This window comes from Protopterus annectens, chromosome 4.part0 (assembly GCF_019279795.1).
Source record: "Protopterus annectens isolate FY-2018-M chromosome 4.part0, PAN1.0, whole genome shotgun sequence".
Classification (NCBI taxonomy): domain Eukaryota; kingdom Metazoa; phylum Chordata; order Ceratodontiformes; family Protopteridae; genus Protopterus; species Protopterus annectens.
In genome coordinates, this window is record NC_056733.1 from 1,938,888,767 (window position 1) to 1,938,960,855 (window position 72,089).

A 72,089-nucleotide genomic window follows, 5' to 3' on the forward strand; every position below is an offset into this window, starting at 1 on the left:
TTGTTGAAATTGATCATCTTTTTTTCATATTGTGGCATCATTCTTGGTGAGGGTAAGATGCTACTTAAGGTCAGTGTCATACCGGCCTGGGCTACATGCTCAGAGAGCTCCTCTAGGTCTCTTTTCATGTAGTCCAGGGAGGTATGTCTCAGGTCATTCACACCAGCATGGACAATGACTGAGTCATATTTGTACTTGCATTGGAATGACCTGAGTGCTTGTGTTATGTGACGGATCCTAGCGCCCGACAGGCTGCTCACCATGACCTTCTCCTTGTTCAGCCTGGAGAGCAGGACATCAGTGTGCCCGACAATAGAGTCACCTATTACAAGTGTATCAGGTGTGTTGTTTAGCCTTAAGGGCTGTGACTGTTCGGCACACTGGCTTTGTGAGATATGTGTTGCACGTGTTTTGTTTTGAGGTAGCGGTTGCTTGGGTGTCTGCTTTGGAGGTCTCTGCTGCTTAGGCAGATCTTTATTTAGTAAGTTTTTGTGTGATTATGTGTTTGCTTTGCTGTTGTGGTAGGTCTATGTGAGACTGGAATTGTAGTGAGTGTGGTTTCCTTCTCCTCCTGACTGGTTATGCCAGTACTGAGTTGAGAGAGCTTAGCCTCCAGTTTGGCTATATGGTTGCATTTCTCACATGTGTTGGAATTTGTTGGGAGGAGGAGAGGGTTGTCTGTGTACATGAGGCAGTTGTAACATTGCCTCAAGATTCCCAGATTCACCAGCTGGACCGGAGAGGAGATTGACAACTGACCTTTGGACATGCTAGAATAGTATTGGGAATTCCTTTATAATTGAAAACAAGGGCCAATGGGGAACAAGGTACTCAAGGGGAGTTTGTGAGGGTGTAGTACTTTTAATTTTTTATTGCTGACTTATATAATTGCTTAGTGAGCAAGTGCCAGGTAACTTAAGTGCAATGTGTTACAGGAAACTTAAATGCAAAAATGACAAACAGTAACTTTCTTTCAAGTGAAACAAGGAAATATGTAGAGTAAGCAATGCAGATATCACTAGGGATCCACAGAAGTGCTGAAAAGCCGTGTTTTAGGTGGTATTAGTGTTCCAGGGAAATAACAAGCAAACAAACAACAAGCATACAAACAAAGCTAGATTCAGCAGGCCTGGATCTAGTCTATGCTACAGCAAACAAGGTGTACCAATTTCAGTAAGAAATAGTTCAAATATGCAGGCACTATAAACCTTTAACCAGAAATTCCCAGCTCAGAAGGGCAAAGTCCAGCCTCTCCTCTCACAAGAGTGCAGACCATGAACCGTCTTAATGTAAAATAACTGGCCTGAAGCCCAAGTGCTTAAACCAGAACTAATACACTTTTAGAATAACAGACACTGAGCTCTCAATCAGCAGTTCCCAACTTAGAAGGATGTAAGCTACCTGCCCTGCACCACAGTGCATGCCACAAACCTTCCTAATGTAAAACAACTGGTCTGAAGCCCAAGTGCTTAATCCAAAAGACTTAGAATGATAGCTACACATTAATCAAGTTACTACCAAGCAGTAATAAATACAATTGAATACTTTAAAGAATGCCTGGTTTAGTGCTCAAGTTATACAAACAAAGATAGATTCAGCAGGCCTGGATCTAGTCTATGCTACAGCAAACAAGGTGTACCAATTTCAGTAAGAAGCAGTTCAGATATGCATGCACTATAAGCCTTTAACCAGAAATTCCCAGCTCAGAAGGCCAGAGTCCAGCCTCTCCTCCCACAAGAGTGCAGACCACGAACCCTCTTAATGTAAAATAACTGGCCTGAAAGCCCAAGTGCTTAAACCAGAATTAATACACTTTTAGAATGACAGACACTGAGCCCTCAATCAGCAGTTCCCAACTTAGAAGGATGTAAGCTACCTGTTCTGCCACTACAGTGCAGACCACAAACCCTCTTAATGTAAAACAACTGGTCTGAAGCCCAAGTGTTTAAATGAAAAGGCTTAGAATGAGTTACACCAAGTAGTAATAAATACAATTGAGTACTTTTAAGATGATGCAAAAGCAAAATAAAGTAGGAAGAAACACAAATACTGTAAAAGCAGATAACATTTTTTTTTGTCATCAAGTACTGTCAGGTGTACATATTTTCTTGCATTAATGTCCTGGGGAACACAGGGTGTCCAGTATTGTGGTCAGCAGCCTAAATATTCTTGTACAATCATGCCATTCTGGAGGGGAAGCTGCAGACACTTGCTGCTGGGTCTGTGTAAATGGTTCAGCACCTTGGTACAGTGGTGGCAGAGGATCCCATGCTTGTACATCCATTGACATGACAGTATGGCCATGTCCTACTCTGACCATACATCACAGCTGTACAGATTCACACAGATTACCCAGAGGCAGGAGGCATAATTCCAGACATTACCCCTTCACTTTCTGGTTTATGAGCAGGTTTGTAGCCACCCATTCTTGTGTTTGCTGCCAAGGATAGTATGTGCACACAGCTGAGTTTTGGACTTCACAAACTCCATGCCAGCCATGCGCCCAACCCCCCCAAAATTATTCTATCCTCTTCCATACATTATGCAAGCATTATTTGATATGTTCCCTATAGTTATCACTTCATCCTAGCAGTAATTTGGTGTTGGTCCACAGTTCATGCAGTATGTCACGGTGGACATGTTACTGTGATTTGTCCACATGGCCTTGCATTTGGGTTCTGTGGACTATGTTATGTTGTTATTTGGGAGTCCATGACATAACATACATTGGCAGTACAGGTGAGACACAGGCCTTTGGCAGAGGACATCTGGCCATTTGGTAGTGATGCAGGCCAGTTGTAGCAGGCTATTGCATTCTGTCACTCTTACAGTCCTAGACTGCAATACACTATATTCCCCTGGGGTGACAGGGTAGGTGTGCAAGGTATTCATGCCAATGCTTTCTGTCATTATTGATCCAGTGGTGTGGATGCTGGCAGGGTGCTGCTTACAGCTAGGAACGCACCTGCATGTGACACCTGTTCTGCATGCTGCATTCTCTCGTTATTGCCATACACAAGTAGGGGTCATATTGTACTCATTCCCAACAGCAGGGATAAGACCAGAGAGGTACCTGTGGGTGGGGGTGGGGTGATCTTGGTGCATGTGTGCTATGGACACTACTTGCATCTGACTTACAGATATGCATGGGGCATTCCACTTATGCTGGCTTGTGCAGGGACATCAGCTGTTTCTCAATACTTCATTCTTATGACCTTTGTGGTCTGCCAGTGTTTGGCCAGACAACAGTGGTATTCCCTACTACAAGCCCAAATAATCTGGTGCAAACCTGTATTTACAATTCCAAGGGTGTGTCCATTTGACAGTTACATATTATACACTGTCTGCCTGAGGTAATTCCCCTTGAGTACTACTTGTATATCTGGGCCGACATTCATGCCATGCCCATCTTTCAGATGGTGACACATATTACTTCCAAACATTTACTATGGCTTACTGCTGGAATGTGTTTTGCTGGAAAGTATTGTGTTTGTCACTGCAGTTGTGAGAACTTGGCCCTGTCATTGGCAGTACTGGGCAATGGCCACCAGGATAAACTTCATCATGCATACATACTGACCACTGTCACACAATATACAACACACACCTTCCTAACACACACAGACCTGCATATTGTACACATGCTACAATCAATTCTGCTACCTTGGCCAGCTCAGGTAATCTGTGCTTCACTGCTATAATACCTTCACATACATGTTACTGCATTTCTACATAGGATTGTGGGGGGGCACACCTGACTGTTACTACATTTCTACATAGGATTGGGGGGCACACCCGACACTTGTACACATTTGCTATGACTGTACTGATATTTCAGATGCTCCATCTCATTCTGTATTCTACCCTATCATGCTGACTAGAGGCATATCAGTGTACTACAGGTCTTAGGTTGGATTGACCTACGTTTCAGTTTCTGACTTCTTACCCTTCAGAACTAACATCCCACTGCCTGCACTGTTGTAGTCTGTCTGTGTAGGTCTGGGGGGGAATGGTCTCCATAGCCATCAATCAAAGGCCTTAGCACAGCCTTTGTTTGTGTTTGTCTACACCTGTGCTGCTGGCTGAGACTGTTGTTGGGTATGCAAGCCTCCCTGACTGGCATGTGTGTGTCCTATGGACACATATGTGGCCCAGCACATTTCCTGTAGTGAGTTTTGTCACCTTGTCTAGTACTGGCTACTGTGGTGACACCAATACAGATGTACAGTACAGTGTTACAGATCTCATGCTGCCATTATAGGTGTTTACTATCTGCTGGCATCCCATTCAGCCACCTGATTCCCTTACATTCTCACATCCATACCACAGATTCAAGTAACAACACATACTACTCCATTCGGCAATTGGTAGGAAAAGTGACTTACCTTGTGGCTGTGCCAGTATTGAGGATAGTGCTGGAGGGGTGACTATGTCAGATGCACATAGTACACTCCCTAAACATGGTTAAGCACAGGTAGTGTCATGTTTGGCATCCCTTTTACTGTATGTACGAGTCAGAGAGAGGTGTCATTGCTTGGGTCCCTACCGTGTCAGTGTATGTGCTATGCATTGCCTCTTTGCCGAGGCCTGGGCATACTGGGCACACCTCTTTCTGCCTACTAGGGCAGGCTCAGGTTGTTCCTTCTCCAAGTAACTCTGTGTCTGTACAGGCCTTGGCAATAGTGGGGGCTGTGTGGCCCTGCCCCATGCTGTTCCTGCTGCAGCTGTTTCAGCAGGATCATATTGTGTAGCATGGCACATACAATGACAATTTGGGTACATGCAGCTGGTGAGTACTGCAAGACTCCGCCGGATGTGTCCAGGCACCAGAACTGTGACTTAAGCATCCCAAACACATTGAGTACTTTTAAGATGATGCAAAAGCAAAATAAAGTAGGAAGAAACACAAATACTGTAAAAGCAGATAACATTTTTTTTTTGTCATCAAGTACTGTCAGGTGTACATATTTTCTTGTATTAATGTCCTGGGGGAACACCAGGGTGTCCAGTATTGTGGTCAGCAGCCTAAATATTCTTGTACAATCATGCCATTCTGGAGGGGAAGCTGCAGACACTTGCTGTTGGGTCTGTGTGTAAATGGTTCAGCACCTTGGTACAGTGGTGGCAGAGGATCCCATGCTTGTACATCCATTGACATGACAGTATGGGCATGTCCTACTCTGACCATACATCACAGCTGTACATAGATTCACACAGATTACCCAGAGGCAGGAGGTACAATTCCAGACATTACCCTTCACTTTCTGGTTTATGAGCAGGTTTGCCAGCCACCCATTCTTGTGTTTGCTGTCAGCGATAGTATGTGCACAGCTGAGTTTTGGACTTCACAAACTCCATGCCAGCCATGCGCCTAACCCCCAAAATTATTCTATCCTCTTCCATACATTATGCAAGCATTATTTGATATGTTCCCTATAGTTATCACTTCATCCTAGCAGTAATTTGGTGTTGGCCCACACTTCATGCAGTAGGTCACGGTGGACATGTTACTGTGATTTGTCCACATGGCCTTGCATTTGGGTTCCTGTGGACTATGTTATGTTGTTATTTGGGAGTCCATGACATAACATACATTGGCAAGTACAGGTGAGACACAGGCCTTTGGCAGAGTGACATCTGGGCCACATTTGGTAGTGATGCAGGCCAGGTGTAGCAGGCTATTGCATTCTGTCAGCTCTTACAGTCCTAGACTGCAATACACTATATTCCCCTGGGGTGACAGGGTAGGTGTGCAAAGGTATTCATGCCAATGCTTTCTGTCATTATTGATCCAGTGGGTGTGGATGCTGGCAGGGGTGCTGCTTACAGCTAGGAACGCGACCTGCATGTGACACCTGTTCTGCATGCTGCATTCTCTCGTTATTGCCATACACAAGTAGGTGGGGTCATATTGTACTCATTCCCAACACAGCAGGGATAAGACCAGAGAGGTACCTGTGGGTGGGGGTGGGGTGAGCTTGGTGCATGTGTGCTATGGACACTACTTGCATCTGACTTACAGATATGCATGGGGAATTCCACTTATGCTGGCTTGCAGGGACATCAGCTGTTTCTCAGCTGCTTCATTCTTATGACCTTGTGGTCTGCCAGTGTTTGGCCAGACAACAGTGGTATTCCTACTACAAGCCCAAATAATCTGGTGCAAACCTGTATTTACAATTCAAGGGTGTGTCCATTTGACAAAGTTACATATTATACACTGTCTGCCTGAGGTGTAATTCCCCTTGAGTACTACTTGTATATCTGGGCCGACATTCATGCCATGCCCATCTTTCAGATGGTGACACATATTACTTCCAAAACATTTACTATGGCTTACCTGCTGGAATGTGTTTTGCTGGGAAAGTATTGTGTGTTTGTCACTGCAGTTGTGAGAACTTGGCCCTGTCATTGGCAGTACTGGGCAATGGCCACCAGGATAAACTTCATCATGCATACATACTGACCACTGTCACACAATATACAACACACACCTTCCTAACACACACAGACCTGCATATTGTACACATGCTACAATCAATTCTGCTACCTTGGCCCAGCTCAGGTAATCTGTGCTTCACTGCTATAATACCTTCACATACATGTTACTGCATTTCACATAGGATTGTGGGGGGGCACACCTGACTGTTACTACATTTCTACATAGGATTGGGGGGCACACCCGACACTTGTACACATTTGCTATGACTGTACTGATATTTCAGATGCTCCATCTCATTCTGTATTCTACCCTATCATGCTGACTAGAGGCATGTCAGTGTACTACAGGTCTTAGGTTGGATTGACCTACGTTTCAGTTTCTGACTTCTTACCCTTCAGAACTAACATCCCACTGCCTGCACTGTTGTAGTCTGTCTGTGTAGGTCTGGGGGGGAATGGTCTCCATAGCCATCAATCAAAGGCCTTAGCACAGCCTTTGTTTGTGTTTGTCTACACCTGTGCTGCTGGCTGAGACTGTTGTTGGGTATGCAAGCCTGCCTGACTCATGTGTGTGTCCTATGGACACATATGTGGCCAGCACATTTCCTGTAGTGAGTTTTGTCACCTTGTCTAGTACTGGCTACTGTGGTGACACCAATACAGATGTACAGTACAGTGTTACAGATCTCATGCTGCCATTATAGGTGTTTACTATCTGCTGGCATCCCATTCAGCCACCTGATTCCCTTACATTCTCACATCCATACCACAGATTCAAGTAACAACACATACTACTCCATTCGGTGGTAGGAAAAGTGACTTACCTTGTGGCTGTGCCAGTATTGAGGATAGTGCTGGAGGGTGACTATGTCAGATGCACATAGTACACTCCCTAAACATGGTTAAGCACAGGTAGTGTCATGTTTGGCATCCCTTTTACTGTATGTACGAGTCAGAGAGAGGTGTCATTCCTTGGGTCCCTACCGTGTCAGTGTATGTGCTATGCATTGCCTCTTTGCCGAGGCCTGGGCATACTGGGCACACCTCTTTCTGCCTACTAGGGCAGGCTCAGGTTGTTCCTTCTCCAAGTAACTCTGTGTCTGTACAGGCCTTGGCAATGGTGGGGGCTGTGTGGCCCTGCCCCATGCTGTTCCTGCTGCAGCTGTTTCAGCAGGATCATATTGTGGCTACAATGACAATTTGGGTACATGCAGCTGGTGAGTACTGCAAGGCTCCGCCGGATGTGTCCAGGCACCAGAACTGTGACTTAAGCATCCCAAACACATGCTCTATTATGATTCTGGTCTATGCGTGTGCCTCATTATGGAGTTCTTGTTCGGGTGTGTGTGCATTTCGGATGGGTGTCATCAGCCACGGCTCCAGTGCATAACCAGCATCCCCCACTAGGTGACCGTAAGAGATGTCCCCAGTGGCAAATCTCTTGTACAGCTGCATCAAATGCCAGATGTGGGAGTCATGATAGCTTCCAGGGCAGCCAGCACACACATTCATTATAATGCCCTGGCATTGCACGCAACCTGGCAGTTGATGGAGGGAAGCCCTTGCAGTTGCTGTAGACCCTTCCTCACTCACCAGATGGTGCTTTGATGCATATGTGCATGCAGTCTATAACACCCACTACCTCAGGGTGTTCTACTATTTGGTGGAAAAGATGTATATTGCTTGCCAGTGCCTTACGTGTGTTGGGGAAATATACGTGCTCACCGGCATGTACTGACATGGCATCCAGTTGCTGGTGGAGTACAATGGATGCTGATGTCTGTGAGATCTCCATAGTATCCCCAGTTGCCTTGTGGAAGGTACCTGTGGATAGTATTCTTAGGCCTACACATACCCTGGTATCCACTGGGATGGGTTCCCCTCTGTTAGTTCTGTGTGTGAGGTGTGGCCGACGCAGCTCAACAATTTGCTGTAGGAGGTTCTTGTTCACCCAAAAGCACTCCACTATCTCCAGCTCATGCAGCCCCTGGTAGGTTACCCTGGGTCTGTACACTCTTTTCCATCTCCTCACTGTGGGTTGGTTGACAGCATTCTCATCCTCGCCACCCTCAGCCTCTTTCACATGTTGATTTATGATAGCTGCTGCAGCCCCTATCATTTTGTTGCATTTATTTGGTAAAATTTCCTCGCTTGTGTACACCAGTGGTGTAGAGTATGTGGGACAAACCAGAGGGTAAGGTGTTTGCATAGTTTATAGTGGTGTGCTGGGCTGGGCTGGCTGCTACCTGTGTAACTGGCTGATTCTGATACATTTCACCTGCCAGCTATGCTAGTTCTCCTTGATTACCTTCCTACTGCTGTTTTCCCTTCCCATTGCCTTCCTGTTTAAGGACAGGGGCATGCCACACAAGCACAGTGCTCAGATGTGCACAGAGCTGATATTTCCTGGTTTACTTTTTTTTCCTTTAAAACCCAGTGTGCAGCACGCACACCCACTTACGCAATGTAAAGAGTACTAGGCAGCCTCAGACACACCCCCTTGCTTAGCTCTGCTAAGCTAAGGGAAAACCCGAGCCACAGGGCTCCAATAAGCTTACAGTATTCCTGACACCCCCGCCCCTATGATGTCAACTAACTCTCAGGCTTGCACCATGGTATTCCTGCACTTACACGGTTGGGTGCTGGCTAGCAATGAGGGGGAAATCTGGGATTCAGTATCATTCCCCTCATTTGCATAGGATTACCTGCTAATGCATAGTTACAAGTCCCACACTGAGCCTTCCCCTTTAGCAACCACTATTCACTGGCCATGTCTTCTGCCTGCCATTGAGTATAATGGCAAAATAGTGATTTTGGATACAATGTTTATTTCAGGTTTTTTTTAAAAAAATTTTGGCCCGATCCTGTTTGTGCGCTGCTGCCCTACGCTTAAACAGCAAAAATCGGCGAAAAAAATAAAAGTTATAGATTTTTTTTATTTTGGCAATTGCTTTCCATGCCAGTGGCCATATATTTGGCCATTGCCATGCTTTACATATAATATACACCCTTTATTTGGAGCCGTCATGGCTCCGTTTTGTAGTCGGTTACTAACTGAGTACATTTTTGCACACTACACCAGTCCAGCATGGCCGGCTGACAGCTTCCTGGATCGCTAATTTATCTCATTTGCATGGTTTTCACCTGCAAATAGGGTCATTTGCATACTGGAGCTGTGTCCATTCAGGAATAGTGCAGAAGCGCTCATGCACTTCCCTGGAGCTTATTCCTGGGTCGCACAGTGGCCATATTGCCTCCAGCAGCTCCTGCACTATTCCTGCATGTCGTGCAGAGCTTGCTGAATCTGTGTGTGCAGCTCTGCCTTTCTTATCCTTCCCTTATCTCCACTTTGCTATCAGACATGCAATTTCTAGTGCATATCATTTAATTTTTCTTTCAAGGTATGATACAAATACATGACAATGAACAGCAGTTTTCAGCAAAGGCAGAAAGCTGTGCTATTATGTCGAATAAATATACATGTGGAGTGTTTGGTTTTGATTAAAAGCTCACTGTAGTTAATTACACACTTTCTAAGTATATCCTCACTGACACAGCCACTTCAGGGAAGGATGTCTGTGCATTACTGTGTTTTTCTTCAGTCAGAGTAATCATTCATGGTTGCAAGCCATTAGCATATAACAATGCTGTAGAGGCTGCACTATTTTATATCTGCAGCATGAAGTCAAAAGTTTGGTATTGAGCAATTCTAGTGAGTTCACACCTCATTTGCATATTCAGTGTGCCCACGGGGCCAGATCTACACTAAAAGGTAACCATGTAGCTAGGGAACTTGAACATGAGGAGACTGTTTTCACTCTTGCTTATTGTTCCACTTGTGAGAATGTAGGGATAAGTAGACTTTTTGGATTGCTTTTTCTATAGTGGGTATTTTAGCTGCAATGGGCATGTTATTTGGTAAACTGCATCAGTATACATTACAGATGTCTGTCGTGTCAGATATTGATGGCATTGCTGGAGAACTCACACACATTCTACTTAGGTACATTTACAACTACCATTCATGCAGGTGTCTGCCATTTGTTCATGTTCTTACACATTTATTTTTCTATTGCAGGTTCCACATTTATGTTGCCAGTCCTTCAGTTGCAACTGTTGTCATTCAGGGCTGAATCTGTCTGATACTAGCAGTACACAACCATTACATGGGGAAGTAAAAGATGTGAGCATTGGCTGGCATCAATTGTATTCCATATATATGCATAGGATGAAAGTAGTACCCCTTAGGTGGTCAGAGTGCGTGCTATCCATTGCTTCTTGGCCAGCACAAGGGCATATTGTGCACAACTATGTCTACTAACACTCACAGTGGCTGGAGGTTCCCACTATGACTCCTCATATGCATGTGTATGTGGTTACCTGACCAGTGGTGGTGGGATGTGGATCCCTAACCCTCAGTTTTCCTGTTGCAGCTGTTTTCACAGGATGATATTGTGCAAAAGAGCACATAATGTAACAATTTCAACACAAGTACAGGGATCATACTGCAGGGACCCCCGATGTATCTAGGCACTGAAATTATGACTTCAGTAGCCCGAATACATGCTTTATGATGTTTTTTGTTTGAGCATAAGCCTCATTATAGTGTTCCTCCATAGGTGTGGGTGCATTTCTGATGGGCATCATCAGCCATGGTTCCAGGGCATACCCCATCTCTAATAAATGGCCTTATGCAACATCATCCTTTGAAAACTTATGGTAGACTTTTGAGCTCCTCCAGATATGGAAGTCATTGTAACTGCCAGGGTTGCAATCAAGCATATTCAGAATGATTACCCTAGCATTACATATGACCACAGCAGTTAATGGACTGGAATCATTTCTATTGATGTAGACCCTTCCCTGTTCCCCGGGTCATGATTTGATCTCACTTTGTGTGCAGTTTATTGCATCCAAGAATTCTTGGAAGTGTGATCTGGGGTAGAACTGCTGCATAGTTCCAGCTCTGTCCCTCAGGGTAGGGGAGAAGATATATATTCCTTTGTGTGCTGCAGCATAGAATTCAGAAACTGGTGTAGAATATTGGATGCTGATGACTGTGACACCCCAAGAATGTCTTCTGTGGGGCTCTGAAAGGTTCCTGTAGCTAAAATTGGTCTCAGGTGAGGATAGCAGAAGTTGCAGAGCTCCTGGAGTGTCTATGTATCTATCTATGCTTCAGAGTTCTACTATTTCCAATTCATGCAGACCATGAAAAGTTAAATGTCCAAATACCCTTCTCTTCCATGTCCCTAGGTCTATCAGCAGCAGAAGCATAGCGTTTCAGCCTTTTGCACATACACATGAAGAAAAGCAGAAGCACCTCCCTAACATTCCTTCTTTCTTTCCTGTGTAGTTTCTGTGACTCTATTCAAAAAGACTTTGGAATATAGGGCAGATAGCTACATGGAACTTACATGATTCCTTTACAGCTTGTTGAACAGCTTCACCGTGTTGAATTGGCTTATTAGCATATGATTCAGCTGCTTATGCACTAATTAGAATGCCATGATGTTTACTTGGTTTGTGTGGTTCTACACCTCATATGGAATGACTTATAGAATACAAATTGGCACTATCGTGCGCATCACATCACTACATGAACATGGCATGACTGAATCGTAAGATGTAATTGAAGCACTTTATCTTTAAGATCTTTTAACACACTGGAATTCTTATTAATTAATAATTTCAAAACCCAGTTCTTGTTTAGTTGAAAAATCAACTAGAATAGTCAAAAACGGATCAGATTTGAAGGTACATTAAAGACACTTCAAGAGGTGGCCAGGGTGGTGCAGTGGTTAGCATTGCCACCTCTGCAAGAGGTTCTCGGTTTGATCCTCAGCTCAGCGAGTGCCTTCTGTGCAGAGTCTGCATGTCCTCCTTGGTCACATGGGTTTCCTCAGGGTGCTCCAGTTTCCTTCTACATCCCAAAGACATGCTGTAGGTGGATTGGACACCCTAAATTGGCTCTAGGTGTGAGAGTGATGTGTGCATGTGTGTGCCTTCTGTGGAAGGTTGGGTGCCAGGCTGGGAACTCTGACACCATAAAACTCCACTGCCAATTATGAGCAGACAGGTGATGCACTGTGGTGACTAACTGGGAAAAGCCAGAAGAAGAAGAATTAGGACACTTAAAGAAATGTAAACCTTTGGCACAATTCTGATCACAATACATCATTCAAAATATGTTTTCTGTATTAAAATTGCCTTAAACTTCTTTTAGGTTCTTTTCTAAGTGAGTAAACAGTCTTTTTATATAAACTTTGGAACATTTTACTTTAGGTAAACTCCTCCTGCAGCTTCTTTAAAAGGATCATTATGAAGGTTTAATATAAAATTAATGTCCTTTGGAAAACCACCCAATGAGGTACAAGATGTCCAATAGATGATAAATTCTCAATTACCATTCATCCATTATAGTCAGAACTTTCTGTTTTTGCACCAAAGATGGTGTCTGGCCTTCTTCATCTTATTAGCTTCCTTTAACTGGTTAAGGGACTTCTGCTTATCCACAACAGCATCATGGATCAAAGTGCCTATATTTTGTAAAAGGAAAAAATTTTGAAAAGGAAGGAATATTAGATCTGAATTGATATAATTTCCCTGTTAGTTAATGATCTGATTTAGGCACTTTGTTTGGAATTCCAAAGATCCACAAGAACCCAAATAATCCACCTTAAAGATCTACTGTGTCCAGCCTCTAACTATGCCACTTTGAAGGGACATTTCCTTATTTACGATGCCATACTGAACCCTATTATTTAGCAACTGAGGTTTTTATACAAGATTCATGGCAAATTTTGGATGTCAAGAAATTTTAAGGAAAATTTTTATTTCTCACCTGAGAAAAACAGTTATTAACAGTGTATATCTGTTCACTATTTACTTCTAGTCCTTACAAGGAAGGCATAGAATATCACGAATTCTTATTTGTACACTTTTACTAGGTTTTCTAGCCAAGCAGATCATTTTTATTGTGATTTAACAGAAATGCTTTTAGATAGTAATTATTTTATTTTTAACAAAGTTTACAAAACAGGTAAAGAGGTAGCAATGGGTTTTCTGCTGAAGAAAAGCACACCTTGCCATGCTCACAGCTTTAATAACCAAATGAATGGTGGCAGAGAGAAGTAATGAGTGTTGTGCTCAGTTTACAGTACATATTTATATAACTACAGCATTTAGAAGTGTTGCGCTGCAGCAGTGAGGGAAATCACTGCGGGATACTGTAGTCATGTTTCTGATGCTACAGTATTTGTTTTAGGTAATGTTCTCTAGACACGGTGAAGGGGTAGTGGTCTGCACATACTCCAATTATAAAGTCACTACCCATTGTGCACTCCATTTTACTGTCACAGACATGCCCTCTGGACGAAGCCTACTGCTGATGCCTACCATATTGCCTGCTGTCTCATGTTCCTTGGGGACAATGGACATTGTTTTCCCCAGTGCATTTTGGTTACTGAAGTTGTGTGGGCATGGCAGCATATGCTTCTCTTTGCCCACAGGGAATTTGCAAACAGCCAATATATTTCTCTGCAGCTGACGTGTCACTTCAGCCATGCATCCCCAGTTAAATGAACCACAGGAAATACCCTTATGCAGAGCATCCATAGGGAATGGTGGAGACTTTTGCTTTTCTCCTCCGGGGCCAGCTGTTTTCACAGGATGATATTGTGCAAAAGAGCACATAATGTAACAATTTCAACACAAGTACAGGGATCATACTGCAGGGACCCCCGATGTATCTAGGCACTGAAATTATGACTTCAGTAGCCCGAATACATGCTTTATGATGTTTTTTGTTTGAGCATAAGCCTCATTATAGTGTTCCTCCATAGGTGTGGGTGCATTTCTGATGGGCATCATCAGCCATGGTTCCAGGGCATACCCTGCATCTCACAATAAATGGCCTTATGCAACATCATCCTTTGAAAACTTATGGTAGACTTTTGAGCTCCTCCAGATATGGAAGTCATTGTAACTGCCAGGGTTGCAATCAAACATATTCAGAATGATTACCCTAGCATTACATATGACCTGGCAGTTAATGGACTGGAATCATTTCTATTGATGTAGACCCTTCCCTGTTCCCCGGGTCATGATTTGATCTCACTTTGTGTGCAGTTTATTGCATCCAAGAATTCTTGGAAGTGTGATCTGGGGTAGAACTACTGCATAGTTCCAGCTCTGTCCTCAGGGGTAGGGGAGAAGATATATATTCCTTTGTGTGCTGCAGCATAGAATTCAGAAACTGGTGTAGAATATTGGATGCTGATGACTGTGACACCCCAAGAATGTCTTCTGTGGGGCTCTGAAAGGTTCCTGTAGCTAAAATTGGTCTCAGGTGAGGATAGCAGAAGTTGCAGAGCTCCTGGAGTGTCTATGTATCTATCTATGCTTCAGAGTTCTACTATTTCCAATTCATGCAGACCATGAAAAGTTAAATGTCCAAATACCCTTCTCTTCCATGTCCCTAGGTCTATCAGCAGCAGAAGCATAGCGTTTCAGCCTTTTGCACATACACATGAAGAAAAGCAGAAGCACCCCCCCTAACATTCCTTCTTTCTTTCCTGTGTAGTTTCTGTGACTCTATTCAAAAAGACTTTGAAATATAGGGCAGATAGCTACATGGAACTTACATGATTCCTTTACAGCTTGTTGAACAGCTTCACCGTGTTGAATTGGCTTATTAGCATATGATTCAGCTGCTTATGCACTAATTAGAATGCCATGATGTTTACTTGGTTTGTGTGGTTCTACACCTCATATGGAATGACTTATAGAATACAAATTGGCACTATCGTGCGCATCACATCACTACATGAACATGGCATGACTGAATCGTAAGATGTAATTGAAGCACTTTATCTTTAAGATCTTTTAACACACTGGAATTCTTATTAATTAATAATTTCAAAAACCCAGTTCTTGTTTAGTTGAAAAAATCAACTAGAATAGTCAAAAACGGATCAGATTTGAAGGTACAATTAAGACACTTCAAGAGGTGGCCAGGGTGGTGCAGTGGTTAGCATTGCCACCTCACAGCAAGAGGTTCTCCGGTTTGATCCTCAGCTCGAGTGCCTTCTGTGCAGAGTCTGCATGTCCTCCTTGTGGTCACATGGGTTTCCTCAGGGTGCTCCAGTTTCCTTCTACATCCCAAAGACATGCTGTAGGTGGATTGGACACCCTAAATTGGCTCTAGGTGTGAGTGTGTGCATGTGTGTGCCTTCTGTGGAAGGTTGGGTGCCAGGCTGGGAACTCGACACCATAAAACTCCACTGCCAATTATGAGCAGACAGGTGATGCACTGTGGTGACCCCTAACTGGGAAAAGCCAGAAGAAGAAGAATTAGGACACTTAAAGAAATGTAAACCTTTTGGCACAATTCTGATCACAATACATCATTCAAAATATGTTTTCTGTATTAAAATTGCCTTAAACTTCTTTAGGTTCTTTTCTAAGTGAGTAAACAGTCTTTTTATATAAACTTTGGAACATTTTACTTTAGGTAAACTCCCAGCTTCTTTAAAAGGATCATTATGAAGGTTTAATATAAAATTAATGTCCTTTGGAAAACCACTCCAATGAGGTACAAGATGTCCAATAGATGATAAATTCTCAATTACCATTCATCCATTATAGTCAGAACTTTCTGTTTTGCACCAAAGATGGTGTCTGGCCTTCTTCATCTTATTAGCTTCCTTTAACTGGTTAAGGGACTTCTGCTTATCCACAACAGCATCATGGATCAAAGTGCCTATATTTTGTAAAAGGAAAAAATTTTGAAAAGGAAGGAATATTAGATCTGAATTGATATAATTTCCTGTTAGTTGACGATCCTGATTTAGGCACTTTGTTTGGAATTCCAAAGATCCACAAGAACCCAAATAATCCACCTTAAAGATCTACTGTGTCAGCCTCTAACTATGCCACTGAAGGGACATTTCCTTATTTACGTGCCATACTGAACCCTATTATTTAGCAACTGAGGTTTTTATACAAGATTCATGGCAAATTTTGGATGTCAAGAAATTTTAAGGAAAATTTTTATTTCTCACCTGAGAAAAACAGTTATTAACAGTGTATATCTGTTCACTATTTACTTCTAGTCCTTACAAGGAAGGCATAGAATATACGAATTCTTATTTGTACACTTTTACTAGGTTTTCTAGCCAACAGATCATTTTTTATTGTGATTTAACAGAAATACTTTTAGATAGTAATTATTTTATTTTTAACAAAGTTTACAAACAGGTAAGAGAGGTAGCAATGGGTTTTTCTGCTGAAGAAAAGCACACCTTGCCATGCTCACAGCTTTAATAACCAAATGAATGGTGGCAGAAGAAGTAATGAGTGTTGTGCTCAGTTTACAGTACATATTTATATAACTACAGCATTTAGAAGTGTGCTACAGCAGTGAGGAAATCCTGCAGGATACTGTAGTCATATTTATGCTCCAGTATTTGTTTTAGGTAATGTTCTCTAGACACGGTGAAGGGGGTAGTGGTCCACATACTCCAATTATAAAGTCACTACCCATTGTGCACTCCATTTTACTGTCACAGACATGCCCTCTGGACAGCCTACTGCTGATGCCTACCATATTGCCTGCTGTCTCATGTTCCCTTGGGGACAATGGACATTGTTTTCCCCCAGTGCATTTGGTTACTGAAGTTGTGGGCATGGCAGCATATGCTTCTCTTTGCCCACAGGGAATTTGCAAACAGCCATATTTCTCTGCAGCTGACTGTCACTTCAGCCATGTATCCCCAGTTAAATGAACCACAGGGAAATGTCCCGCTGCCTATGTGCCTGAACCCACCACTTCTACTACCCGCATTACACCTCCCACAGGCTTAGTTAAAGGGATGTATAAATGTAAGAATTGTAGTATGTGTAGATACATTTTATAAGGGCCTTTATTAACTTAGATGATATTAGTCACACCATACCAATACCAGGAGTTTTTCATTGTAATTCTAGTGTGTTAGTATACATCTGTATTTGTTCAGGTTGTAGCGCCTTTTATGTAGGGATGACTAGTAATAGGTTAAAAGAAAGGATAAGAGAGCATGTTTATGCTATGGAGAAAAACAATATTAAGAATTGCCTTTATAAGCACTCCTTGGAATGTAAAGTTTTTAAGAAATTTCTTTTTTTCTGTTTTAGAACCTGTTTTTAAAGATCTAAGGGGTGGGAATTACAAAAAGAAAATAGAACAAAGAGAAACCTTATGGCAGTTAAGATTGTGAGCTGATAAAACCCCTGGGTTAAATGATCAAATTAACATCAAATGTTTTCTCAGAAACAAAAGGAAAAATATATATGTTAAATAAGTTGATTATTGTTTAGATGTGGCAGTGTTATGATATATGTATTGTTTTGTTAGTTTCTTTTTTAGTTTCATTTTAGTTTTTCACAGTTCATTTGATTTTATTAATATGCATTAGAATAGTTACTGGGTATAATCATGTGACAGAATTCTGTGTTTGGATAGGTGGCTTTACTCTATATGTTTGTGGTTTTATCAGCACTATATATTCTGAAGAAGTCAGTTTGTCTTGGGATGAAAGTGAAGAATAAAGCTGTGTTATGCTAAAGGTGCCACTGTGGAGACTATTATCTCTGAATTTCTGAGATCATCCTGAATGTGAAGATGGACTGTAATGTCTTAATGTGCTTGACCATGTGATGCACTGTTACTTTCTGCAGAGTTACTGACATGTTGTGTGTTGTGAGATTCTGATTCTGCCAAGAAACTTGTGGACTGTATGATACTTCCCTCGGGCTGTATCATAAGTGTAACTATGTTAACCTCATCATCATTATTATCTACAGCCATTCTGCTGCTGACCCCCCCCCCAAGTTTATTGATATAGTGGAACTGTATGTTTCTGCTGCTGCCCCTGTAAAAAATGAACATTATTCATAAAGTAGTAGATTACACTACTGTGGCCTGAGTAAGGCAGTATGGAGGACACTTACCTGCCCTCTGCCATCCTTGCCACTATGTGCAGAAATGGAGGGTTCACCTGTTTATTGTAATCGTCATGAGTAAAAAGTAATCATTCCATGTCAGCATTATCTGTAAATATATGTTACTGTTTTTAAACAAACCTTCCTGAATCCACATGTATCACTACTTACAGAAATTGGTAATAGCCAATGTCTTCACCACCTCTGATTATTCCAGTGCCATCATCTTTTGTGTTGCAATCATCCCAATGAATGGGTAGGAAATATTCCTCCTCTTGTGTTAAAGAGATGAGTAGGAGGCCTACCATATCATTTGCACTCTTCTTGCATTGTGTTAATGTTCAATTCCTTCAGCTGAAAGCATTTATATCCATAACCACTTGATGCAAAGCCTTTGCCCTTTCAGCTTGTTTGGGTTACTCTTTCACAAAAAAAAAAAAAGATGTTTGCCTTATGTCCTAAGGGCTGCCATGAGGATGTGGTACATCTCATAGCTAAATTTATCCATTTTTCTTCCTTGATCCCTTGTTTTGCATCATTGCTGTACCTAAAATTACATGCCACAGTCCAAATTCATATTTATATACACCAAGTTGTGTTGAACTAATGTTTGCATCATCATGAACATGTTTACACTACTAAGCAAGCTATTTGTTAACAGACCTGTATCACTCTCCTACCACGTGGTCATACTGCCATTTTCATTCAGGAGTGATACACAGAAATTTCCCAGTAAAGCACCATCTACGTTGTGCCAACAAAATATCTTTGAAAAATTCAGTACTTGACAATTAAATCACTACAAAATATTTAATTCTGTGACATGTACACAATGACTAATTGACAGTAAAAGGAACTTACTTTTTTCAGTGCTCCTTATGCATTTCCATTGCTGCTGTAATGAATTTCCATTTACAAATGACAATTTTCACTTGTTTTCTTATAAGATTTCCATATTGTTATTCCATACTTAAGTTTGGGTCTAATGTAATTAGCAAACAATGACTTTGTCATTTCTGATTTCCCAGACTTTATATATTTTATACAACCTATAATTCTACAACTATCATTAAGCAATTGGTTGATCTGATTAGAAAAACTCAAAGCTGGATTTACCCATATACCCAGGTCCTTAAATTAATCTACAGTTTCAATCATTTTGTGCTGTATTAAATATTTGCCTTTCAGTTTATGGATCCCAAATCTAACATGCTTAGTTTTTGATGTATTTATCAACATATTATTCTCTTGTGCCCAAATAGTCAATTTAGTCAATTTTTTTGCAGACATGCCCCGTCTGTTAACACATATAATCCGTTTACCCAATTTCAGGTCATCTGTATACAGACTATACAATACCTCAGGTGAGAAATATAGGTCTGCAAGATACAATCTAAACAAGTAAGGGTCTAGGACAGAGCCCTGTGGGTTACCCTGACTGTAACCAAAATTGTCACTTGTCCATATGCTGTATGGTACTTGCTATATCCTATTTAAAAGCAATGCAGCTATCCATCTTAATAAATCAACTCTCTTCAAGAGAAATCTTGATGAGTGGATGGGAGATCGTAGGTTTACCCCGGGTATCACTTCTGTGTCACTGTTAGACAGAGGCACAGTATACTAACCTCGAAAAAGGGCATAGCAAAATAAATTTAAAATGGGTGGCGAAAGCCAAACACATTCTGGCTAGGCTTATAAATGCCCTAGGGCAGATAGCCTAGTATGAACATATGAACCTATGAACCTAATACTTAGTTATACTAATTTATTGATCAGTGTTTTGTGTATAACTCTGTCAAATGCTGAAGTTAAATCTATATAAATTACATCACAGCACAATTTTTCATTTAAAGCTATTATATTGTTATAGAATATCATCTCACAGGTGGAAATAGATCTATTTTAAATATATGCATTCTGATATATGGTTTCAAGTCCCAATGTAGCCCATTCTGACAATAACTTATCGAATGTTAACTCATGCATTATTTTTCCAAAACATGAAAGTAGGCTTAAGGGTCTATATGACTCGAGGTTTGTCCTATGCCCCTTTCCCTTAAAGACAGGTTAAATAAGTGCATGCCTCCAGTTTTGTGAAATTGCCCCATATTTATATGACTTAGTAAATAATGGATATAATGGTACTATAAGTTCTTACTGAAGTGTTTTTATTAGTAATTCTGTCTCCTCTCAATGCTTTGTTTGGATCCAGTTTGCATAGTTCTTTTTCAATATAATATATTTTGATTTCAAAATCTGAGGTTACTTGTGTATCACTAGAACAACTTATCACCCCCTCTGAGGAGCCAAACTGTTTTGCTTAAGATTTTGTAAAATATATCTATAATCTGTTGGGTCTGAGAAAAAAAATAGAATCTACATATAGTTTATCAGTTTGTACATCTTTACTTCTTCCACATCTTATGTATCTGTAAAATTGTTTCCTATTATGCTCAAAATCATGCAGGTGACAAAACATTTAAGTAAAAAAAACTTGTCAGTAATATCAGCACCTGGTCTAATGCCCCTGCTTTTAACTTGGTTTAGTTAGGGTAATGTCACATAGCAGAAGGAGTAGTCCTAAACCCATGAAACGTAGACCTGCTTATACTTTATTCATTCAGGTACTACTTCTAATGATGGCAGAGCCTGTGAAGGAATGAGGCTGAGCCCTGATCTGGTTTGACAAGGAGACTAAGATCATGCTCTACCTTCTTAAGGATTCATACATGGATAAGACTGAATCTTATATAACAGGTTTGGACTGGAAAAAACATGACACATGGCAGGAAATGTGTTAGTACCTGCCAAGCCTTACAAGGATCACTAACTGTGGTCCCCAGTGCCAGCACAGGTAGGATGACACAGAGAAGTGTGTGCCTAACTAACTGGCTTAGTGGATAGATCAGGTGAGAGGGAGAAGCAAGAGATCCATAGTTAGTATTTCTTTTGTTTTTAATCATATCAAACATAGGATTAAAAAATAAAGTATAAAAATGTTGCATAAATGAAGGTATATGCTACAAGAAAAACATGTCACTGTGGATTTTCTTTTTAATCTTCAATAACCATAATTGCAAACTTCCCTATGTTGAGATGAAAATGTCAAGAATGTTGTTTATCGAAAGTTCAGAATAATGAATCTGAGAATGACAAAACATTAGTACTTTGGGTGCAGTGTTGCTGTTAACTGTATGCTGTTGTGTTCAGTATGTAAGGCTTTGGAAGAGAAATGTTTTATATTTTAAGTTGTTAGGAAGTTTGTTGAGTAGATTAGAGTAGGTAGGTGACAGTATGTGTGTGTTAATTTTGCAAGTGTTGATTTTTGTAGAGGTATGGTGTCTGTATTTCTCACAGATATGGTTTTGAAAGTGTGAAGTGGAACTGTAGGATGCGTAATGGTAGATTTGCAATTTTCTTTGTGGTAGTGTGACCTCGGAGTTGATATATATATGTATATGTATATATATATATATATATATATATATATATATATATATATATATATATATATAAAACTTGCGGGAGGTGTGAGGGGTGCAGGGGGGATTGCGTCTCTGCTTAAATGTAGAGTAATAGGTTATTGTTGGTTTGCTTGTTGGTGAGGTTTTTCATGGTGAAGGGAGGGAGGAAGGTTGTATTTGTCTTTTGATGTTTTGAAAGTCGTTGTTTTGGAGTTTCAGTTTATTGTGTTTTAGACATTTTCATCTCGATATTATGAAATTCAGGGTTGTAGTATTTCAAGATTTAAAAGTAGATCCATATGTGCAAATATGTATCTATAAGTAATTATAATGCATAAGAAAGCATAAACATATCTGCACACAGAACTGTACCTGTATACAAATATAGGATATTTATGTGATTAACTGCCTTTGTGTACAAATACAAATGTATATGTATGAGTAAGCAAATATATGTAAGCATGTGCATGCATGTTTATGTAAAATATAGATGTACATCTGCTTGATAACATTTACAATTATTTTTAATGTAAATAAATGCATGTATTTGTACACAAACAAAAACATATTTCCTTTGACACATAATTATATGTACAGTAGATATTAGATTAGTTATTAATTGAACTACATGCAGATAATTTTTGTTGTAGCCCAGAAATATTTATCAGTATGATAATTGTGTAAGACAGTAATTTCTTCTATTAAATTAACTGCACATACATGATGGCTGTATTCAGTCAGGTACATAGCAGGCATTAGGTACCCCGCTGAACCCACAGCCATGGGGAGCCCTCAGTTATTTCCCCACATATGAGGGCTCCCACATGAAGCAACCGCGGATCATCTACTCCTTGCTCGGTGCCTTGGACATGCAGCTGTATAGCATCGTCTGGGAATTCTGTTTTTTTTTTTCTTCTGAAAAACTTGCCTGTAAGCTGCACTCAGTCAGGTCCAATTCAGTGAAGCAAGGTACTTGATTGGCTGCAGCAGCCAAGAAAGCAAGTTCTAGTTTCCTGATTGACTTTACTGTAATCCGTGATCTGTTGGGCCAGTTGTATTATCGGCATGCAGCATTATATTGATGAACAGAAAATTGTGCTATGTGGAATGGACCAGACAAACAGAGCATGGGTTACTAATATACCCCAAACAAGCAAGAGGAACGTTTTCTTTCATTTTACATGTTTGCAGACATTATTTGGAGCATTGTAAAATGAATATTTTACCTTCTTTTGCATATTTACAAACATCATTGCAACCATGTAATGAAGAACAAGTAGCAACATGTCAAACTGTTAGGCATACCTCTCAACTGTCCAGCTTTTTTCAGAATGTCCAGTTTTTGCTTCATATTTTTGGTTTGTTCTCCATAAAATTTGTTGCTTTCTTACAAATCAATGAGTATTGAAGTTGCTAAATAATGGCAGACATTTAAGTTTCAGACTGTATATACTTCAGAAAAATGTATGCGAAAGCAAAGCCTGAAAGCAAGTTTGTGAGTTTATATGAGCAATATTTAAAAAGTGTTCCTATTTTTAAGCCTTTGTACCCCCATTATTTTTGGCTTTGTCCAGATTTGTTACACTAAGAGGTTGAGAGGTACGGGGCGAGGATGGATGGAGGATACAAGTTTTCCTGGAATGACAGTGGGACCAGCAAAGGAGCTGTGTTTTAACTTCCCTTGTAAGGGCAATTTCTAAAAATTTGAAAAACTGTCCTTCTGAGGGCAATTTAAAAGGACTGAACTGGTCTGGTCTGGTCTGGTCTGGTCTGTGTGTAGGAAAAGCAAGCTGGGGATTAGTAGCAGACTTCTATCAACTGCAGAAAAGGTACATTTCTTGGTTTATTTTTAGGTTCATAGATTCATTGGCTGGTACTAGGCTATCGTTCCTAGGGCCTATGCAAGCATAGCCACAACAATTCCCTGGATATTTCTTCCCACAATATTTACTTCTCTGGACCCCTGTCTAGCAGATCAACTGACATGATCCCCGGGGTGAATTTCCTAGCTCCCATCCAATCATCAAGGTTCATTTTGAAGAGGGCCAATGAGGTGCTCTGCTTGACACGTATGGGCAGTCTATTCCAGAGTATGGGGAGTCTCTGGGTCAGGAACCTATCCCGCCAGCATGTTTTGTTCATTGTGATGACAAGGTTTAGATCCCTGGAGTGTGTGGCTCTGTGGGATTGGGATTTCTTTAAGTGGAGCATGTCCATCAGTTGAGGGTTTGACATGGCATTGTATGTTAAGCAGAGATCGCCTCTGAGTAGATGAAATGCTGCAGAGTATAGCTGGAGTTTTTTTAGATGGTCAGCATAGGGCATCTGCTTTAGGCTTGTGATTCTTTTAGTGAGGTATTTCTGTGGCCTTTCCAGCTGTTGCAGATGTCTTGTGAGGTACATACCAAATGGGGCATTGTACTCTATAATGGGGTTAGTACAGTGGGACAATGACCTCCTTTTTTCTGGATGAAAAGCCCTTAGGGATGAGGTGTGCCACATAGAAGGATTTCCTGACTGTTGCGAAAATGTGGTTATTGAAAGTGAGACCACTGTCCACCTGTGTCCCTAAGTCTCTCATCACACTTTTGATGTTTAGTGTCCTGCCACCTATGTGGTAATTCATGGGTACATTTTTTTTCCAAAGGGGATAACTATACATTTCTTGGCATTAAGCTTAAGCCCATGGCTCTGGCACCAGGCATCTGTTTCTGTAAGGCCCTTTTCTAGAATATCCACATAATTTGGGGATTCAATAATGGTTCCCAGTTTGCAGTCATCTGCAAACTTTGTTAGCCAGAGTCCCTTAGTGTTGGCCTATACTTCAGAGAAGTATATGCCAAACAAGAGTGGTCCCAGGACTGAACTCTGAGGTACTCCACTTGTCACTTGTCTGGAGCTGCATTTGGAGTCAGCTACTTTTAAAGTGTGAGTTCTGTCAGTAAGCCAGTTGGCAACCCATCGAGTGACGTAGGAATTTATGCCCAGCATAGTAAGTTTATCTATGATTCCAGAGTGGGGGATGGTGTTGAAGGCCTTGGCAAGGTCCAGATAGGCTGTGTGGACCGTCTTACCCTCATCCACAGCTCTGGAGACTCATTTGTAGAAGTCAGTCAGATTCAGGAGACAAATCGGCCCTTCACAAACCCAAACTTGGTGGGGACCAGTGTTTGAAGGTTGCCAATGTCTTTATTTATAAGTTCCATGATAATGCATTCCATGTCCTTGCAGATCAGGTTTGTCAGACTGATGGGGCAGTAGTTACCAGGATCCAAGCGGATCCTCCCTTGCTTTTAACTTTATTTTTTTGTGGGGGGTAGGGTGCGGAAACCTAGGGAGAAGATTGTATAACTTTTTTTGTGCAGAGTTCTTTTGACTGGGGAGGGGGTGAGGAGCTGTGGTTGTAACAGTTTTGTTTTACATTTGTCCGGAATTCTTCTGCTAAGAGATTGAGGAAGGAAGGCCTGTCTGTAATTAATGTCCAGATTTGATGTTGTTTTTTTTTTAGTTAGTCTTGCATAAGAATATTCATTAATGCATTTTTGTTTTGTGTACAATTGTGCTGAAATATTGGTAGTAGGATAGGGGCTGCCAGAATGCTGCAGAATGTATAGATGTTTTAATGTATACCAATGCAAACCTTGTTCTCTTAATATTGTTTTGTGTATACTGGCAATGTTTACAACTATGCCTGATGCTTCACCTTTGTTCTATGATAATTTTTTGCTCTGTCTGGAATTATTATGCTGCAATGTTGGAAGGGGAGTTAGCAGCTGTGAGAATGTTGCAGAATGAACTCTGTTATACTAGTATTGTGTATAGCTGCAATGTTTACAACTGTCCCTGATGGTATGCCTTTGCTCTATGATACATTTTTGCTATTGTCCACAGCTGTTCTGCTGAGGGGTTGGGGGGGGGGTACTGGCTGTGAGAATGTTGCACAATATTCAGATGTTTGCCTGTTATTTGTCTCTTCATTAAAACATGGGGTTACGCAATGCATTTTACTGTAAAATCTGTTTCTCCAGCATCTTTGTTTGCTCATAAGCACGTTGTTTTTTTCATCTTACTCCTTTGTGTTTTTATTTTGCTTTCACTTCATCCAGATTTATTGTGCTGAGACATTGGGGGGTATGGGTTGTGAGAATTCTGCAGAATGTACTGATGGCTTAATGCATGCCAGTGCAAACCCTGTTATATTATCGAAGTTGATCATAGCAAGGTTTTAAACTATCATTGATGTTACACTTTTGTTCTGCAGTTTTTTTTTTTTTTTTTTGGCGTTGTCTGGAATTGTTAAGCTGAGAGGTCAGAAGAGGGATAGGGGCTGTGAGAATATGAGTTGCACAATATTTAGATGTTTGACCTGTATTTTTTGTCTGGTACTCATCAAAAAATGTGGATTCACACAATGTATCCTACTGGAAAAAATATGTTATTCTACCATCTTTATTAGTCCATAAGCACAGTGTTTAAAATCCATAATGCTATATCTCGTCTTGTTTTTTTTTTGTTTTTTTTTTTTTTTATATAATTGTGTTTTTACCTCCTCTAGAATTGTGCAAAGACTTTTGGCGGGACTATGAGAGTTCTGCAGAATGTACTGATTATTTTAATGTACCCTAATGCAATCCCTGCTATTCTAGTATCTTCCTAAGTTTATCATAGCAATGTTTGTAACTATTTTTGATGTTACACCTTTGTTCTGCAGTTATTTTGGGGTGTGGAATTATACTGAGAGGTTAGGAGGTTGGTAGGGCTTATGAGAATATTGCACAATGTCCAGATGTTTGTCAGTTTTGGTCTGTTCATCAAAAAATTGGGGTCACACAATGCATGTTACTGCAAAATCTTATTCTAGCATCATTATTAGTTCATAAGCCGAATATGTTAAATTCTTAATGTTCAGTCTTACTTTAGTGGTGCCTTCATCATTTGTGGGTGTCTATGCCCAGTGTGCGAGGGTCTGTGTAGCTGTCTATCTTGTGTCTCTTTACTGTGTGAGGGAGTCTGTGTGAGTGTCTTTGTGTATCGCTGTGGGACTAACTACCTTGATGCAGTACAGAAGCTTGTCATAATGTAACAACATTGCTACTAAATGCCAGTCAATGTGTGTGTGTGTGTGTGTGTGTGTGTGTGTGTGTGTGTGTGTGTGTGTGTGTGTGTGTGTGTGTGTGGGTATGTGTGTACGATTGTTTGGCTACCATGTTGTGGTACAAGGGCTTGCCATAATGTAACACTGATACTAAGTGCCAGTCAGTGTGTACCTTTGCATTTCAAGTGTTTTTAATGGTCTGAATGTAGTAGCACTATACAATGATCCTTAAATGGTGCTGCATGAGCTTGACAGGGAAGGGGGCATGGCAGCAATGTGGACACACTTTTTATAAACTACTAGTTAGGGTCTCCAACTTGAAACTTGCTGGGGGCCCCAAAATGCTTGCATCGGCCCTGGTCAGGTAACACCAACAAATGATGCATTATTGGAATGGATTCACAACCAATAGTCCTCCTATAAAACAGCAACAGCCCCAGGACATTTGATTGCCAAAAGATATAGTCTAAATGAAAGGCAGTTAATAAATCCATCATAAAAACATATTAAAACATAATTAAACAGTAGCAACACTTAGCTCTTTCATCCCTATTAACATCCAAGACTTCATCAGAGTGACACTCATTTAGACCACATCTTGTGGCAAACTGCCACTATTGTTATATCTGCTGAGACTGTTGCTGTTTTATAGCAGGACTATTGGTTGTGAATCCATTCATTAAATTCTTCCTTTTTTGGTATTAGTTGGTTGTTCTTTGAGTGTTTAGATTCTATTCACTCAGGTACCACACCATAGCCAGACTGGATGATGAGGAGGATGAAAGAGGTTAGAGCATTAAGTGAATGATTAACACTTTGGGCCAGATTCATGAAGTCTAAGAGTAGAGTAAGACTCGATGCAGCCAACATGTCCGCCGAGCGATCCAGGAACAGCCGGTAGGTGCGTGCAACAGAGCTCCTAAAACGAGTCTTACATGGATAGGGCTTGGATATGCAAATTACCTCAATTGCAGGTGATAGCTATGCAAATGAGGTAAATTTGCGATCCAGGAAACCCGAACCTGTCCGAGTAAGAGCAGTGTTATTTGCAGAAATGTACTCAGTTGACAACTGAGTATAGCAAAACGGAGCCATGACAGCACCAAATAAAGGTTGCATCCAGTTGAGGAAGCATGCCACTGTCCAAATATATGGCCATTGGCAATGTTCACTGATGCAAAATAAAAATAAAAGTATTTTTTTATCCCGATCGCCAGTGTAGCGCAGCACCGCGCAAATGCGCTGTGCTCTAAAAACCAGAAAACCAATAATTAAAATCCACAAATGTTAATTTTATTGTAATTCTTAATTTACAATACAAGGGAATGGCAGGCCAAAGACAACATGGCTACCAATTAGAGGTTGCTAAGGGGGGAAGCTCAGTCTAAGAGATGTAACCAAGCATTAGTAAGCAATCCTATGCAAATGAGGGTAAGGACAGTGAATCCCAAGTTTACATAGCAAATGAGCACAGTCAGTGGAGTATAGGAGTAGGATAAGGGGAGTATCAGTATAGAAGACAGGTGACATCACGAGGGGGGTATATATGAAAAAAATGAAGCTCATTGGAGCAGAGTGCCATGTGTTTGCTGTCAGTTACTCATCACTGGAAGAGGTGTGTCAACAGGTACCCTAGCTAAAGACAAGAAATTGAAGGTGTATGCTGTCAATAACACTAAAGTTTCTTGTAGAAGTGCTTGCAACGTGTTTGCGCACGGGTACGCGCTTGTATGTCTGAGTAAGACTGTGTGCATGCGCATTTAAGCCGGAGTAAGCATGTCTAAGGTTTTTTAAAGTTGTGTAAGTGTGTTTGCGCCTGTGTGCGCGCGTTACAGCAAGAGTAAGCAAGTTTTAGTCCTTGTAAGCATGTGTGTGCGCGTGTGAGCTGGTGTGCGTGGCTCTGCCCCCCTGAGGAAACAGAAAGGGAAAAGAAAGCACAACAAATAGTAGGACGTTAACCAGGGAGTACTAGCAGAGCTAGTAGGTGAAAACAATCAGAATCAGGCAATTACACAGGCAGTACACTAGCCTAGCCCAGCCCAGCACTTAAAACTCTGCAAACAACATTCCACTATGTTTCTCTCAGAGACACTGCAACACTGCAGTAAGCTAACAGAAGTGAAAACTGAAAAATCTTTACTGAGACAAAGAAATGTTAGGGGCTGCCATTGCTGTTATAAGGCGACATATGCAACATGCTGAGGGTGGTGACAATGCAAATGCTGCTGGACATCCCACAGTGAGTAGACAGAGAAGAGTGTACAGGCCCAGGGTAACCTATCAGGGGCTACATGAGCTGGAGATAGTGGAGCGCTATAGAGTGGACAGAGACCTCATGCAGCAAATTGTTGAGCTGTGCAGGTCACGCCTCACACACAGAACCAACAGAGGGGAACCCATCCCAGTGGAAACCAAGGTATGTGTTGGCCTAAGAATATTAGCAACAGGTACCTTCCAGAGACCAACTGGTGATATGATGGGGATATCACAGGCATCAGCATCCAGGGTACTGCACCAGTTTCTGGATGCCATGTCAGCACATGTCAGTGATCATGTATATTTCCTCAATTCCCGTGAGGTATTGGCCAGCAATATGCGTCTCTTCCAGCAAATAGCGCAATACCCTGAGGTAGTGGGTGCAATAGACTGCACGCACATACACATCAAAGCACCAGCCGGTGAGCGGGGTAGGGTCTACTTTAACTGCAAGGGCTTCCCCTCCATCAACTGCCAGGTTGTGTGTGATGCCCAGTGCATAATACTGAATGTGTGTGCTGGCTGCCCTGGAAGCTGCCATGATTCCCATATCTGGCATCTGTCACAGCTGTACCAGACATTTGCCAATGGGGACATCCCTCATGGTCACCTAGTGGGGGATGCTGGCTATGCACTGGAACCGTGGCTGATGACACCCATCAGAAACGCACACACACCTGAACAGGAATGCCATAATGAGGCAAAAGCACAGACATGAAATGTAATTGAGCATGCGTTTGGGCTGCTCAAGTCACAGTTCCGGTGCCTGGACACATCTGGTGGAGCCTTGCAGTACTCACCAACTACATGTACCCAAATTATCATGGTATGTGCTATGCTACATAATATGATCCTGTGAAAACAGCTGCAGCAGGACCAGGATAGGCCTGCCAAACAGCCCCCCACCATTGCCAAGGCCATCACAGGCAGAGCGTGAGTTGGAGGAGGAACAACCTGAGCCTGCCCCAGTAGACAGAAGGAGGTGTGCCCAGTATGCTTTGGCCTTGGCAAAGAGGCAACGCATAGCACATACACTGGCTCAGTAGGAACCCTGGAAATGATACCTCTCTCAGACATGCACATATAATAAAAGGGATGCCTAACTTGACACTACCTGTTTTCAAACATGTATAGGGAGTGTAGTATGTGCATCCAACATAGGCAGCCGTGCAGCGCCACCTGAGGCATGATTGCCATGTGTTAAGCAATATAAAGCAGTGCTAAACAGCTTTTACCACCATTCAGTATACGTAAACAAAATTGCACACACTAACTAGCACAACTGTGGTCAATGTTGAACAACGTTCAGCAATGTTGGTTAATGTTGAGCAATGTTGGACAAGCTTGGTCTAAATTGGGCATAGCTGAACAAAAGCCAACATGCTCATATTTGTTCTACTGGCCCTTAAGCAGTCTGGTCTGCTCAGTATGAGAATATAAAGCAGTGACAGGCCTTGAACCCCTGATACTGGGCACTATAGGCATAGTACTGAACCACTAAACCATGACAGTATGTCAGTGGTCAGCCTGTATGAAGAAATGTTGATAAGTCTATGCAAAGTATCTCAAGGAAACCCTGCAGGCACAGCATAATCTCTGTCAAGTTATGACACAAAAGTGAGCCCTGCAGTAAGAATAGAACCTGATTTTAAACACACATATAGTATAAATGTTAATATTGGTCATGTTCACACACATCAACAAATGTAGTGGACCTCAGGCAGCAACATACTGAAAGGTCACAGTGGGCATGCTCACACACTTAGGCCATGTCTGAGTAAAGCAGTGGGCTACACATATCCGGCAGTTGCATGTGTTAACCCAGGAACCTCTCACTATTCAGCAATCCGCCCTGTGCACACAATTATATGACAATAGACACATATATAATATAGTGTAACCCTGTCATAATCAAATATGTTCTGCTGATACTTAGGTTGTTCATAGAAAGTGGGAAAGCAAAGAAGATAAAAAACCTGAAATCAGTATCATCAATAAACAATGTGCATCCCAAACATTATCATAGGTTCAGAGATAGATACTAGGCTATCTGCCCGAGGGCATGTATAAGCCTAGCCAGAGTGTGTTTGGCTTTTGCAACCCTGTCAGATTAGTAGACTGTGCCTGTGAATAGTAGGTCACACGATAGCCCATTTACGTTTAGTCTATTGTGCCTCTGTCTAGCAGGGACCCAGAAGATATCCCAGGGGTAAACGTATGATCACCCATCCACTTGTCAAGATGTCTCCTGTAGGTGGTCATTGGGGGGCTCTGTCTATGCAGGACTGGGATCTCATTCCAGAGTGAGTGGAACCTCTGGGATAAGAATCTGTCCCTCCAGCATGTCCTATTAATATCTGTGCTGTGGATTACATCCCTGGAGCGTGTAGCTCTAAGGGATTCGGATATCCTGAGGTGGAGCATGTCCATTAATTCTGGGTCAGACATGACTTTAAACAACAGGCACAGATCGCATCTGAGTAGGCGGTAAGCGACTGAGTAGAGCTGGAGTTACTTTAGCCAAACTGCGCAAGGCATCTGTGTGAGTCCCTAGATCTACTTGTTGAGGTACTTTTGTGGCCATTACATTTGCTGCAGGTGTCGGGTAAGGTACATCCCAAATGGGGCATTGTATCCAAGCATGGGCCTGATGAGTATAGGGGCACAATGACCCCACTTGATCTAGATGTGAAACCTTAAGGGATAAGGTGGACTATATAGAAGGCCTGTCTAACCACTTTGGCAACGTGATTGTCAAAGGCGAGAGTACTAACTACTCGTGTCCCCAAATCCCTAATAACTCCTACCGTACATAATGGATTACCACCTATGTGGTAATGTGTGGGCACATTGTTATTCCCAAAAGGGATGACTATGCATCTAATGGCATTTAGCTGTAGGCCATGGCTCTAGCACCAGTCATCCATCTCTGTGAGACCCTTTTTGAGGATGCTTGTGCCAGCTGGAGAGTTGATTATGGCATCCACTTTGCAGTCAGCTGCAAACATGGTCAGCCATATTTCTCCCGTGTTAGCCTGTACGTCAGAGAAATATCTACTGAACAAGAAAGGTCCCAGGACTGAGCCTTGTGGGATGCCACGTGTAATTGGTGTATAGTCAGACATGGCACCTGCAATACTGACCATGTGGGTGCTATCCCTGATCCAGTTAGCAATCCATCTTGTGACATATGTGTCGATATCAAAGCTGGTGAGCTTATGTATAATGGCCACGTTGGGTATTGTGTTGAAGGGTTTTGCGAGGTCCAGGTAGGCTGTGTGGACAACCTTCCCTACGTCTATGTACCTGGTAACTGTTTAAAGAAGTTGAACAGGTTCAAGAGGCAGGATGTGCCCACAACAAAGCCGAATTGTGTAGGATCCAGTGTCTGTAGGTTCCTGATGTCTATGTGTATGAGTTCCATGATGATACGCTCCATAGCTTTGCAGACCAGGCTAGTTAGGCTTATAGGGTGATATTGTCCAGGGCCAGTTGTGGCACCACCTCTGTGGAGCGGGACCACTGTTGCTGTATGCCATTCCTTGGGTACATATCCTGTAGTAACTCTGATATTGAACAGTGACTTAATGTGAGGGTTACGTTCGTCATGAAGCTCGTGTAAGATGCAGGCCGGGACACCGTCCGGTCCCATTGATGCTGTGTTGTCTGCTTTGGAGAGGGCAGCACTCAACTGTTCATCTGTGATGTCAGGGAGGCTACACTCTGTTGGGATGGACATTTGCTCTTTAGGGGGGATGGGGGGAGACATTTGCACTGAACCTGTTTGCCAGGATGTTGGCAATGTCTGTGGGTTCAGTGTATGTTTTGTCAGTATGCAGTAACTCACAGCATATCTGGGAGTTTCCACCCAGGATCCTGACATAACTAAAGAAGGCCTTCTGATTGTCCTTAATTTCTGGTGCAATTTTCTGTTAGCAGCGGGCCTTAGATGAATTCATGAGTGATCGTAGCTTTTTGCTAGTACTGATCAGAGATGCCTTTCCCTTTTGGGATTGTGCTCTATCATGTAGTAGCTTCCTCCTTTCGTTGTATAGCTTATTAATGGCCGGGGTCCACCAGACAGGTCTCCTGCCTTTGAGGAGGGAGTCTTGTTGTTATTTGGGATAGCATGTTCCATGCATTACAATATGTGTCCATAGAATGCATTTGTAAAGGATTCAACAATCTGAGCCATATTTACCACTGTCCCAGGGTCTTTGAAGGATACCACCTTGGTTTGGAGAAGTGTGACATTTGCTTTTGAGAAGTTCTTCACTGAGATCACCTAGGATGGGGGTGGGGACGTGATATGGATGTCCAGTGAGATAAATGTATGGTCTGACCTTACCAATGAGGGGTATACCTCTGGTGTGGAACATAGAGTCCCCATGTTTGTGATGATCAGGTCCAATATGTTTTCCCCCCTTGTGGGTGTGGTGACCAGTTGTGCCATAGCATTTGAGTTTATACATTCTAGCAACTGTTGGGCGAGGGTGTTGGGGCTTGAGTAGTATTCCCAGTCAATGTTTGGGTAGTTGAAGTCACCCAATGTAATGGTGTTTGGGGAGACCTTCATATTCTCCAGTGTTCCCAGGAAAGCCGAGTGGGGTTCCTGAGTTTGGGAGGATGGTCTGTAGCAGGCTACAAACTGAAAGGCAGTGTTGCCCACTGTTAGTTGCACATATATGGTCTCCGATGCTTTGTGCAGTGCTACTAACCTGGAGGTGTGTGTATCTGTGATGTATATGGATACTCCCCCTATTTTTGTTGGCTGGTCCGAGTCTTGTGGCCAAAAAGCATGGTATGAAGTATAACCTGGTAGTGCTGGTGTGCTTTTGGGAGCCTGAACCAGGTGTCTGTTACTGCACAGATATCGACATTCTTCATACTGAGGAGAGTCGTGAGTGTGTGCATTTTGAGGGTTAGACATCTGGTGTTGAGCAGCATTACCCTTAGTTTCTTTTACCTTGTAACATCTATGGAGGTGGGTTTGTCTTTTGAGCCTCACTTAAAAAAGGCACTATGGGGGTGGGAAGAACCTTAGCCAGTATTCGAAAGTCCAGGGGTGACAGGTGCAAGCCGGCCATAGCGAAGCTACGTGGCATGTCGAGCATGTCATCCCAGGCTGACAGACACTGGATCCCCTTTGAATGACACCAATATGTTAGTCAACTGTTAAAAGTGATCAGTTTGTCTGTATACTGTGACCTCATTCTTGGTGAGGGTAAGATGCTACACAAGGTCAGGGTCATACTGGCCTGGGCTACGTGATCAGAGAGCTCCTCAATGTCTTTTGTCATGTAGTCCAGGGAGGACCATCTGAGGTTATTCACACCAGCATGGACAATGATGGAGCCATTTCTGTACTTGCTTTGGAGTGACCCGAGTGCATGTGTGATGTGGTGGATCCTGGCACCCGACAGACAGCGCAAAGTGATCTTTTCCTTGTTCAGCCTGGTGAGTGACACATCAGTGTGTCTGACAATAAGTGTCACCTATTACAAGTGTAATAGGTGTGTGGTTTAGCCCTAAGGCAAGTGACTGTGTGGCACACTGACTTTGTGAACTATGTGATATGTGGGTATTGTTGTGGGGTAGCAGTTGTTTGGGTGTCTGCTTTTGAGGTCTCTGCTGCTTAGGCAGACTTTATTTAGAGCCTCCGAGTATGTTTTTGTGTGGTAATGTATTTTGATTGCTGTCGCTATAGGTCTATGTGAGACTGGATTTGGATTTGTGGTTTGTGTGGTTACCTTCACCACTTGATAGACTGCGCCAGTCATGGGTCGAGAGAGCTCAGCCTCCTGTTTGTCTATATAGTTGCATGTCTCACATATATCTGAGTTTGTTGGGAGGAGGAGAGGGTTGTCTGTGTATGTAAGGCAGTTGTAACATTGCGTCAAAATTCCAATATTCATCAGCTGGACTGGAGAGTACACACAAAACTGACCTTTGGACATGCCAGGATATTATGATGACATACTCTGTTGACTTATCACAAAGGATCAGTAGGGTGTTAAGTGTGTAAAAGAGTATAACAGGGGTTTAGTGCTCAGGTTTGTCGGTGTTTTGGAAAGATTATCTGTGAAGGAGTCCAGACTGAACCATGACACCTCCTTCAGCTATGTCATAAATAGCAATGTACACTTATATATGTCCTGAGTCAGGGCCAACTGTTCCTGACTGACAATGCCGACATCCTGTCAGACAGGCCCATATATACATACCCACCTCCCACTGACAAAAGGCCCTATCATCACACCAGGAGATATCACACATAGAATGAGTAAACAGCTCCCCCAAAGCTGAAAACATGGCATCAATTGGATTACATTGTTTCCCTATATGTGTCATGAGTGAACTACAGAACAAACAGACCCTGCACCTGAACAGTCTGTTGAGCCTCACCCTCTCTACAGTATCTGTAACTGTTGAATGTGTTACAGCAACATATGGCACACCCCACAAGTGTTGGTTCACAACAGACCATGGAAACTATAGTCCAATAAGCCTATGAAGTCTGATCTCCAAGGCCATGGAGTCCATCATGATTGAAGTCATAAACAGAGCTATTGGAAGCCGACAAACACACAACCCTACCAACTGTGGTATGTTCATGGGCAGATCATGATTCCCAAACCTGCTAGACTGTTTGCAAGGCAGCCACCCAGGACATACATCACTGAAAGGAGCTACATACGTCCCACATAGACTTTGAATAGCCCTTTATCAACATCCCAGATGCATGTCGTTTCCACAAAATCAACAATCTGTGCATAAATATGTATTGTCATATGAAGGAATGGCAATTTGTCCACAGATAGATCACACAAGCTAAGAATTGTGGAGTCCTGTTCAAGCTGTTAACACCTGCTGACCCACATGGTTCCTTCCTGGGATTGCATAAAACAAAGTGTACACACATTACCATGTCCAGTCTGCTGATGTCAGCATCTTACAAATATAGCAGGAGAAAAAAAAACACAGAGTAAAGCATATAGTGTGTCGTGTTAATGCGTATCTCCCTAGTATCATAACATAGGTAGGGGTTTGAATGCTGCAATTGCTGACTGTGTGTGTGTGTGTGGGGGGGGGGTTGTATGTGTGTGATTTCCTTTGAGAGGTGTGGCCTTTTTGGAGACTGGGAAAACACATTAAAAGAGGTAAATTCCTCTTTGGCAAGTCTGATGATGTCAGTATCCCACAAATACAGCAGTGAAAAAGAACGCTTCCAGTAAAGCATGTAGTGTGTTGTGTTAATGCTTATCTTTCTAGTATCATAGCCTAGTTAGGTAGGGGTTTGAATCCTGCAATTGCTGAGTGTGTGTGTAACTTCCTTTAAGAGGAATGCCTTTTTTGGAGACAAGGGAAACACCTTAAAAGAGGTTTATTCCTCTTTGGCAAGTCTGATGATGTCAGCATCCTACAAATATAGCAGTGAAAATAAAAACCTCAGTAAAGCATATAGTGCGTCGTGTTAATGTGTATGTCTCTAGTGTCATAACATAGTTAAGTAGAGTTTTGAATCCTGCAGTTGCTGAGTGTGTGGAGGTGTATGTGTCTGTGTGACTTGCTTTGAGAGGAATGCCCGTTTTGGAGGGTTTATTCCTCTTTGGCAAGTCTGATGATGTCAGCATCCTACAAATATAGCAGTGGAAATAAAACCCCAGTAAACTTATAGCACGTTGTGTTAATGCATAGGTCTCTAGTGTCTATAACATAGCTAGGTAGGGGTTTGAATCCTTGTGTATGTGTCTGTGCGACTTTCTTTGAGAGGAATGCCCTTTTTGGAGACTAGGGAAACACCTTAAAATAGGTTTATTCCTCTTTGGCAAGTCTGATGATGCCAGCATCCTGCAAATATATCAGTGGAAATACAAAAACCCAGTAAAGCATATAGCATGTCGTGTTAATGCGCATGTCTCTAGTTTCCTAACATAATTCGATAGTGGTTTGAATCCTGCAGTTGTTGAGTCTGTGTGACTTCCTTTGAGAAGAATGCCCTTTTTGGAGACTAGGGAAACGCCTTAAAAGAGGTTTATTCCTCTTTGGCAAGTCTGATTATGTCAGCATCCTACAAATATAGCAGTGGAAATAAGTGCACCAGTAAAGCATATAGCGCGTCATGTTAATGCGTATGTCTCAAGTGTTATAACATAGTTAGGTAGGATTTAAATCCTGCAACTGCTAAGTGTGTGTGACACTGTTGGTCAATGCGGTGTAGGTTTTGCTTTTACTACAGTATGACATATCAGAATTAAAACAGTATGTGCATTAAACACATCGGGTATCTGTGTGGCAAATAAATATATGTACATGTGACCTCAATTAGTACATAGGTGTGAAGCCTGCATACTACATGAATACATTTGTTACCTTTGACAGATTGTGCCGCTGCTTCTCAGATTGTAGGTCGCATATGTATGTATGTGACAAGGCCGGCCATTGAAGTGATCTGTGGCCAAGGTCATCTGTGTCACACACACCCATGACAGTTTCTATAGACTAGCGTGAGTGAGGATACATGCGTGGGGTATATGTCAGACATGTTCATATACAATAAAGTCTGGCAATAATGGACAGTCATTATAGGTGTACAACAGCCATGTGAATATGCAAACAAGCCCCTAATCACTTATGTGATACACCGAGGGACTTCACAATACCTTTGGATATGTGAATACCAAAGGACAGATGACATAACACTTGGCTGTATGTACACATTAGTACGCGACATACATGTTGGGGGGCTACCACCTATGTGGTACTGTCGGGATAGTATGTATAGTAAATGTGGATGACTATGCTATAGTTGGCTTACAGCTATACAGCATGTGTTAGACAACAGGTATCTGTCTGTATGATACCCCTGTGTAGGATATGTGTCCCATCCAAAGAATGCATTGTAGGCTAATGCATGCATTTCCAGATGTGGATGGTCATATCCCTAGTGTGTTTGCATGTACCTAAGAGGGCTATATGCCAAACAGATGTGGTCCCAGGAACGGGTGGCGGTCAATACCAATGGTTACTGTTATAGTATAGTACTGGAAGGATCCAACTGTTACTGAGTTCCCTACATCTGTGTGTCAGTTGTCAGGACATCATCTAATGATTGGTTATAGTCAGGCTGTTGAGGTTGTGTATGCTACCAGATTGCAAAACATTGACAGATAGTAACAGTATCACCTACAGCATAGTGTCAAACCATGTCATACACACATGTGTACCCATGTTAGAACATATCTATAGCAGAATGCATACTGGCCACCAAGAGATACTATGAGATGTTAACACTGTGTAATACAGGGTATGTCACACATCTCATGTGTCCACTATGCACATACATGCAGACAGTGCACCCCCACCATTTTCACAGATGTACACCTGATAATCTGTACTGCACACATTACACATGTACTGTCCACTCACTAACACATGCTGGTAACACTATACACTTCAGCCAAGTGGCACATGGGTGGACAATACATATTCCGACTTAACACTGGTGTAAACAATACTACATTGACAATCATAGCTTTGATGCATCATGCCTGCTCAGATATACCTACAAGGATATCATTACACTTTCCTGTTGACAACATACTAACATTGCTACACTGCTATAATGTCACCCTGTGCATCAGCACCATGTTAGTCTGTTCCTGCATCAGTGTTACAGATGACAGGAGGTGGCACAGGTTTCATCATATGCACAGTGTGTGTTGTCGGTTTGCCAGAGCCCGACATTGACCCATCCAATCAACATGTATGTGTGTGTGTGTGTGTGTGTGTGTGTGTGTGTGTGTGTGTGTGTATGTGTGTGTGTGTGAGGGACAACAGTACAGCATGGGCTGATGCTGATGTAATGTGTGTGTGTATGTGTGAGCCCTACGTGTTTGGTTTATGTGTGTGTGTCTGCATGCATACAGCTCCACCATGTGGCTGCCATATAAGGGCGGTTGTGTGACAGCCATAGACTGTAGCTGCCAGGCTGTACAGATCATTGTCTCTGGGCACAAACACGGAACCTGTGCCTGGCAGGGGTGCTACGGACAGTATTGGGTATCAAGCCTGACTCGGTACTATCATCAGATGCAGAGGTATATTGACTGGACCCATGTCCCTGCTGTTACTGGCCAGAGCCACGTGCACATGGTCTACAAGGACGGTCAATCGACAGGCCAGCCCCAACATTGCTGGGACTGGTACTGCCACTACGGGAGTGGCTGTGATCTGTGGGTCATCCACGATGACTGCCAGCCGTTGATGTTGCTGGCATACATCTGTGTCAATGTCTCAACCGTCCCGCATGGTCCTGGCTATGGAAAACACATTGTGGAGGGCATCTAATGTCTCCACCCAATGTCTGTCAATGACCTCGGTATAATTACGGATGGCATTGGCAAGGTCACGAATACTGTCATTGATAGCAGTGTTATGGGCCCTCTGTGCCCTTAGTCCCTGTCTGGTGTACCGTTCCATACATGCCTGTGCCTTTATTACAGCCCGGAACATACCTGAGGTTGTAAGACCTGTAAGACCTGTAGGGGCACATCTGCCAGGGGCATTATGACCAGCAGTGCTCCCATGAGAACCCCTGGACATCCGCCTATGTGGTACCATTCCAGGAATCTGGGTATGGCTGCTGTGAGGGGATGCATGTGCCATGGATACCACACTATCCTGGTCAATGCCGACTATATGCTGTCCCTCGGCTAAGGCCATTGGTGATGAGGAATGTATTGGCAGTATGAGTGTGCACATATATGGGGTGGAAAGCTGTGTAATGTCGATTGCCGGACCAATGACAGACCCTGTCAAACCTGTCTGTGCCACAATACATGTATCATTATCTCCAATATTTGTGGCAGTAACTTCAGGTTCCCTGCTGTATTCAGCCAACCAATCTCAGCACCTGTGAGAGGAAGACAGGAAACACACTTTACAATCTGTACATGATGTTATCATATATGCACACATGCACACATGAACACATGCACACATGCACACATAAACACATGCACACATGCACACATGCACACATGAACACATGAACACATGAACACATGCACACATGCACACATGAACACATGCACACATGAACACATGAACACATGCACACATGCACACAAATACACTCCTCAATACAGCAGATACACACACACACACACACCAGCAATCCAAAACATACTCAATAGTGGCTTAAGGTGGGTGACAGTATCACAAGGCAATCAGTCACCTCACATGTGTCAGCATGCATAATATGTGTTGCTCAAAACCATGCAGTTCAAGTGTAGACAGCCCTAGGTAATAAAAGTATACATGGCTTTAATGCATGTGTGTAGTTGGTAAAAAATCATATACTGCACCAAAGTCCTACCACACGAACCAACCAACGAAATGAAATAAACGTTGTAGGACACTGCTAAATTCCAATGCTTTATTTCTTAAAACAAAGATAAAACACAAGATGAGCGCTTTCGGGATGTTCCCTTCATCAGATATTTCTCACATAAAACAGACACTATTTAAAATAATGAATAGCCAATGGCAGTCAATGAAAGACCCGCCTGTTTTGAAGGGTGGGTTTTACAGGGATTACATCATTAAGCCCTGGCTTCCTACAGGCCAGTAGCTCAACTATCCATCTAGATTCAGCTAGCTCGGTTAAGTGTTTCAAATTACCTCCTCTATTGTTTACCTTAACATTCACAATGGCCCTAAAGGTAAAACTATGAGTAGGATATTCCATCACATGTCTACTTAAAGCATTGTTAATATCATTGTTCCTTATACAAGACAAATGTTGCAAAATCCTTGCCTTAAACATTTGATTAGTCTTACCCACGTAGAAACTTGGGCATTTAACACATTCTGCCAGGTAAACTATGTCAGTGCATGTGTGAAGTTGTTCAGTGATTGGCTACACCCTGGAACACAATGTGTACAAGGACACAACATTGCTGTGCAAGTATTACAAGCTCTGCAATGTCCTGTGCACCATCAATCACAGGTATACATACCATGGCTGCATGTGTTATCTGTGTGTCACATAGATTTCCATGTCTGATTACAGTGTCTGTGTCTGTAGCAGATAATTGTGGGCACATGTGTAGCACATGCATGCTATGTACACACGGGATGAGTGGTGCATGTATACGTGATGGAATACCAGTGCTTGACATGGCCATTGTACAGTGGTTATGGTGAGTGTGGGACATATTGCAGCTATGTAAGTGCCAGCCATGACATGGCATGCTACACGACTGCAACATTAAACATCACACATACCCAATGTGTGTCATGTGACCTATACACCCAATAGCATTCCAGGACATATATGTGTCACTTTGTACAGATGGCGACTGCTATGCATATTGTGTATAGGTGCATATGTTTGCACACACACAACATGCTATACATATTGTGTATAGGTGCATATGTTTGCACACACACAACATTGAGGTGCAAAGCAATGACTGCTATGTGTAGTACTGTGGTCACTGTAACTGGATGGGGAGTAGTACCATGAGCCATCATCATCATGCATCATGTGGTCACTCAAGGCTACTAATGTGTGACAGACCACCACCTAGCATGCTGTATCTGAACTGCAGTGCCGTGGCTACGTTCACAATTACACAGCCACTTTGCACATGGGTGTGTGAGGTGCCCAATAGGGAGCATTGCCTAACATGACTGTGTTATATGTTGAAGAGTGTTGCACAGCCCCATGATAGGCCTCTACCCCTCAGATATATCATTTGTGCTGTGTGGATGACATGTGGGATACTGAAGTGTGACCTTACAGTGGGTGTGTGGTTACGCCATGTGTAGCATGTTGAGGTGTACTGCGTATGACAAACGTGTTATGTTGTGTACATCTGTATCAACTGTGCCTATCCAATGTGCAGTATGGTGTTGCCACAAGTGTGTCTGATGCTCTGTGTATTGCATGTGATTGAGGCAGCTACTGACATTACTGAGATGTGCAACGTCCTACAGCAAACATGCACAGCATGCATTATGCGTAGGTGTGTTATGTGTACATGGCCTACACCTCACCTATGGCATGCACATTTCATTACCAATATTAAAGTTATAACACACTCACCAGCATGGATCATCTGCCCTGCTGTCACACCAGAGGGACCTACAAGAATATGAGGCAGTTTGTCAGTGGCCACAACTTTGGCATTGCTACTGTGGGTTTGCTAAACTACAGTAGAACAACAGTCGAAAGTCACAGGTGTACAGATAATATTCCAAATATCAGTATTGCACAACACTAGACAGCACAACTGCTAAACACACAGTACATATCTCACATATGCATAATCTAACAATACAGGTAACAGTAGTCTACAGATAGGTCATGCTACCTGCACGCTCCATGTCAACATGCTGGGTGGCTCCGGCCTCCATGACGACACATGTCTGTTGCTGTTGCTGTTGTTGGCCAGGAGCCACCATGCTTAGGAGCAGCTCCTCCACTTTGCTAAGGGGGGATGAAAGGCCCCCCACTACCTGTGGCAAGCTGTTGTCTATGGATATCAGACTCATGCCGCCGGACATGTCTAATTAAATCACTGCAGTGATGGCGTACCTGCTCATATGTTCGGTTATGCATGCCTATGTCATTTACCCAATGAACAAGATCTTGCCACAGTGCAGTCCGCTCATGCTTTTGCTGGCTGCTTCTGGAAAACAGCAGGGAGTAGTGCTGCACCAGGCTGTGGTGGATTTCCTGTTCCTCTGCTGCTGTGTAACGGGGATTACGTTGGTGGCCATCGCCCTGAAAGAGAAATGAACAATATGTGTGAACGAGTCATGTGGCACACTTTACACCCTTCACTACAGATATCACTTAACTGCCATATATAGCATCTGTTTGTCTGTCAGAGGATACACAGGTTCAATACCACATATTGGTGCTCAGGCCACAACTGACTGACAGTGCCTGGCACACTATATATATCAAACCACTATACACCAGTACCCGGCACACTGTTTGTCACACAATGCACAACCTTGCCACAGGGGTATATATCAAGCTAATGCATGAAGAAAGATCTCATCCATTGAAATGAATGTAAAGTACTGTTATAGTATTACCAGTAAACCACCCTAGTCGTTGACGCCATACCCCTGCCTAACATATGTGCACAGTTGTTAATATAGGTGGCATACTGCTGTAACAGAGTATACATGTTGCTAGATACACACATATACCCTGTAACATACATATGATTGCGGGCATGGTACAGGCATAATTACACACACATCAGACATACATACAACATACAAATGTATGCCAACCCAGATGAGCTTTACATGTACCATACAGTACTGTGTGCCACTACTTACAAAACCTTATGCCTGAGGTATGTAATCTGTGCAGACTACAGGAAACAGACAAGACAGTGTTTCCATGCAATGTGAACATACACCATACTGTGCTGTTTAGGCCTACAGCTTCAGGTAGTACTACAGTTTATATGGGAGTTGTATTCACCAGCAGTACCACTCACTAAGCATACATGTATTGCTTTAGCCTACCTACAATGGGACACCACAGTCATCAGCAAGGGACTACGTCACAACGTATGCCATACTGCTATGTCTGCCTAGCAATAACATACGTCTTTTGCTGGCTTCACAGCTAGGACACAAACTACCATGACAGAAACAAATTCACACTAAGCTATCACACCTTTACAGACTTTGCACACATTCACCGTCACACTAATTCAACCTCACATAGCAGGTATTGCACTGAGTACATGTGTGTGTGCATCGTGTCATAGGTAGGTAATACGTTATTGGCCCTAGGGCCTAGAGCAGCCTAGTCATATGCTACCCTGGCCTTTGACACACATGTAATTTGATTTCACTTGCCTCTCTCAACCAGAACCACAGAGGTGATTCCTGGGGTGTATTACCTATCTCCCAAACAATCATCAGGGGTATTTATGACAACTGCTAAGGAGGAGCCTTGTTTGCTATTGATATGTGGTTTATTCCAGAGTATGGCATATCTCTGAGATAGGAACCTATCCCTCCAGCATGTGCTGTTTAGTGAGCTGACAAGGTTTAGGGCCCTAGAGCATGCAGCTCGAAGGGATTGTGATATGTTGACATGGTGGTTGTCCAACAGCTATGGGTGTGACATACCTCTGTATGTCCGGCAGAGGTCACCGCTGTGTGGGCGGTATGCAACACAGTCCAGCTATGGTTTTGTGAGTCAGTCTGCATAGGGCATCTGTTTGAGGCCAGTATTACTCTTTGTGACGTATGTCTCTGGCCTTTTCACTTGCTGTAGTTGTCATGTGAGGTACATACCACACGGGGCATTGTGATGAGTAGAGGGGAACACTGACCTATATTTCCCTAGATGACACACCTTTTGTGATGACACGTACCACATAGATTACAAGACTAGTGTGGCACTGTGATTATCAAAAGGGAGGCTACTGTCCATCTGTGCCCCATGTTTCCTCATCACACCTTCAGTGTTAGGTAGATTTCCACCTATGTGGTAGTTAATGGGTACAGTGTTTTGGAAAGGAGGGATGGCACTGCAGTATCGACACTGGTCTTCAGTCCATGCCTTGGTCACCACACACCTGTTGTAGTATGTATGACCCCGTGTCTCTCTCTGTCTCTATATATATATATATATATATATATATATATATATAAATATATATATATATATATATATATATATATATATAGATATAGATATATATATATATATATATATATATATATATATATACACACACATATATACACATACATCTAAACATCCATTGCTGTACATATAGATGTACATATAGGCACATATACAGTCCACCTTTCATGGTGGGGATATCAATTATGTGACAGTTGTGAGATATACAGTTATGTAATAATATTGTACAGTGTTGTGCAGAATGCATTTTGGTGTCCTCAGCCCATGTAGTTTTAGCAGGCCTCACTGGCTATAACACAGCAGATCTGACAAATCATTCCCACAGTGTTTCACCACCACATGACATATACCAGCACTGCATGCTGTTTTCTATGCCACACACTACAACCTACATAGATATATGTTCATAACAACCTTCAACAACATATATATGTCCACCCTTCACTAACAGTTGCAGTATGTCCCTTGCCCTATGCACATGTGCAGATACATATAGATACATACTGCTGCCACATATGAATGATTCACAGTATGTAGAGTACTCTTCAAGAACATCTACTACATGCTGACAAATACATATGTGTTACATACCTTACCTTTGTATTTTTCTGATCCGTCTGTTGTTACAGTTTTTTTTTTTTGGGGGGGGGTTCTTTGTCTGTTTCTGTTTCTGCCTTTTTTGTCTGTGTCTCTGTCTCTCTCTCTCTCTCTCTTTCTCTCTCTCTCTCTGTTCCTGCAATGATATTATTGCATGTGTGGACAGCAGGTATAGCCTGCTTTTCTAGGTATCTGCAGATGTACATGTGATGGCCTCTGCACCAATTGGTGCTCACCATTTAGTAATTGCATGCAGCCTGCTGTGTGGTAATTACAGTACTCACTGTGATTGCAGCCCACTGCTATAAAATGCTAGGCTAGGTAGGCGTAGCCCTTTCAGCTTTCCAAGGTGGGGCCCATGCTTGTTTGCTCTAGACACCGTTGTGTCAGTCAGAAGGTTGGTATATGTCTCATATCTGAAGCTAGGGCTGTAGCCAGTGATATGCATGTTGTTCTCAAACCTGAATGTTGCTGCTTCCAGTACAAACTTCTCAGTGTAGACTTTTACTCACCCCTCCAAATGCTAACACATGATACATGGGAGTATGCACTTTCTTTTTGAATTAGACAATTAGCTGCCATACAAAAGTAGTTATTGCAATGTATTCCTCTGGCACATGCACTGTTTGTGAACTGCTATTCTGTAATTATTAAGTTACTCACTTCTGAACAGTTTGTGGTTTGTTTGTGTTGACATTAGCACAGGCTGCTCAAGACAACTGGACATATTTCAGTACTGAGTATGCCTACTTACACCCTTGGTTTTGCCTGAATACACAGGTATATAGTACTTTTTGGTAGGGGTGCAGAACTGCAGAGAGCATTATTTATTATCGTGTGATGTTTATCTTGCTGAACATACAGGGTTGCTGTGTACCTGTTAGTCTATTAAGGCAAGTAGTCTGTCTGCGTAGCTCCCACCTGTGGACATATCCAGATGGTAGCCAGAGGTTAGCCTATTATTCTTTGTCTGTGCACCACACCAGTCTTTTCAGCACTGGAACAATGGCATTGTCACAGTTGGTTGCTAGCAGTACATGGCTACATCCTGTGATATTTCTGTGTTGTACTCCTACATAAGGTCATGCTTGTGGAACTCCTTCCAAAGCTATTTGCAGAGTGTGTAACAGCAGAAATTCTGATATGCCTGTGTGTTTCTGCCTCTGCCAGGCCTCAGATACTCTCAGCTATATATTTGAGCAGCCTGAGGGAAAGGTACATATAAGTGAGATACACCTGTAATATATTACAGACATATTTCAGTTGAGACTTCGGGGGAATCGGAACATATGTATTACTACACCTATTCTGACGTGCAAGTAGTGTCTACTCTCACTTATTGACATTATTCATTAAGTGTAATTCCCCACTTTTCTGCCTAATGTTAATACTTTTCAGAGTGATTCAGAGGGGCACAGCTAACATTTGTTTACGAATCAGGGACATCCCTGTAAAGCAGTCACAGTTGGGAAGTCTGGCCTCTGCCCTATTCAACTATGCCAGTGTTTATCCTGGTCTGATACTGTGTGGGGTTTGTAAGGTGTTACTGTAACATTATTCCCTGCTAGAATGGCTGGTTCTCTTTTCACAGTCATGTCATGCAATTCCACAACAACTGCTGGTAAAGACCCACAGAACAAGATTTGTGTTATGGCATTCCTATTTCCCCTTTACATTCCCTCATTGTAATGCATGATATATGTATTTCAGCACCAAGTTATTGTATATCTGTTGTGGCTTAGTGGTACTTCATGCAGTCTAGTGTGCCCAAGGTCTGAGGTTCGAGATTGACAGAGGTGTTTTATTCTGCTGCTGAGCAGAACAAGGGCCCTGACATAGAGTGACTAAGGCACTTTTAAGCAGTTGTAAGTGGGTTTGCGCGGGTTTACGTGATGCGTAGCGATGCTTAGCTAAGCGCACACATGTGCACACTCGCTTAAACCTGCTTACTACTGCTTAAATGTGCTTACTCCCACTAACCCTCGCACTAATTTCTTTGAAAGAAAAGAAAATGGGGAGATAAGAAAGTGGTGAAAAAGGGGCACAAAGAGGGAAAGACACTAGGATAACAAGCTTGGGATGTGCAGGACAGGTGTAGGGAAGATCCATAGCTGCCCATTTCTTTACCAGCAACAGTTGTGCATATGCAATAAATTTGGAGTGAAATTTTTTTAACCTTCCACCCCTGGGAGAGGGGTGAGGACAACAAAGTATGTTGTACTGCCAATTAGAATTATCAGTTTACATGTCCAGTGGACATGTGTGCAAAATGGGCAGCTATGTATGGGGTGTAATTTTTTTGTGGGTACAGATTGCCATTTTTTTTTTCTTCAGGTGAGAGTGGAAAGTGAGGTAGAGGAAGTAGGTATATTTGGAGAGGTTGGTTGGGGAGGTAAACAGACAAGACAAACAAGATGCATACAGGGGCGGTGTATGACACATGGGGTGGGTGAACACAATTGACGGGGACAGATGTTTGGAAATCGCAAGTCCATGAGCCCACAGATGGTAACAGTGGAACTGAGATCCCCACCCATGGGCAGTTGCCACTGCACCTTCACAGCCCTGAGGGTGGCTGTGCTGGGGGCTGCATAGGATGGGCAGGCTCACCCGTGAGATGCGCCACTATCGCCTCGAGCTGGTGTAGCGGATCAGCAACTGAACACTGGATATCCCTACGCACCACAACCCGGACCCTTCGAAGGGTGACAGGTGGCCCTTCTCCACCCACGCTTGCATGTGGGGGATGAGCCCCATCCCCTGCAGTGCTTCCACCGAAAGGTGGCACAGGACCAATGGAGGAGGGGAGCCCGGGCTGGGCACCGGACCTGCTGGTGCCAGGTGCAGTCGCCATATGAGGAGGGACAGGTGGGTCTGCTGGGACCGGCCTTCCCATACATTCTGTGATTAGGTGTGTTTAATTACAACATAAACAACAGCATTCCAAATTAGTTGTAACAGCATGCAGTAATATTGCCATTAACCCAACACACCAAGGTTCCAACAGTTGAACAGCAAGCATAACACATGCATATATTGAATGACAGTGGACATTCCAACAGCATGCAGAGATGATTGGTAGCAACAGGCCACCATGATTGTGGTGTTTGAACAGGGCACATACATCAAAGTGAATGCAGATATTTATAGAACAATAGGACATATGTCCCAACAAATATTTTGAGATTACACATATCCATTGAGTGTGGAATTGCATGGTTTATGCACATATAGTAGGGTGTAGAAAGAAACCTCAATTAAAATCTTATAAGTACTTTTAGTCTATACTACATTCCTAGTGACTGCAGGTGTATATCCCCTACATGTATTATTACACTTGCCGACATGCATTAGGTTGTCTAACGGGTTTGGCTAGTTCATTATATACCTGACCTATATCTGACATACTAACTGTCCAAGATGCAGATGTCACTGCTACATATTTATTGATTTAATTTATATTTCTTTATCTACATATCTGGATGTTCAATATCTGGATGTGTTCACATGACATTTTCAGTTCAATTTGTACAGAATCCTGCATTTCGTGTGGCACACTCACATTTCTGGGTAACAAATTAACGAGCTACTCGTGTGCCAGATTTGCTTATGCATGCCAGTCAGTAACTGACTGTTGAGGACTGTATATATGTTTCACAGCTACTAGCACTTCCATCAACCACTTTAGATGGGACTGTCCAACTGTGGGTTGCCAGCACTTATTAAAACAGTACAATTTGTATAATGTAAGAGTACAACAACATTTCAAAGTAAGTGATACAGACACACTCCAGGATTTATACCTTTATTAATTACATTACACACTTTTCCACAGGCTCTCTCCTTTATTTGATATTACAGTGCATATGGAAGACATATTCAAGACATATTATACCTTTATTAATAGGTTAGAACACTCTTTTTCAGGCTCGCTCACTTATTTTATATGACATTACCTGCAGAGATATTATTCCAGACATATTTTACCTTTCTTAATGGGTTACTACACTCTTTTTCTGGTTCTCTCTCGATGCCCCAACGTTGCACTTGGAAGAGTGTACCCTGTCCAGCACCAGACAGTCTAACTGCAGATGGGATCTACAATCAGTTATGGTGAGTATTCCTGCCTATGGGGCTTAAATATGCCACATTTCACGCACTTTTTTGTGATTGGCCATTTTTGAAAATTCTCGGCTGACTGCAGACCTGCTTAGTAATGGTTAATCTACCATTTATAAGTATATGTATGTTAACAGTGGCTGCTTATCCTAAGCTGTCATGGCTTAGTGGTTCAGTACTTTGATTATGGTGCACAAAGTCCTGGGTTCGAACCTTGTCATTACATTTTATTTTACTACTGTCCAGACAGGCTAGGGGCTGTAGCTGTGTTTAAGCAACTTTGCTCTACGTTGCGCCACGTTGCCCTACGGTGCGCTGGTTGGTGCGATGCGCACCTTCGCGCAAATTTATTGCACTGGGTACAGCGCTATTTAGCTATGGGCAACTACATTGCGCTGGTTAAAGCGCTGCTTAACTACGGGCAGCTATATTGCGCTGGGTACAGCCCTGCTTAACTGCGGGCAACTATATTGCGCTGGGTAAAGCGCTGCTTAACTCCGGGCAATTATATGTCAGGATCTTTTATAAATATATATTTTGTTCACTGATACATATGCCATTTCAATGCTTTTTAGTAAAATTTTAATCATATATGTCAGGAATTATTTCATATACTAATTTAGAACATAAATAGGAAGGGGAGTGGTAGGACTCGAACCGGGAATGCCTCCTCTTTGTGCAAATGCTCTACCATTACGCTATTGCTATCTGGCGTAATTTGCATAAATATTCCTTCTTATACTCTTTCATGTCGGGATTGCTAACTGCAGCTAAGCAATAGGCACACCCGCGCACACATGCGCAAATACAGGCAGCTATATCGGGAATTAAAAAAAAAATAAATGTTTTACTTTTTATAACTGTGCTGGGGGTTTACAATGTCAGGGATTGTGGTGTTGGGTACATGGACATTTGAGCGGACTCGCTCTTGTGTGTTGACATTTGGCATTTTGGACACTTGCAGGGGCTTGGACCTTTAGACTGCTCGGCAGTCAGACACGCCCCCTGCTTTCCTGCACAGTCCGTGTTAGACTTGCAGTTGAGTCAGCGTGCCCTCATGAATATTCATGGCACGCTGACGTCATACCGTTCAACTGCAGCCTCCGAGTAAGACTTATTTAGTCTTTCATGGAGGATTCGTGAATCTGGGGATAGTTCAGTGAGACACAGTTGAATAACCTCTGTTTACATTTTACACAATCATCACATGTGCTTATAGTTATTAAGCAGCACATTATCAAAACACATGTTATCATGAAGTATATGTTCTGCATCCATCTGTAAGAGTAAATATTTTTTTTTTGTTAATGACGATTGATCTGGAAGGAAGTTAAAACTTCCTTTCAGTTGTTACATTGTTATGTCTGTACAGCTTCTGCCTTTGAGGTTATGGTTAACCTCCGCTGTCTAAAGAAAATTAACAGGATATTACTTAAAACTGCAACTTAATAGGTTCATAGGTTAGTACTAGGCTAACTGCCCTTGCGAGCCATTGTAAGCCTAGCCAATTATCCCTTGTGAGACTCAAACCTTGCACTTTGTGTTTGCAAGGCAAACATCTTAACCATTAGGCCACCCTCCCAACCCCTAAGTATGTAAAACATAGTTGAAAGCAGAACCTACACTGAAAGTGTATAGTAAAATTCCACACAACACTCATCCCCAAACAGACAAGCTGTGAACACATACAGAAGTTTAACAATTTGAAGAAAGATGCACTCCTACTATTTCAGCTTGCATTAAAGGAAATAGTAGCACAGATGGACTAGGAGTAATGTCTGTATAGCAAGTGTGCTTTAATGTTTCCATGATTAGTAAATTAAAGCATATTTCAGATATAAATAAATGTATAAAGAAATGGCAGTTACTAAGTGCAGCAATAACTGCAATTCCTTGTAGAGAAGTACTAGTAGTCATGCCAGAAATATTAAGGCAAAAAATCTGAGACAGGTAAACAGCCATGCTATCTGTTCTCTATGCAGCTGATAAGGAGATACATACAGTACAATTAAGCTCAACAAAGCATGAGATTGTGAAGACTGACTAAGGGTTCTTGTAAGTATGAATAAAAAATAACCATTTTAAAAAAAAAAAGAAATGTCAAGTTCTAATTTTTTTTCTTTGAATGATTTTGTTACTACAACTGTAAGACTATTTGTACATAAAGATAATAGGAAGGCTAAAATGATTTCAGTACAGTATTGCAGCCAAATCCATATCAGGCAGAAATTTCAAATGTATTACCATTTTTCATGTAAAAACAGCATATCTCATTAGCATCAGCAGCCTGTAAATGTAAAAACCAACACCACTTAATAGTAATATTCTGATTGCTGCTATGAATCCACAAGCATATCCTTGACATTTTGCTTTAGTTGAATTAAGGGTAACCATTTGAAATGTCGGGAAACACTAGCATGAGTCCTGAAACATGGAGACTGAATGTCAAAATAAATGGTCTTACATATAAGTCTGAGGTGTCCATCTCCTGGAATAATCCCTTTTCTTCAAGGCATGGTAATCATGGAGTTGTTATCAATAAGTTTAGTGGGGCTTGCCATCGACTTTGAGCATGCAGAGATGTCTGCCTCCCAGAAAGCAAAAAGAAATCTGAAGAAGAATTATGTTCAAGATTTGCTCTTCTGGATTTTTTAACTTTCTTTTTCATTCTGTCAGCTCTAGATAATTCAAGTGTAAACTTTTCAATAGGGAGACAAATAAAGATTTTAATAAAAATAAAAGTTCAGAGATAATAAAGGTTAGAATGGTAAATAACATATATATGTGAATTTATTGTCTGCATTCCTTCATTGCCCCCTTTCTCTTTTTCTTCTTGTAATCATACATTCCTTTGTCCTTCATTTTCTTTCTCTCTGTCTCCCATTTTTGTTCATTTTTCTACAGATCTAGAATCCTTAGGAGCAGCCTAGCCATGTATCTCATTGGTTAGGCAATGTTCACCTTTGCCTGTCCAGGGATGTCATCTCTGGGTTAATGAGTAAGCCCTGGTCCTGTAATCACCCTGGAAAGCCTCACAGACTATATGTTTTATGACTTTGTTGAGGATGTGGTGGAGCAGGTAGAAGGGAAACATTTTCAGCCAGTCCATGATTCTCTTCAGTAGGTTTGAAGATTCATTGTTCTGGTTGATGCCAACCACCATGCCAACACAAGCCTCTACCCCATATTGGTGTCCTCTACTGCATTGACATCAAGCAGTGGAAACATTTTATGTCCCATGGACCAGGAGTTCTTGTTGGACTGGACTCCTCATCACCCCACTCCTTCCCTTTTCTTTTCTCCTTCATCCTCTTACCTACTTATAATTTTATATGTACATATATATAGCTAGCTTCAGATATATATATATATATATATATATATATATATATATATATATATATATATATATAAACATACAGGGTCTATCTCCTGACAAAAAATGAACAACTTTCATCTCCTATCTCCTCCAGCAGAAAACTCTTTATATTTTCTTTCTGTATTGCTATCGTTGTTATGTCCTTCCTTTCCTTCAGTATTTCCTATCTTCCCCCTTTCCATTCTTTAAAGCAAACAACAGGGTGCATGCATAAGGATACTGCTGTATAAAACATATTAAACCCCTTTATTTATTTTTTTAGTGTTAATAATAAAAAATATGGCTCCCTGTTAGTAAGTTGAATGCTTACCTTATCAAATCCCTAAACGTTGACCTGTCCTTATCGAAACATGAAATCATCGAACATCCAGAAGAACAAAACCAGAAACGTTGAATCGTCATGGTTGACCTTCTGTGGTATAGCTCCGTAAGGTAAGTGTGCGATAGTTACAGACCTTAGGATTAGGGTGCGGGTTAAGGTAAGTGCATGGATGGTAATGTATGTTAGATTTAGTGTAGGGTTTTGTTAAGTGTATGTGTGTCGATTATTTAGTTTGTTTGGGTTTAGCTTTTTAAGGTAAGTGTGCGATAGTTACCGACCTTAGGGTTAGGGTGCAGGTTAAGTTAAGTGCATACTTGATGGTATATGTAAGATTTAATGTAGGGTTAGAAGTAGGGTTTAGTTTAGGGTTAGATGTAGGGATTTGGTTAGTGTATGTATGTGGTTTATTTAGTTTGTGTTGGTAATATGTAGTGGGCGGTCTGGTGGGACAAGTATGATAGTTCGATGTTTTGAATTTCACGGCTTAGGGTGTTTGGTGTTTTTGAGGTTCGATGAGAACAGGTCGACGTTTAGGGATTCGATAAGGTAAGCATTCATGTTTATGATATAGACCCAAAAATACATTATCCATCACTTACCTTACGTCTTTCAAGCGTTACTTTACATAGTCACATTCATCCTCCCTATCTGAGTATGTACGAAATCATACGAAGCCAAATGTTTTCATGTAGTACTTCACACATACTTAAGGATTAACTTCAGCTACTTTACACTTTTGCTGTAAGTGGGCTTGATTATTAAATTGCCTTTGCATTCACTTAGTGCAAATAACCTGAGCTTAGTGTATTTGCATATAGACATAGTGGTACTCTTCATGGATAACTATATGCAAGTGCAAATTAGGGAGTTTGAATACCGCTCTAACTTCCAAGTGTTACTAGAGAAAAGCCCATCTTATTGCAACCATGGTGATGAAATACATGCAGTACAATAACATCAAATGTTTTAACACAAAGTACTATCACTTATTCATTTAGTGGATTTGGTGCACCTGGAATACTTTAAAAAGTTTTGTGATTTACATTTACAAAGGAAAGTGAACTTATGCAAACAAAACACACTGCAGCAAAATGGTAAGTTGTCATAACGTATATGACTTAAACATTAAAAATATGTTCTGTGGAGAAAAAACATGCAATGTATACAAAGTTTTCTTGGACCCAAGGACCACACAGAAAAAGTAACAATACATCACTCTGGAATATTTACAAAATATGTTGCATATTGCAAGGCTCAAGAAAAAAAATATTTTGTTTCCACACTTCTCATGTGTGATTAGAAATATACTGTGTGCATCGACCTTGTTCATATTTCACTGCTAGCTGAATAATAATTTTCATTTTGTTTTATTTTATTTTATTAACGAGTTTAGACTAGCATATTGGACATATTTTTATGACCCAAGACAGAGGATTGCAGTTTTATTTATGCTTTCTGTAACTAAGGTTAGGATTTCAGCATTAGAAATTGCAAGCTGTTAACATCAGTGATAAGTATTACTTGTTGTAGAACTGGTTACATTTGTAAGAGGCATGATTACAGAGACATTTACATAGAGGAAATAAACAGATCTATAGGTGACATGCAACAGTCTGTGGGAGTTATGAACTGAGTGAAAGACAGGTGACCGGACAGATTGGTCAAACATCAGTCAAGTATAATTTTCCTGAATGGGCAAACTGACCAACCTTTTGAACATGCACCTAACTGTAAAACCACTCCATAAAGTTATTTTTCTTAGCTGAGGTCCACCTAGGTATAATGAATTTGAGAACTGGCTTGTTTGCCTAATGGGCATTTCATAATTTTCCACAGATAATCTGATATCAAATATACATTTCAGTTTGAAGAGAGTTATTTGGAGATGCATCAAGCTGACTCTGTTAACAATGACTTCCTTGCTGAATTGTCACTGGTGCAAACTGACTGTGGGATGGCAACTTTTCAACCATAGGACAAACTGTGATGAAGTCCAGGGAATGGGGTTTCATGAATTTTGTATACACTGAATCCATCAGTTTTCCTAAGTGGTACTTCTGAAGTTTTTTGTTTTTCTATAACACAGTCTGTATTTGAAAGCATATATTCTTTAATTAGCTGTTTGACACTTCTATGACAGGAAGAGATTACAGTTTTAAGGGTGTGTTGAATCAGATAAACAACCAATGTGAACCCTCAGAAAGTGCAGAATTTGAAAATAAGTTCATAAGTGCAAGGCAGAAGGAAAAGGAACCCACTCAGATGCATTATACTAGACTTATTTAAAAGCAATGTCTTCCAGCTTCTCCCATTAGGGGTCACCACAATGGATCACTGGTCCACAGATTGATTGGTAGTGAAGTTTTTATGTTGTCGAGTTGCCATCCCAGCACCCAACCTTCCCAGAAGACGCACACACACACACACACACACACACACACACACACACACACACACACACACACACACACACACACACACACACACACACACACACACACACGCATGTCTTTAAAACTCACTTGACCACAGGGAGGACATGCAGACTCTACACAGAAGGCACTCCAGCTGGGAATTGAACCAGAAAATCTCAGGCTGTGAGGTGACAACACTAACTGCTGCACCACCACAGACATTATACTAGAGTGATGTACTAGCTAGAAATTCTGAATTCATTGACTTTAATAGAGAAATAAAGATGCAGGCAATACAGACAGGCAAAAGTTGCAGCATCATGGAGAGCATTGGATATGACAAAAGTGAATCCAGTTAAACTAGTAAGATATGTTATACTCCTTGGAATTTCATAAATGATTATTGAAGGATACAATGGTAATGAAATTAATATTAACAACAATAAAGAACAGTGAAGCAATTATAGAAGTGATTGATAAATGCAACAGGAAACAGAATATCTTAAAAAAATATTTCAGATGCAGTTTTAGATGAGTCAATGCCCAGATCTAGGAAAAGCTTTTAGGGAATACAAGAAAAAGAAAGATTTTGTTACTATACAAAAGTCAAAGCATAAAGGGTAACAATATAGAAAATAAGACAGAATAGCAAAACCATTTGTAAAAATTGTGTCTAAAAGCAGACATAAAAATTTAGAAAAAAACAACAGAAACAAAGAATACAAAGCATTAGCATTCAATAAATGTGCAAATAGTGTAGAAAACCCATAAATAACTGTAAGCATATTGAACAAAAGAGTACCGCTAGAAAGAAGTCCTTAGAGCTTATGTTACTTATGTAACCCAGTCTGAGCCTGCAAATGGTCACATATGATAACTGTTTTCTCCCAGTAAAAAAAATTAAATAACTAAAATAAATAAATAAATAAAATGATCAGTCTTACCTGTAAGGCTATGGGAAGGATAATTATGGAGTTGACAAACAAGTACATAAGTAACTTATAGGCTCTTGACTCAACTCTGCTTGGATTTGTCAAGGGCAGGTCCTGCCTACTTAACCTGATAAACTTCTTAAAGAAAGCTATTGAAGCCATATATGAGGGCAAAACAGTGCATACCACACAAAGGTACTTGATAAAATCCCACACTTGGATACAGTAGATAAACTCTTCTCTCTAAATGTCAATCCCTGTGTAACTCATTGGATAGCAAACTGGTTCACAAAGAGAACACAGGAAGTTAAGATAGGCAACTATACATTCTCCAAAAAAAAAAAAACACTACTAATGGTGTACCCTAGAGTTCAGTCCTTGGGCCACTCCCCTTTGGTATTTACATCTCAGAGATCAAAGCTAATGTAAGGGTTTGTGGCTTACCAAGTTTGCAGATGACTGCAAACTTCTTGCCATCATAAACTCCTCAGAGGACACCAGCATCCTCCAAGAGAGCCTATCTCAAACAAATAGTTGGTTTCAAAACCATGGACTAAAACAAAATTCCAAGAAGTACATAATCATGTCCTTTATCAAGTATGATTATCCTTGTAGCTATCACATTAACAACAAACCCTTTAAAATTGATCCCATAATTAGGGATCTGGGAACCTATGTTGATAATGAACTGTCCTTTGATCAACACACATCCACTGTTGAAGGTAGTCCTTTCTGGACTGACTATAATGGTTTCTCACTAAAAGAATTAAGGGACTAAATAGTGAAAACTATGCAGGCTATCTCAAAGTCTTGTCACACATTTCAGTATCATACATGATAGTGAGAGACAACTCTGCCTTGCATATAGAATTTCAGGAGAACAAATATTAGCAAATCTTTGCACATCCGTAAGTCCAATGGTATCAAAAAAACCTCTTCGGGGGATTTCAATCTGTTTTGCAAAATAAATAGTGCATTTTAGTGGGATAGGTTTGTATCACAAGAGAATATCATTTGTATCACAAGAGAATACCATCTCTACAGGACTGTCTTCCATGCCGCATAATCAAAGTACTTCTCTTACTCTTTTCAAATGTAATTTGGATGAATGGATAGGTAATCAAAAACTGACCCCCTGTTTAGCACACCTGACCCTCAGGGATAGGGAAAACATGTAAATGTCCCAACATATCATTGTTTGACTGTTCTCTGGGTTATTTGTATGCAAAATGTAAGGACTCAGAATTGCCATGGAAATTTAAGGCTACTTTTCATAAGATACTTACAGATTAATTCCCTAATAAGCACTATGAACCTATAATAGACAGATAATACTATGTAAATATAATAAATTCCAAGATTTACAACAGGTTAAGATCAAAGCTAGAATTGTAGAAAGTCAGTCAGAGAGCATACACAGGAATTTCTGAAGAGCACGGTCTGTTAATAGCTATTTTTTAGGGCTTCCACTATGAGTTGTCATAGATGAAATCCCCAAAGATTGGAATCCCTGAAATCTAATCCCAGAGAAACACCTACCAAAAACTCAAAGTATCTTTTGTAGGAGGAATAAGCCCATCTGCACCACTGGTATAGGGGGATACCCCCCAAAATGTATAAATATATACATATATATCAACTGTACAGATTTTAGCAGAATGACAAGATTTTTGTCTCACTTTTTTAATCGGTCATAAAATTTGTGGTTTTCTGATAAAACATTGTGGATTGAAGTAATTAATTAATGACATTTGTTTGTGTATCAGACTTCATAACCTTCAGAAAATGCATGCTAATGCAAAATCTGTTACTTTCCAGTGTATAAAAGTCATATTTAAAATCTGTCCATGATTGTGTGCCTTTCTTTCCTCATTACTTCCCTTTTTATTTGTGGCTTTGTCCAAATTTCTTGTACAAAGAGGATGCAGGTATGTATATATCAAATCCTGAATGAGGAAATTACCCCCTAAAGGGCATCATTGCCAGCACATCCTGACAATTATTTTTTTATGCAGCCATTTGGAACCTCAATGAGCTGAACCTCAGACATCTGATGCTCGAGATCTGGAGTCTGTTCTACCAGTAGAGTGAAGGTTTATAAGAAGTAGTCAATAAATCTTATGGTAATATAACCACTGTTTCATATGTTGAAAAGAAAGAAATTCCATCTGATGAGTTCCAACCTGACAAAAAGTCCTGAACTGAGAAAGATAAGTCTTCTCTTTACAAAAGCTGAAAAGGAAATAAAGAAAAAATAGTTATAGTTTATGTGTTTCTACACCTTTAAATGCTACTGAGCTAGCTACAGCATTTTACATGTGAAGCAATACACAGATCCTCCAGATAACTCAGTTTATAACATGGACCTCATTGTGCTGAGACAACAGTTGAGAATTATAGACCAGTAATGCACAATAATATTCAACAGCTTGTTTCATTTGGCAAGTCATAGCATTGAGGATATGTAGAAATAATTGGCTTTGGATCCCTGCTCCCTTAAAGTGACCAGTAATTAATTTTGCACTATGTACAATTTTTCTGAATACCAGCTCACATACTTTTTCTCTCTTATTTATTTATTATGCCTCATAACATGAAATAATGTCAGAGTAGAGAAAGTATCTGACAGAACAAAAGACATATATCAGCATTAATGACATTGTATGTTTGTTGTCAAAAGGTTTTGTGTTTGGAGCTATCTGTGGAAGTATAGTACAGTTGCGGCTATCATTATTCTTTCATTATAAAGGAATTTGGTAGAACATTGGAAGCTTTGGAGTGAGAATGTTAACTTTTTCCTCTCTGTAAGTGGATTAGCTGAAAGGTCCAAAGAAGTGAGTGCAATATTTCTGCATGATGATGTGGAAGAATATAGACATCTGAGTTGTTGCCGAGACTTTTAAAGCTGGAAGGAGCACCCCAGTAGTTCAAGACTATAATGCCTTCCACACATTAAGACTAGATGCTGCACAGACAGGATCCAAAGGTGGAGGAATCTCAATGTCCATCAAGCACAAACACACCTCAAAGCTGAGCAAATAGTATGACACACTTTAGCTTCTCAATATCCAACTTACCATAAGAAAAGTCCCATACCATACCCTTGCAACCTATAGGTCCTCCTCCATGTCCAAGAAAACCCTTAACATGAACAAACTGAAGTCACTCCCCATTCAGCTCAACACAATGTACATGGGCAAATGTATCTACTCCAGCATTAACTGTGAATCATAAGTGAACTCAAACATGCAGACCCAAAGATTCCTGGACATAGTTAATACAAATACCCTGGAACAGCTAGTCTGCACACCCTCCAGAAGTGCAAGTATCCCTAACCTGGTCCTCATAAGCATGGGGAAACGATTACCTATTACATCAGATGTATGTGTTGTAAACAATCTCTTCAGGATAAAAAGGATGATTGAGGCCTCTCCTACTGTAAACAGACACATTACAAATGTGGTGGACATCATTCATGCATTACAGTATAAGGTCCAACAATGATAACAGGCACTGAATGCAGATGTGGAATACTTGAACATTTGACAATAGAAAATACATGATATTGTATAGGATGAATGTACCATGATAGAAATGTCACTACAATTGTGAGATATGTCAGTATGTCAAGGTATTTCATTATGTCATTTCTGCAAGAGATATGTGTGGTATACTAAGTCAACAACATACAGAAAACCACCTTGTTCGCTCATGCTAGAGGATAACGCTTCTTACATATGTTATGTAAGTAAAATGTAATCATGTGTCATCATTACTCTGACTGAAAGCATTACTACTTAAGAAATTATCATAGCTTTTTGTAAGAGGAAGCAACATCTATACATATACAAAACAAACACAAGCGTGGCATAGAACACTATTAAAAATTGAAAACCAAAACCAATGCAAGTTCTACTGAGGCTGCCAGTATAAAGGAGACTCAAACATATTGAGCACTTTCAGTCTTTATTGTTATACTAAGAACTTCTTCAAAATTAAAACTGTTTCCATCCAACTTCATTTAAAACTTGTGTTACTATGACACATAACCCCCAGGAACCAATGAAAACTACTATCTAATTGAACACTTAGAACTCTTAAAAGCAACACTGTATCCTAATAAAAAAAATTCCAAAAGAAATATACATGTTTAAAAAATAGAAACTGTAACCTCAATCAAAACATTATAGTCTCTGTGTTAATAAAAAAATGATGTTAATAAACTCATTTAGTTACAGTTCCTTATCAGCATGCAGCCTGATTTTCACTATGCTTCAAGGCACTCAAGTAATATATTAAAATTCCCCGAAAAATTGGCTAAACTGACTGCATCTACTATAAAAAATTTAAATTTCTTAAAATCTTGGCAATGTAAAGAATGTTTGGCCAATCAGTTGTTTGGATCTCTATTTATGATGGCCATGGAGGTTCATATATTCTCCTTAATAATTTTCTAATGGTTTTCCCCACATAATAACTCAGACATATTTTGCAAATAGCTAAGTAAACAACACCTTGATAATTGCAATCAAACCTGCCTTTGCCCCAGATCATCCTATCTATTGCTCTTAAATAAATATTTCAAGTGTTAGTGATAAATATAAAGTATTTACATTTGCCACATTTCCAGGGTTGCCTTGTGTACCCACAAATGTAGGAAAATATTTTTCTAAAATAGTTTTTACATTGTTGTTTCTCTTGTAAGTAAATACTGGGCAATCTCCTACCACCTTCGCCAACTCTTTGTTACCAAGGACAATCTTCCAGTTTTCCTTTAGTGTGTTTCTTCCAATTTTCCTTTAGAGTGTTTCTAATAAGTAACATATCAGAAATCATAGGGCGTGAGAATGCTCCACCATATCAAGAAATGGGAATTATTCAAATTAACTCTTTTCTTCTCAACTTTAGCAATTTCTTTTGTGTAATTATTCAAAATGGGGTTTGCTTTATCCTGCTTCAATAAATTGACTTCTCAAATGATGTCACATCAAAAAGCTATACCATAAACTCTATTAAGGAAAAGTTGTTTCAAATGCTCAACTTAATATGTTTCATCTATACCAGTAAGTCTACTTAGCCTTATTAACTTGCTTTTAGTTACCCATTTCTTCATGTGAAAAGGGTGTTGACTTTTCCTGTGTAAGCAGATGTTCACAAATGTATCTTTCCAAAAATCCTATTTACATTATTACTATCTTTCTCTATAGAAATGATAGGGACTATGTTACAAGTTGAATGATTAGGTGATCGACCACCTAAACATCGACCATGTTATATCGAAAGCAAAAAGCAGCGAACGGCCAATTTAACACAGGGAAAGATTTCCCTTGGCTGTTCGCTGGATTTTGACATTTTCTCCACTGTGGACCGATCTTGGAGTTGGTATATTTAGTTAGGGGGTGTACGGGGCACAGCCCCCCATGTTGGGGGGTGGGGGGGGAAAGCCCCCACTTAGTTTGACTGTAAAGTTAATTATTTTTGTGGCCAATGGTAACATTTCCCAGTGGCATTTGCTATTTTGCAGTTCGATATTACGTGGCCGATGTTTAGGTATTCGATCACCTAATCATTCAATCACGTAATATAAACCCAAAATGGTAATATCTAAAAAGTTAACATTTTTCCTAATGTTACTAAAGTAAGCTTCAAAAAGGCAGTGCTGTCACTGACATATTTAAATAGCTGGTGAAACTCCCTTTCTGTGCCATTCCACAAAATAATCAAATTGTCAATAAACCTTTTGTAAAATATGACTTTCTTAACCAAGTGTTGGGTCTTGAAATAATCCTTCTCACACCACACCATTACCAAGGTTGCAAACATGGGAGCAACCCTTACACCCATCACCACTCCATTTTCTTTTTAAAATATTTTCCCTGAAAAACAAAATAAATTGCTGTCCAAAACAATCTCTGGTAGTGCACATTCAGTATGAGAGTAAAAGCAAACTCACAGCTGACATCAAACATTCTACATATGTACAAAGCACAGCATGAAAGTTACACAACACAGGAGAATTCACACTCAAATTATGAGATACTGCAGTTATGGTAGTATTATGTTACTAATGTTTGCCAACAATTTACTTTCCCTGAGGATGCTAAGATTAGCTAGGGCAACAACAATCCACTGTGGATCCATGTCATAAGGAGAAGTATACATAAACATGCTTGTGTGGTGGCCAAAAGTATATGACAGTAATCGGTTACAGTATTTAAGCAGTAATGGATTCAATCCACTTACCAGCTACTTGCAGCATCTATACAGCAAATTATCAGCATCCAGGGTCACAGGAGAATAATGAGCACAAATGAGACATACAGCATCTATGAAATGATGACATCAGCAGTGTATTACCAAGGAAGTGTGTCTGGTAAAATGTACAGCCACCAGCTACTTGCAGCATCTATACAGCAAATTATCAGCATCCAGGGTCACAGGAGAATAATGAGCACAAATGAGACATACAGCATCTATGAAATGATAACATCAGCAGTGTATTACCAAGGAAATGTGTCTGGTAAAATGTACAGCCATCTGGGTTTATAAAAATTGCCACCACAAATGTGAGCAAACCAATCCTAAATTAATTTGCAGTTACAGTCAAATGTGCAGAGGTTAAGAACTGCTATATTTCAAGCTCTTACGCATATATTTACACATTCTAGAGAATAGTGCAAGAAATGCAAGCAACACAGGAGATGTCTAACATTTAAATTGCAATAGTTTACTTTAGAAAGAATTACCTATTCAGTATGCTGCACCAGCATTGTAGGCAGATAATATAATGTTGTAATTGTGTGCTCTTATTGCTGCACACAAATCACCTGTCATTTGAAAAATTGAAAAATCTCCCTCCCACTTAAATGTTTGCAGCACTTTCCCTCCAAAAACATGAACTAGATATTTTTTTTCAATCTATGAGACTCTTATTGTAAGTATTCATTTAGACAGGTGTGGACACAGTATGGCTTAAAAAAAGCCATGGTTTCTTTAGGTAGTGTATAGAAAATTGTGCTCAGTACAGTACAAACAGTATGCTTAGCTACACCCTTGTGTTGCAAAGAAGTTGTGGTTGTGACAGTTGTGATTAGGAGATGGCAGAGTTATCTATTAGTTTAAAATGTTTAGCCAAAGTACAAGTTTGCACATGCTCACCTAACTGTAAAAAGGTCATAGCTTGCTATAGGTTCACAACCATGTCCCTAGACTCTCACTTCATGTTTCTACACACCCTGGAATCTATCTAGGTCTAACCCAACTCTCTCTTACTAGGAGACTTCTACTACCCCTCTCTCAACTGGGAAAACTACTCAAGCACAAATACAATGGCCCAACACTTTCTGGAATTAATAAATTCCCATGCCCTGGACCAGCTAATTCTGACTCCCCACTAGAGGAAGCAACATCCTTGACCTGGTTATAACTAACATGGGCAACTGTTGCTCTACACCAATAGTCATTCCCTCCCTGATCAAATCTGACCATAAACTAATCACCATGGAAATCCACATATCTCACCCACTGCCTCCCACAAAGAAAACCACCTTGAAAAAACTTCTCCAAAGCTGACTTTAGACTCCTAAAAACAGAGGTGGCTAGCTTCACGGCACTCATGCGAAATGAAAATAGCTGCATAACTGCCAAATTACACACCAATGCCCTGTACAAACATGTACATAAATTCATGGAACTAGCCATACCCAACTGAACCAAGATGCTCCCCTCCAAAAAAGGAAGCCAATCAGGTGCTCCCCTTCCATTAATAAACTCTACAACAGGAGGAAGAAACTGTTGCAGAAAAAGGTGAAGTCCCATGACTGAAAAAACTCCCTTATTAGCCCCAACAAAAAGTTGAGATCCCTCATCAAATACTCTAAAGCCAGCTATGAAGGCAGAATTGATGCAGACACTAAATAAAATAACAAAACCTTCTATAGCTATAATCAAAAGGCGGAAAGTGCTTGCAGTAAACAAATAGAAAAAAAAGCACAAAGGATCCAAACTGGTTGTACCACTCAACAGCTGTTTAATAAATACACAAACTGACATCCAAGATTAACGCCGACAAGCCCATATTTACGTTTTCGTCCCACAACTTCTTCAGATAAAATACCCTCTGGCAATTAATTTACAACCAATAAAAACAAGGAAAATAACGTGCACCACTAATGTGTACTAATACATTTAAAACATTTAAAACACTTCTAACAGACTAAAACAGTCCCTAAAAATCACAAATTATGTACAATCATTGTGCCACTTAATGTTTGATTTATATAATATGATTAAAACATTTAATTTAATAGTTAAAACATATATAATATAAATAACATTGATACCATAAAAATGTTTGTTTCTAAAAGGTCACAACCCCCTCTAGTGGTCAATCATAAAAACATTCTCCAAATGTATTTTGTCACCCATAAAATAGTGATTTATTACAGTTCATGAAATCCTTTAAAACATACCTTGATGAATCAATATAAAATTTATTTACATCTTGTATAGGTGATTCTAGTTTTATAATTTGGCAGGTCTGAGTTTTAAAACTGGGGTGAGTGAAATCATGTTGTTTAGACATAGGTATCTACAAGCTTCTAATGTTACTTGCCAGTAGAGTTCCCTATATTCTACTCTTGCTTCCCACAATCCACCTCTAGTATCAATGGGTACCGTCTCTAGAACAAAAAAAAAACAAATTATGCATCCTTACACACACAATTGCGTCTATACAGGGCATTATTCTCATGCTTCGTCCTTATGTCATAGAGATGTTCATACAATCTTTGTTTAAGCTTTCTCTCACTTTTACCCACATAAAATGAGTCACAGCCTTTGCATAAAGCCACATACATAGACAATTCCATTTGTATTACAGTTCACAAATGTGTTTAAAGTGATCTTCCTGTTTCTTGCTTTTAAGAACAAAACATCACCTGTCAACAAGTGGGAGCAATAATTGCAGTTCCCACATTTAAACATGCATTTTTTGTTCCTCATACCTGTTTCCAGAGTACGTCCATAAACACCCCTTTTTAACAAACATTTAATTTTGTTACCCCTCCGGTATGTGTATCTTAAATCATTTTCAAAAATGTACTCCAAGTCTGATACTTTTGCAAAATTTTTCCGTTCTTTGTCTATTATCTTTCTAACTAGTCCAACTTTACCATCATAGGTGATCACCATACCTGAACTGTAATTGTCATTCATTGTAACAGTCATATTATATAAATCAAACATTGAGTGGCACAATGATTGTACATAATTTGTGATTTTTAGGGACCGTTTTAGTCTGTTAGAAGTGTTTTAAATGTATTAGTACACATTAGTGTTGCACATTATTTTCCTTGTTTTTATTGGTTGTAAATTAATTGCTGAGTGTATAAAGGTGGTGACATTGAGAGGGAATTTTATCTGAAGAAGTTGTGGGATGAAAGCGTAAATTTGAGCTTGTCAGCGTTAATGTTGGATGTCAGATTGTGTATTTATTAAACAGCTGTTGAGTGGTACAACCGGTTTGGATCCTTTGTGTTTTTTTCCTTCTATAGCTATATCAAGAACCTCCATTGCAATACTCAGATTTGCTCTGAGTTACTGCACAATGGTACCTCCTATACTGAACCAACAGATGTTGTGAACATACTGGCCGACAGATTCAGTGCCAACTTTACCCCTCGCTCTCTACCCTTAAAGGACCGACACAATACAGGAAGAATGCCAGGCACCCAGCATTACTGCAGCACATGTTAAAGCTGCTTTGTCCAAGGCCAAGAGTAGAGCTTCCATGAGACCCAATAATATACCTGGCTGTGTTCTACATGAGCTACAAAATGAACTGGCACCACATCTATGTGGCCTGTTCAGTCACAGCCTCACCTCAGGCTTTGTCCCTACCGAATGGTGCACTGCTACAGTCATCCCTCTCCATAAAGGGGGAGCGACTAAAAACCTTGGAAATTATCACCCCATTAGCCTGATGAGTCTGATATGTAAAGCAATGGAGCGCATCATCATGGACTTGATTAACAAAGATATAGGAAATCTCTAAACTCTAGAACCCACGCAATTTGGCTTTGTGAAAGGGATAGCATGCCTCCTCAACATGGTTGACTTCTCTGAGTCAGTCACCAGGGCTCTGGATGAAGGTAGGGCAGTGCATACAGCTTACTTCAATCTGGCCAAGGCCTCTAATACCATTCCTCACTCAGGAATTATTGATAAACTCACCAAACTAGGCATTAACCACTATGGTCCTTGGTTCTCTCCTGTTCGGCATCTACTTCTTAGATGTCCAGGTCAACACAAAGGAACTCTGGCTGACCAAGTTCACAGATGACTGCAAGCTGGGAGCCATTATAAACTCCTCAAGTGATGCGGTCATCCTACAGAAAGGCTTCGCTGAGACCAAAAACTAGTGTAGAAACCATGGCCTTTAGCTTAATGCCAAAAAATACGTCATCCCCTTTGGTAAAAACTAATTTCCCACTAATTACCACTTTAATGGGATCCCACTGAACACTGAAGGCATTATGAGAGATCTGGTGATGCAGGTTGACAGCATCTGCTCCATCAACCACCACATTGCCGCTATGGTCAGAAAGTCCTTCTATGTGGGGCATCTCATTACCAAGGGTTTTGCATCCAGGAAGAAAGAGATCATCATCGCTCTCTACTCTTCCCACATTAGACCAATCATTGAGTATAATGCCCCATTTGGCATGTACCTCACTTGGCACCTGCAATAGCTGGAGAGGCCACAAAGGTACCTCACAAAGAGGATCCTAGGCATTAAACACATGTCCTACATGGACAGACTCAAAAGACTCCAGATATTCTCTGTCTCATATCGCCTACTTAGAGGCAATCTCTGCTAGACTTACAAAGCCATGTCTGACCCAGCTCTGTTAGAAATGCTGCATCTAAAGAAATCTCAATCACTCCACACCACACACTTCAGAGACCTCAACCTCATTTCCACAGTCAACAGAACATGTGGAGGGACAAGTTCCTCACACAGAGACTGCCCATGCTCTGGAATAGATTTCCCATGCATGTCAAGCAGAGCACCTCGCTGTTCCTCTTCAAGAGAAATCTTGATGAGTGAATGGGTAATAGAAAGTTCATCCCGGGGAATCTCTTCAATGGCTCTATTTGATAGAAGCACTAGGAACTAACATCGGGTGGCACAATGCCAGGGCACTTCTACGGGCTTGGCTTGTAAAGGCTCCAGGGCCATTAGCCTAAGTACACACCTATGAACCCATGAACCAATGACCAAACCTCCTACCTATCTAGGTACACAATCTAGAAAGCACTGTATTAGTTGCAAGCACCACAGGAAAAGTAAGACTGATGAAAAAGCATGCAGTTTTGTCAGGATGACTTAATCAGCGAATTTCTTAGAGAATGTTTCAGTAAAAAGTGTGATAAGGAAGCTATGTGAACAGTTACATGTATTGTTCCTGGGGGAAGTGGATATAGCATCAACCATAAACACACACACACACACACACAGACACACACACACACACACACACACACACACACACACACACACACACACACACACACACACACACACACACACACACACACACACACACACACACACACACACACACACACACACACACACACACACACACACACACACACACACACACACACACACACACACAAAGATTCCAATGTTTAGCATTGAGCATCCTACTTATCTAGTTATACAATCCAGAAAGCACAGTATTAGTTACAAATGCCAGAGGTGAAGGCTGTCCTGAAGGGGAGACAGCGCATTTTTGTTGTAATGACCTTATCAGTGTGCTTCATAGAGGATGTTTGAGTAAAAATTGGAATAAGGGATCTGTGTGAAGAGTCATATGTATTCTTTTCATGGGAAGAGGATAGAGCATCATGTGTTGCACACAGACTCATACATAACCAGACATACACAAGTTTCCCATGGCGGGCATTAAACTTCCTACCTATATAGTTAAACAGTCTAGAAGTCACTGTACTAGTTTCAAGTGCCACAGGAGAAGAATGGCATTAGTATTGTGAAATAAGACATTTGAACGTCTTGAAAACACTGTTTGGAAAAGATGGTACTATCCATCACTGTTTGTGCAAAAATGCATATGTGTGCACTGGACAATATAACATCACTTTGAATGTCACATGTAATTACAGACTTCTCTACAGAAAAAAATTGATACTGTCTTTCATGTGCATTGCATTACTGTGAGGGACATTGACATGCTTCACATTATAGGATTACATAGACATTCTCTGTTGTACTCCAGTGGATTATCAGAGATACTTTCCTGCAACTTTATGTTGGGATGATTTTACATTTGTATTGTCTCATAATCTGCATTATGTGTGTTGCCAAGAAAACATACAAGTCATATATAGGACAGTGCAGTACAGAATGGCAGTGATGGATTATGTGTGAATAGGTTAACCAAACCTGTAGCACAGTTGTAAGTATAAACACTGTATAGCAGACATACATTAACATCTTAATTATTTGAGTCAATGTAATTCTGAAATCAAGATCACCTGCTGACAAAAGTAATACAGACATACAACCATTGTGTAACATACAACAGTAACTGTGTGATTTCCATTCTTTTTTGTTTGAGTGCAGTGCTGCCATGGTATTAGTGCTTACATAAACATAGCTTGAAGTGGTGAATTTAAAATGGGAATTATCGATAATCCATGTGGCTCTGTGCCAACTTTCATGCAAAAACAGTAGAAACACATTTGGTTGAAATTCACTTGACTAAGCATTCTTGACTGAAAGCTCACTTCACTGAAAACTCATTTGGTCAAAACTCATTTCGTCAAAAGTTATATATGACATTTTCCCCACTGTAGTGTGATCCTGGAGTTAGAATATAAAGAAAGGGGGGGGTTGAGGCATAGGCCCCCACCTATTTTAAATGTTTTAAACCATAGTCGTGTATATTGACAAGTACAATGAACAACTCTTTCCACAAGACAATATAAACTCAAACTATGTGGGGGGGCTACACCCCCACCCCCCTTACTTTATATTTTAACTCCAGGATCACACTACAGTGGGGAAAAGGCCATATATTACTTTCAACTAAATGAGTTTTGACCAAATGAGTTTTCAGTGAAGTGAGCTTTCAGTCAAGTGTGCTTAGTGAAGTCAGTTTCGACCAAATGTGTTTTCAACCAAGCAACATAGAATCATATATATATATATATATATATATATATATATATATATATATATATATATATATATATATATATATATAAAACATGCAGTGCAGTTTTACCTCAGAACCATCCCTCTCAACCTGTTAGCGCAAGAAACCTGTACAAAGGCTGCATAAGGGGGGATGGGCCGCATATAGGGACGTATTTCAAATATTGCTGTTACAAATTGCTACAGCAACAGGGTGCGTTTCAGCAGACAATTACTTAAGGATATGAGGATGGAAACTGAAATGTCATGCCATTATTTACTGACATAAATCTTTGGATCATCACTGTGATTTACCAGACAAATACAAATAAATTGTAGAACTGAACAAAAGTATGGTCCAAATATCCAGACATTCTGTGAAAATCCTGGCAGTGGAGAGGTATGCTCAGAACCCCTTAGTGCAATGAATCCAGACCAAACCTGACAGAGTGGGGGGACAAAGGCATGGAAATAGGGACATAACCAAAATTTGTCAGTAGATGTTGTGTCTTTCGGCATTTCCTGGTTAGGGGTCGCCACAGCGGAACTCCGGTCCGCTAATGATTGGCAGTTGATTTTTAGATGTCGAGTTAGCAACCCTGATGCACAACCTTCAATGAAGGTACGCCCATTCACGCATGTCTCCATGCAGAAGATGCTCTAGCTGAGAACTGAACCGGACAGCGTCTTACTGTGAGGCGACAATGCTACCGCAGCGCCACCACCGCGGGTTTTCAAAATTTGTCGGTAGATAAGCTGAGAAAATTGATGTAGTAACACTGTATGTCCTAACATATATTGACTGAAATATCACAATTGCAGGACTCGATTGCTTCTCATTAGTTAGTGACATCAATCCCTACATCATCCCACTGATGTGTCAGGAATACACAACAGTTATGGGGACAAGACCAAAGATACCGGCCAGACATCTAGACATCCTACAAATATGTGGGAATAATACAATAGTAAGGAAACTACACTAATCTACTGAACAATGTCCAAACTACAATTAGACTGACATAACACTACTCAAGTCCAACACTGGGGCTGTACACATGCATTAGCAAATATAGCAGGCACTACAGGGATGTAACACTAGTGGAAAACAGACACTGGTGTGAAAGTGTATACCTCCAAACAATTGCACCATAGTCACAGCGACATACCAGTAAGCAAAATGAACACTACAGTATGACTGTGTGAGCAATAAAATCCAGTTTGCCACTCACACATTACCCCTACATATACTGCCCCAAGTCACAGTGTAGTGAGAATTGTGAGGTGTTATGGGGCATGTCACAATCTGCATGTACAAACATATACAGGCGATAGGGAACCAGAAACTGGAGCAGCATGCATAGTCAGATAGAAAGGGCCCATGACACTCACATGTACCCCCTCCCTACACATCCCAAATAACATGTACACACTACACTGCTACACAATCCTGACAGTCTTTTAACAATGGGCAGACATACACAGACCTCTCAAATGTACAGTTTCCCACAAAATGTATAGCCACAGGCTCATAGCTATGGCCGCTTCCTTGTTACATGACTAGGGGTCTATGACATCATTGGGATGGTAGCAGGAATGAATGCAATAAATAATGATAGTACATACCTCTGAACATCTTAGTGCATGACATCTGGACAAAGCCAGACATAATTGGGGACAGAGGTCCAAACACAGGGATATATTGGACATATTGCTGTTATAAATGTAGACATTTGCTGGTGTTACTGGCTTTGTTGTAATATATCTTTTCAGAGGGATATGAAGTCAGTAACACAAATGGATGTCAGCGTTTACTGACTGCATTCCACAGAGTATCCTACCAATTAGCCAAAGAAAACAACTGTCTGAGGATCAGACCAAACATATGAGCCACGCATCTCAACAGGGTCTAGGCCTCTGGACAGTGAGGTGGTATGACCACAGTGATGTAACAGGATACAAATCCCCTGGCAGCTGACAAATGTGTCACCCAGTACCTTATGAAGTGCAGTAAGACCAACATGACACTCTACACATCACCTTTGGGCAATTACCCATGTATATTCAAATATAGCATGTCCTACAGGGATGGAACTGTAGTGAAAAGCAGAGAGTGGTGCAAAAATGTCCACCCAAAAACATTTTCACCACAGTCACGTTAAC